The 60,948-nt window shown below is 42.3% G+C and overlaps 2 protein-coding genes across 2 annotated transcripts; both read right to left on the reverse strand.

Annotated features, from left to right (window-relative positions):
* Positions 1-40,303: 40,303 nt before the first annotated feature.
* LOC141012281 (uncharacterized) lies at positions 40,304-44,141 on the reverse strand. Its single transcript, XM_073485722.1, has 9 exons — positions 44,133-44,141; positions 43,366-43,651; positions 42,697-42,930; positions 42,476-42,564; positions 42,257-42,361; positions 41,960-42,153; positions 41,675-41,839; positions 40,596-40,840; positions 40,304-40,449 (listed from the first exon to the last, which is right to left on the reverse strand). Exons 2-9 carry the CDS (start codon positions 43,649-43,651, stop codon positions 40,427-40,429), a joined length of 1,341 nt encoding a protein of 446 aa, XP_073341823.1. The 5' UTR covers positions 44,133-44,141; the 3' UTR covers positions 40,304-40,426.
* LOC141011996 (uncharacterized) lies at positions 44,129-46,245 on the reverse strand. The gene is made up of 6 exons (XM_073485371.1): positions 46,186-46,245; positions 45,799-45,897; positions 45,147-45,230; positions 44,792-44,857; positions 44,551-44,694; positions 44,129-44,468 (listed from the first exon to the last, which is right to left on the reverse strand). The coding sequence occupies exons 2-6, from the start codon at positions 45,852-45,854 to the stop codon at positions 44,129-44,131; spliced, it is 690 nt and encodes a 229-aa protein (XP_073341472.1). The 5' UTR covers positions 45,855-45,897; positions 46,186-46,245.
* Between the last annotated feature and the right edge of the window lie 14,703 nt (positions 46,246-60,948).

The raw sequence follows: 60,948 nt of genomic DNA on the forward strand, positions 1-60,948 counted from the left end.
CGGTCCCCCTTTTTGAATAGAGGGACCACCACCCCGGTCTGCCAGTCCAGAGGCACTGTCCCCAACTGCCATGCGATGTTGCAGAGACATGTCAGCCAAGACAGCCCCACAACATCCAGAGACTTGAGGTACTCAGGGCGGATCTCATCCACCCCTGGTGCTTTGCCACTGAGGGGCTTCCGAACTACCTCAGTGACTTCGGCTTGGGTGATGAATGAATCAACCTCCGAGTCCCTAGCCTCTGCTTCCTCTATGGAAGGCATGTCAGTGGGATTGAGGAGATCCTCAAAGTATTCCTTCCACCGCCCGACGATATCCCCAGTCGAGGTCAACAGCTCCCCACCTCCACCGTAAACAGTGTTGGTGGAGGGCTGCTTCCCCTTCCTGAGGCGCCGGATGGTTTGCCAGAATTTCCTCGAGGCCGACCGGTAGTCTTCCTCCATGGCCTCCCTGAACTTTTCCCAGCCCCAAGCCTTTGCTTCCACGACCGCCCGCGCTGCAGCACGCTTGGCCTGCCGGTACCCATCAGCTGCCTCAGGAGTCCCCCAAGCCAACCAGGCTCGATAGGACTCCTTCTTCAGCTTGACAGCATCCCTTACTTTCAGTGTCCACCACCGGGTTCGGGGATTGCTGCCATGACAGGCACTGGAGACCTTACGGCCACAGCTTCGAACAGCCGCGTCAACAATGGAAGTGGAGAACAAGGTCCATTCAGACTCAATGTCCCCAGCCTCCCTCGGGATCTGGTCAAAGCTCTCTTGGAGGTGGGAGTTGAAGACCTCCCCGACAGAGGGTTCCACCAGACGTTCCCAGCAGACCCTCACAATACGTTTGGGTCTGCCAAGTCTGTCCAGCTTCCTCCTTTGCCAGCGGATCCAACTCACCACCAGGTGGTGATCAGCTGACAGCTCAGCCCCTCTCTTCACCCAAGTGTCCAAGACATACGGCCGGAGGTCAGATGACACGACCACAAAGTTGATCATTGACCTCCGGCCTAGGGTGTCCTGGTGCCATGTGCACTGATGGACACCCTTATGCTTGAACATGGTGTTCGTTATGGACAAACTGTGACTAGCACAGAAGTCCAACAACAGAACACCACTCGGGTTCAGATCGGGGAGGCCGTTCCTCCCAATCACACCCCTCCAGGTAACACTGTCGCCGCCCACGTGAGCGTTGAAGTCCCCCAGTAGAATGATGGAGTCCCCGGTTGGAGCACTCTACAGTACCCCTCCCAGGGACTCCAAGAAGGCCGGGTACTCTGCACTGCTGTTTGGCCCGTAGGCCGAATCAACAGTGAGAGACCTATCCCCGACCCGAAGGCGCAGGGAGACGACCCTCTCGTTCACCGGGGAAAACTCCAACACATGGCGGCTGAGCTGGGGAGCTATGAGCAAGCCCACACCAGCTCGCCGCCTCTCACCGCGGGCAACTCCAGAGTAGAAGAGAGTCCAGCCTCTCTCAAGGAGTTGAGTTCCAGAGCCCAGACTGTGCGTGGAGGTGAGCCCAACTATCTCTAGCCGGTAGCGCTCAACCTCCCGCACTAGCTCAGGCTCTTTCCCCCCCAGTGAGGTGACATTCCATGTCCCCATGGCTAGAGTCACCGTCCGGGGATTGGGTCGTCAGGGCACCCGCCCAGGACAGCCACCCAAATCACACCGCACCAGCCCCTTCTGAACCCTCCTGCGGGTGGTGAGCCTACTGGAGAGCAGGCCCACATCGCTCCTTATGGCTATGCCCGGCCGGGTCCCGTGGGCAAAGACCCGGCCACCAGGTGCTCGCCTGCGAGCCCCAACCCCGGGCCTGGCTCCAGGGTGGGGCCCCGGTGACGCCATTCTGGGCGACGTAAATGTCCTTGTTCTTATCTCTTTCATAGGGGGCTTTGGAACCGCTCTTAGTCTGACCTGTCACCTAGGACCTGGTTGCCTTGGGAGACCCTACCAGGGGCATTAAGCCCCGGACAACATAGCTCCTAGGATCATTCAGGTGCTCAAACCCCTCCACCACGGTAAGGTGTCAGTTCAAGGAGGAGCCTACCTTGTTTAGCTTAACCCTATAGGCGCCAGAGTTCATTTAGGAAAATGTTCCGTTTGGATTGTAAGATTTCAAAAGGCTGTAGCTTGGAAGTGGTGAGAGATAAATCCATAGTGTAAATGAGAAAAATATTCATAATGACCTAAAGTTTGTGATGGGAGTAAATTTAATCATCTAATTTGCATATTGTGACGTCACCAGGTGACTGAAAGTAACTTTCAGTAAAACTGATTTCTGAACATATTTACACAGAAAAAAAATATTTATATTGTCATCTCATCCTCAAAATAAAGGAACAGGAGTTTGACTGAAGTAAATTTACTAATCTAATTTGTATATCACCAGGTAAAATTCAGTAAAACGGAATTCTGAACATATTTACACAGTAGATTTTTTTTCATTTCATTTAATTTTTTCATAGATTTTTTTCATCCTCTCATCCTCAGAGTAAATGAACAGGAATCTGATAGGAGTAAATTTCCTAATCTAACTTGTAAAAAGAAAAGAAAACTCTCGCCGTGGTCAGTGTGTGTTGCTTGTGTGACAGTATGTGCAGCTGCAGCATCGTCAGTCACGAGCGATCGTCATCAGAGGGCAAATCGTCCCCTTCTGAATCGCGATCAGCAAAGATCTTAGCAAGCACCTCATCCACACTGTAAAGTCTTTTGGGCATTTTGTTTTTTATTACAAAAATCACTATCTGTCTCTCGATCTGTCCAGCACACTTCTGCCACCGCTCCGCGGCTCTCTCCTCTCCCACTCTGCCGTTTAGCCGCTGCCGCTCCGACAGCTGGTGTCGGGTTTCAAACTTTTTTTTCCTCAGGTATTTTGCATAGAAACACACCCCCAAATGACGTCAGGATTGAAGCTGAATCTATTGGCCATCTAGTGGTAGCAAGCAGTAACAGCACAAGGCAGTAGATTTAAAGATATGGGCTGTTTTAATGAGCAATGTTGCCTGTCGCAATAATGCGACTTTGGCGCCTAGAGAGTTAAAAAGTAGTAAAGTTTTCTCAAAACTTAAAGGAACACTTCATTCTTCTGCTTATCAAAATGTGTGTCGAAATAAACACATCTGGAGATGTCTGTTTCACAAAGCAAAAGGTACATTGAATTTAGGCTTCCTGGAAACAACAGGAATATTAGCTCACTCTCATTAATTATGAACTCAGGAATCTGTTAATTCAAAGTACTTTGAATTTAATTGTAGTAAAAAGTACAATATTTGCCTCTGAGACACAGTAGAGTGGAAGTACAGTATGAAGTGGCATAAAATGGGAAAGTAAAAGTACCCCGATTTTTTACTTCAATAAATGTACTTTTACATTGCCCCGCTGTGTATGTATATACACGATGGAGATAAAAACACAAGAATAGCAACATACTTACAAACTTTGAAATTCAATGAATGAGGTAGCATATATCTGAGGTATCTGTAATAGAGCTGAGCAAATGGCATTGTTAACATAGGGCAGTAGTGCAAAAAGAGTCATCAACGTGCAAAAACAGGGGAGGAGGGGGCAGAGTGGAGGTATCAGGGTTTGAATGTTGGTAGGTGAGAGGACATGTATATGTTTGTGTAGGATCGGGGGTCAGCTAGAAAGGTGTCTTTGTAAGTCCTCTGTCATTCCATTCCACCATAACCATCATCTTCCTTGATTTCAGCCCCTCTGGTGCACCTACTGTACAATTAATTTAGAAAAATAAGGTCAAATTTCATTCATAGCAGCTTTATATACTAAAATCAGGAGTAGCAATACTGAAAAAGATGGTTTTGTACATTCTGATCCGTTTCAGCAGAGGTATTGTCATTTGTGGTTGTTTCGCTGTTCTCAAATGTCAAAAAGGGCAAAAATTGTTACCCCAAAAGGAGGTAAGGGTTAAAAACACACAGGCATATATAATGTGTTTTTTTCCCACTCTTGTCACAGGACAAAAAATCAGTTTTTTTTCTTGGGAGGTTAAAAGTCATTTCCTGCAAGATACCTTGTGGGATCTCTTCACCTCGTCAGGATCAAACTGATGCAGCCCAAGGACAACCCCTCTCTGCAGGACAAGTCCGCACCTCTGAAGGAGAACATAGTCAAACAAAATGCTCTGACTTTGGTCTGTCAGAGAGGAGGAGATGCCTCAGACATGACAGAGGTGCTGGGGGAATACATCCTCCAGTTTGGTAAATACAAAGGGAAATCCTTTGGGTGGCTTTTGGACAATGATATTGGTACACAATCTAACTCATCAAGCACTCAGAGAAAGAGGCTGCAGGAGTTTCTATGACAATGGGTCACAACAAGGCCAGCTGTTGTCATTGCTGCTTGAATGAAATAGAATCTCTTCTCTGTTATGAGTCGGAAAAGCCCACCGCTCGAGTAGCCTCACAGGATGATCAGTGAGTTGGCTTTGGCTCTCCTGCCAAGAGCACTTGCTGGGACATGTGGAACAGCGGTGCTGATTACTTTGCAGCCTTCATCATGGGGACTAAGTGTTTTTCAGGGACTCAGTTGTACTGATTGTGGTATTACCTAAGAAAGAAAGAGTTGGCCTCTCCTCTCCACCATTTCTTGCTTCAGAGCAAGCCATGAGTAGGTTTAATTTTATATTCAAAACATGCATTTTATTTTCTTAGTACCAAAATACAACTGAAGTCATTTAACATATGCGTTTAACTAAAATTATTTCAGTACAATGTAGAAACTGTTTTTTTTGACAGCATGCTACTTCTTCCTGTTTATGTCTTAGTGATGGACGATAAGGAGGAGCTGGCAAAATCAATGCAGAGTATATCATCCACCAAGGAACTGGTACAATGTTGTAAGTAAATTTTTGTTTGATTTTCTACTGACTGCACATTAAAAATTGATTTTGGCTCAAACAGTGTTATTAAATGCAAGTCTGCTATTCCATTGAATCTTTTTGTGTGTTCCCAGCTGCTGCTCCATCATCTTCGGTATTTGCTGTACCAGGACGAGCCGCAGGGATTAAAACAGGTTTTTGTAAAACATCAAACGTGCCGGATTGAGCCACAATAACTTGCTCTCCAAAACGGAACCATGAATGAAACTGTTCTTTTTTGTGTTGTCTGTGTTCTGGCCATGTTACAGTAATGTTGTTTGCATGCTGTTACTCCTAACAATAGAATTCATGAACTGATTTCCTCATAACTGAGGGTAGGTACAGATGTTTTTCTTCATGCATGTTAGAGTTGGAAAAATTAAATTGCTTTCCCTTCGTAGAGAAAAAGAAGCCAAAGAAGATTATTATAATTGAGCATCAATCCATACAAAAATGTGGGAATTTGTGTTTGGCATATAACTATTCAATTTTTAGATCAAAATTAAGTACCCTTTGAATTTATGCGACTTAGCAGGTGAGGTAAGATTTTAGTGGTCTGTGCCTTTACGAAGAATTATTCTTTCATGTTTGTAACTGACAATTGTCTCTTTATAGTTCCATCTTCTTCAATGTCCAGCAATACATTGCGTTAATTCATTCAAATACCTTATGCACTGTGGATATTTTATATACATATACACACACACATATACATACATATATACATATACATATACATATGTATATATATATATATATGAAGCATGGCAATCTGACCTTGGGTCAAGTGCTGTCGCAACTCTCAGCCATGTGATGTTGGTCTTCTCCTTACGACCCTCCATGTCTGCTGCGAAGATTCCCTTGAACTTGATCATGTAAGCTGGGTCGTCCTCAGTGACCTCCATCACTTGCGACAGATGACACAACGCTGGCAGCACCGCTGAGCAAGACACAAACTTCTCTCCTCCCAGAAGTTCAGACACATACCTGCAATAATATAGAGAAGCACTTTAGTGGGGAACTAGTAAGGCCTACTGTAATTCACACAGAGTTCTCTCACTCACTCACCACACTCACACGCGCACACACACTCCAATCTTTCACACATGCATAGCCTACCCGCACGCACATAAACACACACCCAATCATTAACATTACTGTTCTGACACAGACCTACTTTGATTATTTAACAAATAGATATACACACGACACGGATACACAATAAATTACCTGCAGTGCTCCAGCATAGCCTCGAGCTTCTTCCGTTTCTCCAGCTCAGTAGCTGTCGGCATGGCGATGTTGGTTGTGTGCAGGGCCAGTGCATCGCTCAGAGGTTCAGCATTCCGCTGAACACGCTTGATCATTTCCAGGGTACTATTCCATCTGGTTGACACTTCCTGTGCGAGTGACTCTTTCTTCTGATGATGTGAGACTTGTTGCTGCTCGAGCTCCGCTTGGTTTGCTGGGCTATGCTTAAAATGTCCCACAACTTTTCTGCATTTTGCCAATGCGCTGTCAAACGGGCTGTTGGTTAGAGAAACTGTGACGGCTCGGTGCACACTGTGTGCGATGCACGGCATGTGCTCAAAGGGGAGCTGCCTGGACGCTGCAATGATTACTGAGGGACGTCCAGTAATCACCAGTGAGCGCAACTGCTTTTGTCTTCTCCAATGCCTGCTGTACCTTAGCCTTCTCCGTTTCCTGCAATTTCTGTACGTGGCTTGTAATGGTGGCTCTCGAAGGCAATTCGTAGGTCCAGTCGTTGGATGCTATGCGAATGATATCAGCTAAAACCTCGTCCTCCACAATGTTAACAGGCCTACATGCAGTAGCCACCCATTTAGCTATGGCTGCAGTAAGTTTGTTCTTAGTTGTGGTATCAAAGTGCTTCTGTCTGAAGTCATCCATTGTCTCCTGGCTATGACGAGGGGGCGGAGAATTCGCATCAGCTGTGTGCTTTGCCAACAAGTGATATTTCAGACTGGACGTGCTATGATGATAGCTCAGTTCGCAACAACAAAAGACACAGATCACTTTGGTCTTGTCAATGGAACCATTTGGCAACTGTTTAAAAGTAAACTTTCCATTCAGAATCTTATTGGCATCCATTTTGGCGTCTCGCGCTCGCCATCCACTCAAAACGTAATGTGCCTGCTACTCTTTGGCCGGCTCGCAAGCCCAAACATCGTGCCTGTTATTTTGCTTCCAGTCTAGCTAGAACCGGTGTGGTGTTGTAGTTTTTCTAACGTTACTAGTTGTTGCAACAGCGTGTGAAAGAACTACACAGTTTGCTAGGCCAAAAAGAACGTTAATCTCGCGATAAAAACATTGACTCCGTTAAAATGGGCTTGCGTTAACGCCCGCTAATAACATGTTTAACTGACAGCACTAATATATATATATATATATACATATATATATATATATATATACATATATATATATATATATACATATACACATATACACACACACACACACACACACACACATATGTATATATGTGTATATATATATACACATATGAAATGAGAGAGACAGTGTCTCCTACATGTGGGCCTAAATAGACTTTTCAGTGGAGGTAATCAGACACACCTGCCCTCAATCAACACCTAACACAGCCATTGGCTCACAACGAAGTGTGATCCTCTACCCATCATCATATGGATACCAGTGAGAGGGACTCCACAGCAGGAGTGGTATCATTTCCAACAGTCTCAGTGAACTGATGAAAGGCTACCAAAGGCTCCACAAGCTGCAGATACTGTCCCAGGGAAGCATGGAACCTCCAGCTAAATAGAAAATAAATGAAGTTCAGCGTTAGTTTATGCAGGACACGGAAGTCAGAAGCCCTGGTTATAATCAGCTGACAGCCTGCTAATTGATTCATCGTTACCAATCAGTCTCACACCAATCACAGCTATTCTCACCACAAGGCGATCCATTTAAACAGGCTCCCTCCTCACTCATAACTACTCCAACTTAAAAGCTGCCACACACTACTGCTGCTGGAAAGCTTGCCGCCACCACGCCAGCCTCCATCTTTTTGTTTTTTAAAGTAGATCAGCCATATCAGGGCTCAAAGTGAGCCATGAGGAAGACAATTCTTATACTGTTATAATATTGTTACTGATACTAAATCTTGTATATCCTGGGAGGTTTTCTGCATTGCTTTCCCTGTTTTGGCTTTGCATGCTGCTTGGTCAATTCAGAGAGCATCAGAAGAGCAGAGCCATCAGCGCCAAGCATAACTGTATTCCATTTGTTGCAATAAATGGTTAAACCTATGACGAGAGTGTTCCTGACTGAACTAAAAGTTAATGCGAATTTCTGTGACAAACATTTTAAATATCATTATAAACTACATTTTGTATTAATCAACATTAGGTTCACGGTTCAAAGTTCTTTATCTATTTTATTTTTATTATTTATTTTATTTCCTTTATTTTATTCTTTATAAGCAGTCCCCACCCACGAGTGCCCGACTGGGACCAATAGGACTGGTGGGTGGGTGAGTTTTTGTTTTGGACCACAAACGCTGATGGAAGACATAAGGACGTTTTAAAGGGGACATACTATGTAAAACTCACTTTTTCGTTGCTTTAGTACGTATATTTGTGTATCTGGAGTGCCTCCCCACCCCTTAAGCGTGAGTTTCGACAATTAAGTCAATGTTTCGTAAACTGCCGGAGTCAGGAAAGGAGTCTCTAAACGAGCCATTTAGATTTTATCCTGGACTGTTACGTAACAGTCCGGGTGATTTGAATACTACCGCCCTCGCGCTGGGTATCTCCTCCCATACTACCCCAGCTACCTGAACGATGATCCACCATTCTCTCGTTCTCGCTTCACTTGTACGCGACAACCTGACCACTACCATGTACAACCCGAAAGCCAAGCACTGCTGCTCTGTTGTCGGATGCATGGATCCTCCTGTTTCGCTACATCGCCTCCCTACCAAAGAGGATATCAGAGCGAAGTGGCTACATTTTATTTATCAGGGAAACGTCCCAGCTTCAGTGAGCAAAAGCGTTTTTGTCTGTGCCAATCACTTCATGCCGGACTGTTTCAGCAACCAGGGTCAGTATAACGCTGGACTGGCAACGAGATTGTTCCTAAAAGATGGATCCATACCCACTGTCCGTGGCAACGCCACAGATGATGGAACTGTAAGTATTTTAAAGGAAGGAAGGAAGGAAGGAAGAAAACTTTATTTATCCCCAAAGGGCAATTCAGTTTCTACAGTGGTTGACACCGTCATAAAAAACATTCATACGACATAAATCATACATACATAGACATATTATAATAAATAAAACAGAACACTATTTCATTGCCCAAATTCCCGGCTCAGTTCTCAGTAAAAACAGTATAGTTTGTGTTACTTTGGCCGTTTAGCACATGAGCTAATGCTAACCATCGATGTAAATATGAGGCTGAACTAACGTCACGTGAAGTTATCAATGTTGGGCTTACTGGCCGTAGGATTCACGATAATGTTAATGTTACCAAACGTTAATTTGTCATATCAGCACTCTTTTAAAACATGACTGAATTGAGAAAATTAATTAGGATATTGAGATTTTATCGCCTCTAACTGGCCAGTGAACCACTGCTCAGCCGTGAACATGTGGAGGAGACGGTATGAAATGGTCTCAGTTATTCATGGCCAGTGAGCTACGTTAATTAATCAGCATGTTGTGCTAAAGGACAGTGTGTTAGACGCCCAGGAGTAACTTGGCAGTTGAACGACTTCCTGTGTGTTGGTATACATGTAACTACGTGTGTAGCGTTAGCTGCTGGCATGAGAGACCAGACCTGAGAGTACCAAAACGTTATCTGCAGTAAAGCAATCACTACTTTGTTTTGGAGCCAGAGACAGGGGTTACCTGCTACATGTCTGCTGTGCTACTATCAGTCATATGCAGGCATGGACACATAAAAGTTGCTTCACAAATGTGTATTGCTCACTTACTAAATCTAATGTGAAATGAGGGATTTGCATGGGTTGCTGCGGATTATGATTTGCCAGATTTTGTCTTATCAAATTGATTTTTTATTAATCATTTCTGTGTACATAGTTTTATTGTTTCATGTAACATGAGAAAATGGACACATAACTTATTACTTCCTTTTGTGTTTAGACAAGCACATCTGTACAGCAGCCTGTGGTGCATCATGTTGCCTGCCAGACAGACCAACCAGTGACATGCACAGTTGGCACACAGCTTTCCATGAGAACTCTCCAGCCTCACTTCAGAAGCACAGGTTTGTTGACCAAAAGCATATCATGTGATGTTAGTCACTATGTTTCTCTATAATGTAATTTTTGTTTTACTCTATTATGAATATGGAGTGACTAATGAAAATTCTGTTTTCATCTATCAAAGGCACACATAAATCAGTGTCCTGTGCTGATGTTGGTGTTGGCACCTCAACCATTGCCTTCTCAACCATTCTTAACATCAACCCCAATAAAGAGACCACGTAAAAAAGGGCTTGCTTGGAACTGGAGGAGGTGGAAGAGGAGAATCCATTGGAGGGCAGTTCATCCATGGACATTCCCGACCCCAAGCATTCTACGTATGATCCTGAGGACTCTGTCACAGTTTTGTCTGAGTCAGCAGATGTGACGCGAGTTAACCTCAGAATTTACTTTTTTTTTTTTTTTTTTTTACATTATTTGTCTCAAGCAGTATGGGAGTTACTAATTTATCTTTGAAATTTTTGTTTTTCTACTAGACTGGAGCCTTCCTGCCCTGTTCATAAGACACCAACATATATTGTCTATGAAAAGTGTCTGCTGGAGCTGTTTGAGGTGTGCCCTGTCTGTCAGCGTGTTTCAGACGTGCAGACAAGAAGGATAGGCACATTCCTCTCTGTAGAACAGACGTGCCCACATTGTCAGTTCTTCAGAAAATGGAACAGCCAGCCAATTCTGGGAAGCACACCTGCAGGAAACCTCCAGCTTTCAGCTGCAGTATACACCACAGGTGCATCTTTCTTCAAACTTGAAAAGGTAATGGATTAAGACTTCACTATGTCATTTTATTAGTTTTGCATATCATATTGCTAAATGTTGTATAGAGCAGTACTTATGACACATCTTGTCTGTCTGTCTGTCCTCAGATCTTACGGGCAATGCAGCTGAAGATGTTTCGATGTTTCAGTATGACACTTTTAGGCGTCATGCATGGACGTATATAGAGCCTGCCATCATACACACATGGAAGACTGTGCAGGACGGCATTGATGGAGCAGCTTAGTCAGCAGGAGTGTTATCCTAGGTGGCGACTTAAGGGCTGACTCACCAGGTATACAAGACTCTCTGATACATTTTACTCTAATGTTTTTGTTTAGAGAAGTGGTTACTATGAAGTACAACAAAGTGATATGTAAAATGTAATTTTTGTGAAATGATACATTTATTTTTGAAGGCCACTCTGCCAAGTTTGGCAGTTACTCAATGATGGACCTGAGGAGCAACACTTTTATTGACATACAGCTGGTTCAGGTGAGTTAAAAGGCGTGATCCGTATTCAAGTTAACTAATCTGTGTTTAATGAGTGCTTTTTAAAATCATATTGTTTAATAGACTTTTATGTTCTGTTTTTGTGTTTTTCTGATCAGAGCAACGAAGTCGGTGGAAGTTACCACATGGAGAAAGAAGGTCTGAAGACGAGCCTTGCTCTCTTGGAGGCACGTGGTGTTACATTGGACAGCATTGTCACAGACCGTCACCCTCAGATCCAGAAGTACCTGAGGGAGGCCAACGTGACACAGTACTACGATGTCTGGCACATGGAAAAAGGTATTTGTCACTGTGTTTGTGTGTTAGAGGGGGAAAATCAGGATAAAATGCCCTTGCTCACAGGTCCACACAGTATATTTTCCTATTATCATAATTACTAATGTGTTACATGGGTTAGGGTTAGAGTTGTTTTGTATTCAACATATACTATTTATCTGAACGTGACTGCAATATTGTTTTATTAGGACTGTCCAAGAAACTGGTCAAGATAGCCCAGAACAAAGATTTCGAGAAGTTGAAGAAGTGGCTTTGCAGCATAAAGAACCATGTGTACTGGACAGCAGCTTCCTGTACATCAGGGCCAGAGAGAGTGGCTAAGTGGACCTCCATTCTTAACCATGTCCAAGACGTCCACACACATCAAGATCCTGCTTTCCCCCAGTGCTTGCATTCGCAGCGCACCTCAAGGGACAAGAGCAAATGGTTGACAGCAGGTAGATACACAAACAAAATTGTGTGTAAAATTGATTGATTTTTTTTTCAGGAACACCAGCTTTCTGCAGGCTAGAAAAGGTGTTGACTAATAAGAGAATTATGAAAGATGTGGAAAAACTCAGCCCTCACTATCAGACCTCATCGCTGGAGGCATTTCACAGCATCATTCTGCGGTTTGCACCCAAGAGTGTTGTCTTCCCATACCTTGGAATGTTATGCAGGTGAATAAACCATCACTATCTGTTTAGTTCATTATAATTTAGTGTGCCTGCTATCATTTTTAAAGTACTATTTTGCCACCCAAGACTCTATCTGACTGCCCTGCATTACAATGAAAATGCTGGCCGACCACAGGCAACATCTACAAGTGGAGAGCTGCTGTACAGAGTCAACTTCCCCAAATCAAAACACAGAGAATGCACTGCAAAGCCTGTGAAAGCAGAGCCAACATTCCGTAAGTTTTACAATCTTTTATTTACCCCCACAAATTCAAATAAACATGGACACACAGGCATAACACAAAAGGTTGAAAATAAACACAAACAAATAAAATCTGAATTCTTTTTAGATGGTTTTCAAAATAAATAATAAATAAGGAGAATGTATAAATAAGAAGTAATTATGAGAAATAAGAAGAGAAACTTTACAGCACTGCAGCACAAGGCTTTTTGGTTCTAGTGCAATTTTCCTGTAAACATTAATTTTTGTTTATTGCACTGCAGACTACGTTGATGCACTGTTGGACCTGATCTCCGAGAAGGTTTTCCAGGACCCTGCCCCATATGTGAACGAGGTGCTGAAACTCAAAATCCCTGAAAACCTCTCGGCTCAGTATGATAGACCCAACAAGCTGGACGTTATAGCCAGTTATGTGTCAAGGTTCAACCAAGGACAGGTCTGAACCCAACATACTGTCCTTCTGCGTCAGGGAACTCTGCACGAATCCTCAGCACCACGCAGGCAGGCAGCACAACTCTCACTCTCCGCCCCAGAAAGTCACAGCACCAGCTTACAAAGTTTCTGTAGGCTAGGTATCTATATTGGCTGGACACAATTCGATATAAAGTCAGCACTGAATGTTCACATCCATGGCAACTAGATACTTTCTTTGTTATTATTTTCATATTGATATTGAAGTTAATATATAAAGTTCAACTGTTCCACTTCAGATATTTATTTTCCTATTATAATAATTATTATTTCATACATGTCAACACATGTTTACAAATGTTTCTTACAATAAAAAATCTTTACTAACTGTTCTGTGTGTTTTCATTGTTTGATATGTAATTGTCATGTTAACAAGTAAAAGATAGTAAAGATAAACTATAAGCAATGTAAGATAGAGGAAGCAGTTATGTGCTTTTCATCATAACACTTTTGCGATAAATTACCGTAATTTCCGGACTAGCCGCTACTTTTTTCACATGCTTTGAACCCTGCGGCCTAAACAATGATGCGGCTAATCTATAGATTTTTACGGGCTAATGGCCTCCAGGGGGCGCTCTAGCAGGAAGCGCAAGAGCAAGACAGACAGGTGGAAGAGATAATGTGCCGAGGAAGACGCTAGTTTGATTGTGTTTTGAACAGTCATTTTGCGCATCATGCACACACCCTCATCATGGAAAACACACAAAGAAATGCATATGATGCAGCTTTTAAGTTAAAGGCAATCGATCTGGCTGTTGAAGAAGGAAATAGAGCTGCTGCACGTAAGCTTGGCATCAATGAATCGATGGTGAGACGTTGGAGACGGCAGCGTGAAGAACTGACTCAATGCAAAAAGACGACAAAAGCTTTCAGAGGTAATAAAAGCAGATGACTTGAAAACGTTCTTGAAGACTGGGTGAACACACAGAGAGCAGGCAGCTGAGGTGTTTTCGCCATGCAGATCCAACTGAAAGCCAAAACAATCGCCACCGAAAAGAAGATTGAAGATTTTAGAGGTGGACCATTGTGGTGTCTCAGATTTATGAGATGAAAAGGCCTGTCCATCAGGGCATGGACGACTCTGTGTCAGCAACTCCCTCCCGACTACGAGGAAAAAGTTACAAACTTCCGCAAATTCACTCAAACAAAGATAGCCGAGAATTCCATCGGACCAGACGAGATCATAAATATGGATGAAGTACCTTTGACGTTTAACCTGCCTTCTTGTTAACAAGAAAGGTAAATCGTCCGTCACACTGAAAACAACTGGCCATGAGAGAACGCATTTCACGTGTGTTCTGAGCTGCACAGCATCCGGACAAAAGCTTCCACCAATGGTGATTTTTAAGCGGATGACATTGCCAAAAGAAAAACTCCCGGAAGAAATCGTCGTGAAAGTCAACATGAAAGGGTGGATGATAGAATGCCTAATTCAGGAATGGCTGACGGAGTGCTACGGCAAGCGACCGGGAGGATTTTTTCACAGAAAAAAAGCATTACTCGTTTTGGACAGCATGAGGGCCCATATAACAGATTCTGTGAAAGCAGCCATCAAGAGGACAAACTCAATTCCAGCTGTGATTCCTGGGGGCACAACGAAGTATTTGCAGCCACTCGACATCAGTGTGAATCGTGCATTTAAAGTGGCACTCCGAGTTGAGTGGGAGGCTTGGATGACTAGCGGCGAGAAATCATTCAGTGCAGTGGAGCAGTGTGAAAAAATCCACGATCACCAATGGGTTTCGAAAGGCTGGACTGCTGCGTGATGAAGAGGACAGCACAAGCACAAATTTGCCTCGAGACGAACGTGACATTGAGAGGGACAACGAAAGAGAGACTGAGACAGTGTGTGACGAAGTCATTCTGAGGCTGTTCAACTCCGACACTGAAGAAGACGACTTCAGTGGTTTTGGTGCGCAGGAGGAAGATGAAGATAGCAATCAATGACTTTTCTGGTACGCTGGTTATTTTTTTAACCAGCTGTGTTACTGCCGTTTTACTGCTGTGTTACTGCCGTGTTACAGGCACTGTTCAGAAAAAAGCATTTATTTAATTAAAAATTTTAAAAATCTTTCTGTGTACCATCTTTCTGTGTAAATATCTCATGTTACAACGTGGACACCTGCGGCTTATAGACAAGTGCGGCCTATATTCAGGTGCACTTAATAGTCCGGAAATTACGGTAATAGTATTTATTTGACTAAAAGCTTACTGCACTATTCCCCTCAGACGTAAAGGTCCATAGTCTGCCCGATAAATGTTCAGTGCATTCTGCAGTGAAAATACATTCAGGCAGACAGGTTCTAGACCAGGATGGTCCACTGTAGTGTAATATAACCATATAACCATAAATAAGTAGTTAGTGGTTAATGACAACTAGTAACAAGTACTGAGATATTAAAGAATCTAATCAAAATGTCAATGAATCATAAATGAATGGTTAAAACATGTATTACTCTGCACTAGTTGATTGAACATGCACCTATTGATTGAATTGATGATTAAACTACTAAATTGTGTTACTTTAGAGTGAAATATAACCACAAATGAAAGAGTGAAATCATGTGACTAAAAATACCACACTTTTATTATTGTTGTTAAAAGAGATGCAGTCAGTAGGGCAGTAGAACATATAATGGAGGAGAAGAAAAAAGGTCCACAGAGAAGCCAAGGCCAAACGTAAGGCAGGCAGTGCAGCTGCCAGCTCGGATTTTGCCAGCCTGAGATCGAGGGGCGCTGCGATGGCGAAGTTTTGCCGAGCAGGAAAGATCAAATGAAAAGCCCGGTGTCGAAGTTTGTCTCATGCTTTAATTGTCGACAATTAAACATTACTGCACTCAGTTTTGGAGGACTCCTGGAGTTTATTTCCTTTTTATTGGTGACTTTGAAACTCTGAAAAACCTTGTTGGACAAACAAAGATTAAGAAGTCGATACACGACACCACCATGCATGATGGTGGCTCAGGAAGCTGCTGTAGTCTTCGTGTCAGAGATGGGGACTCGAGTTTGCGACTTGGACTCGAGTCGCACTTAATTCACACACACACAGACTTCAGACTTGACTTGGACTCATGCTCAAAAGACTTCAGACTTGACTCGGACTCGTGTTTTGGAACTCGCGAACAATCATTATGTTTTCTTTTTTGGCGTATTAATATTGAGGAAACTCTAAAACGTCTGACAAGCTTAATGTCCTAATTCCTTCCTTTTTTTCATGGTAACTGTCGGCGCGTTCGTTTATTTGCTTCAAGAGAATCCAAAGACAATTCTATTTCTCAGTTTAAGTATTTATTTAAGCATTAGAGAATCAAAAGGCATGTACATGGATCTTTTTTGTTCAGAAAACCGCAGTCCACGAGCAGCTGTCTGCAAGTAGTTTCTGCAGCCAAAAAAGAGTAACTTTCTTAACATTACACAGAGTTTTGTATGTATTTTTGCAGTTTTCTGATTGGTCCAAAAACTGATGAGGAAGAGCCGTGGTTTAGACTTAGCTCCCCTCTCGTTGGTGCTCAGGCTGGTCCCAGCCTCTTGGCACACGATTCCTCCGATGACAGGAGACAGCACCCTAAAGGAGGAAATCCTACTCTGCCTCACATGTCTTCCACGTGTTAAGGGCTTTCCTTGTCTACATTCATCTGTTATAACCTTTTAAGGGGTACGTCGGAGAGTTTAGTAGAAAGTTCAGCTAAGGTTATGTTCCTCAATGTACATCTGATTTTAACCATTAAGAAGGGATCGGTTCCTGTTTTTTACTGACCAAAAACATGTCTTTGAGACAACCAGACATTGCCTATGTGTAGGTGTTGTTTATATGTCGGCTTATTTGAGACATCTTGTTATCACACTTAAGTGCAGCCTGCTCTGAAGGTTAATGCCCTTAAATGTGCAAGCTTTTAATCTCTGTGTGCGAGCATAATCATAATTATCATTATATATGATTTCCACAATAGCTTGTATAATTGCTTGTATACAAATATTCATCCTAACAAATCCCTCCTTTTACACCTTTTAAGGTGTAAACAATCTAACTCCATACAACCTTTCACACCTTATAGGTATGGCACTCCTAAACTGCACTTTCTGCCTCACCGTCTTTCCAATCTGCAATCGACTCCTCCTCCTGTCTTCCTTCCTCAGGATCTGTTTCCACCCAATCAGGGATCCAGACTCCTGGTGCATCTTCTCTAGCTCCATTATCATCTCCATTCTCATCTGACTCCATTCCTTCACCTAACAGGGGCATCTGATAGGGAGGAGGGTCCTTCTCTTTGGAAAGAGCAGTGGTAATCAAGTGGATAAGCAAAGTCCTGAGACATGGGATGCAACAGCATCCACAACAAACCAGAATAGCTAAGAAACAACCAATAGAGATAAGCATAGCCACTATAATAGCTTTATATTTGCCAAAATGATGATCAAACCATCCACCTAAAGGGTCAATAATTCCTGAGTTTTCTGCTAGCTCTTGGGACAGGGAGGTAAGACCAGCTAGGGCCTTTGTAATGCTTCCATCAGGGGCAGTGTTATTAGGGATGAAAGTGCAACAGTAGTCTCCAAACATTTTACATACTCCACCCTTTTCGGCTAACAGCATATCTAATGCCATTCTGTTCTGCCAGGCCATAAGAGAAGTCGGGCCCAATTGTTCAGCAATGCCTTTGACAGCATCTCTGGTGTAGTTCACAAACCTCTGCTGATTGTAATAGATGTAATTGATCCAGTCTATGTTTTTGTTAATAGTTATCCAATAGAATAGTGACTTGAAACCAGCAGCTACCTGGTTTCTAGCTTTGAATTCATTAGGAACACCCCTAGGGATGCCAATCATGTCTATGTATACATGGGAGTCAAAGGAGCCTCCAGGGAGACTTCTCTTACTTTGATGAGAAGAATCTTGGGGCAAACCTTTTGTGAATCTGTCTGCATCAACGGGCAGCACATGGAAGGGCATGAGTAGCTGAGCTATGGTGCAGGTCCCACTCCAAGATGAGGGTAGATAAGACCGCAGTTTGTAGTCTCCACACAGCCACCATAGGTCAGCTCTTGAGGTGTTCTGATTGAGAAAAGCAGAGGATGAGTAAATTCCAAAATCATTAGTTATATTCAAAGTGGTGGAGCAGTAGCTGTTTGGGAGAGTACCAACACTAAGGCCACCTGTGTATCTAGAGAAACAAGTATAGTTTCCAGCATATACAACAATAGATGGAGGGGTGTCTGGGCTCGCTCCTGGGGGATAGAGGAGACTCAAGGTTCTGCACTTATCAGCAGTGGGGAGAGTGGCTGTTCCAAACAGCTGCACAACGCAACGTAGGCCTGTGGGATCATTCTCATTATTAAGTCTAAAAGGCACAGTTCCTAAGACAGGCCTAGCCTTAGCACATGCAATACAGTCAGATCTGTTAGTGGAAACTGCAGTGTATCGAACCCACTCAAGCCACATGTTTTTGTCATCATATCCAGTTTCTAAGGCTAATATGTCTTCATAAGTCATATATGTCACCACAGATCCAATTTGTGTGTCAGGAGGTGCGAAGGGTGAGGGTGGAGTAGGTGTGGTGTCGCTAGCAATCACAGAGTTATTAGCAAATACAGCACCTTTACGCTTTGTGACAGTGATTATGAATTGTCCAAGAGGGTCAGACCCAGATTGGTAAGCTCCTAAGACATAGATTATAGAGGATTGCACTCTAAGCAAAGTCCTAACAAAAATGATTAATGCCAATACAGTTAAGCTTAGAAGTGAAAGAACAGCAATAGCATGCAATTTAACTTTAAGTGAGTGTTTTTTACTCCACTGTATAAGATATTGTCCTCCCCTTGTTTGGCAAATTAGAAGGGAGTCACTCATTTAAGTAGCACTTAGTTTAGTGGGGCTTTGTTTGTATTGTTGCCAGATTTACTTTAGGTCTTTGGAGCCCTCTGCCAAATCAGCTCTAACCTCAGCCAAAGTGCGTGAGGGCGGAGGGGCAGGTACACAATGTGTCAGGTGGTGCCAATTAGCTCCAGTCTTACCTTTTACCTGGACCGCATGAGAAGTTACCTCAATAACTTCGTAGGGTCTTGTCCACCTGGGGTCAGGCCACTTTCTCTTGTGAACCTTCACCCGTACCCAGTCCCATACCTGTACTGCTGGAGTCTCCGTGGGGGTTGCTTCAGGCTCGGCCAGCTGCACCTGTTTAGACAAAACTTGAGTGAAATTAGTCAAGGCAGTCATGTAGTCATCACAGCTCACCTGCCAGACATCCAGAGAGGGCATATGACCTCCCTCTCGGGGAGGTCCAGGCATTGGCCGGCCTGTCAGCAACTCATGTGGTGTCAGATGTGTCTTTGTACCTGGAGAGGTTCTCATTGACATGAGTGCTAGCGGAAGTGCATCAACCCATGTTAGCTTTGTGCCATAGCATGTTTTAGCTATTTTTCTCTTTAAAGTCTGGTTGGCTCTTTCCACTAAGCCCTGAGAAGCAGGATGATATACTGCTCCAAAACGGTGTGTTATGCCCAGAGCTTTTTCTACTTCAGCTAACTCTTTGTTACTAAAGTGTGAACCATTGTCTGAGCGAATGCTCCTTGGAACTCCATACCTAGGTATGAGTTCATTTTTCAGCCATTTCACAACAGTTTTAGCTGATTCATTTTTACACGGAATTGCTTCTACCCATTTAGTAAATCTGTCCACCATCACCAGCAAATAACGGTAGCCTCTTACTCGGTTTTCAGCTCCCATGTCTGTAAAATCAATGGTAATGTCTTGAAATGGTGCCTGTGGCACTGGGAATCTTCCCATGGGGCACTTGTATGCCTGCTTTGGGTTGTGTCCATTACAAGTATGGCAGTCAATGACATAGTTTTCAACCATGGCTGTCATGTGTGGATGCCACCAACAAGCTTCAATGTTTTTCTGTGTTCTTTTCTTGCTTTCATGTGCTGGGCCATGAGCTTGCTTCAGCAGTAGGTGGCAGAGTTTAGCTGGTGCTACTAGCCTTCAGCCCTCCAGCCTTTTTAGCTGCTGTGTCCGCTGCATCATTTCCTTCAGCAACACTTGTATCCAGTTTTTGGTGTCCTTTGCATTTCATCACGGCTACTGTAGCAGGTAGTGATACTGCATGTACTAGCTTCTCCAGCTGGGTTCTGTGTTTCACTGGGGTGTTGGCAGTGGTCAGGAAGTTTCTTCTGACCCACTGTGGTCCACCCACATGTACAGCTCCATGTCCATAGGCTGAGTCAGTATAGATGTTTACTCTTTTTCTTTTCGCTAGTTCTAGTGCTTTGGTCAGAGCTATTACTTCTGCCAGTTGGGCTGAAGCAGGTTGAGGTATGATTCCTTGGTCTCTTGTGATGTGCTTTTTGGTGATGGGATTTTGTTCCACTACAGCAAAGGAGGCAACATGTCCATTTTCTCCTTTGTAACAGCAGCCATCTGTGAACAGAGTCAAGTCCGGTTCCTGTAATGGATCTGCTTCCAAGTCAGTTCTGAGTTTCAATCTTTTCCTGCTTTTTCTGCACAGTTGTGAGGTTGGCCGGTGTCTGTGTTCAGTCCTCTTGCCATGTTCACTCCATCTGTGTGGAATCCGATGTGGGGCTGTAACAATGTCTCTGAGATTTTTGTTTTTCTTGTTGTTGAGAATGTAAATGCACTTGATCCTAGGAAAGCCACTACTCCATGGTTTGTGCTGACTTTTAGTTCGTGGCACATCACTATGTGGCTTGTTTTTGTGATTGCTTTTGCCAGTGCTGCCAAGTATCTGGTGCATCCTTCTTGTCCAGTTTCCATGTGGTACATCAGTGGTACATCAGTACTCTTCTCTCTCCCTCCTTTTTCTGGAAAAGTACAGCATTAATAATGCCCGCTTTTTCAGAAACATCCAGATAGAATGGCTTGGTGTAGTCAGGTGCTGATAATGCTGCTGCATTTGCTAGGGCTTGTTTTGTGAGAGTGAATGCTTCTTCTGCTGCTAGTGTAGTTCTGCTGCCATTCTGAACGTTCACTTTCATGTTTTGGAATGCCGGCCCTTAATTATTTTTGAAAAAAGGTCGCCATTCCGAACCTGAAACCCTAACCTTAACCATAACCCGGTCGGAATGGCGGACCGTCGGAATGGCGGTCCTTCGGAACGGGTGTCGCCCCCCGTCAGTCACATTAGCGTATATGGACGGTTAGCTCAGCATCAGCTATGTAACGTTCACTTAGCTTGCTACTAGCTTTGTAACTGAATATTTGAATAGATGAGTGAATGTTAGTTTGCTTGTCGCTCTTGTTTGCATTGAGTGGCGTTGACATGACGTAAAAAAAAAAAAGGTCAGGTAGCATTAATCATCTACGTTCCACTGCCACCATCTACTGGCTAACGTTAACCGTAGTTATACTGTTGGCTTACAGGCAGGTTACAGGTTAATTGTTGACCACGTAATGTTAATTTACACTGAGTTTGAGTGAGAGGATAGAGGAATGTGTCATTAGAGACCCAGTGTAATTAAACAATGCGGTTGAAATTTTACCAGCCACTCAATAGATTACCATTGTTATTTTGGCTGGTGAGTGCAGCACACAGTACCAGCCACTTGCGTGATTTACCAGCATCTGAATGGTGTTAATTTTGTGTCCAGCAGATGTAGCTAACTATAACTGAGATTGGATTATTAGTTATTATTGCATGACTAATAATGTTAGATTTACAAGATTACAAGATTACTTTATTTGTCACATACAGAAGTCACAGAGTAACATGCAGTGAAATGTCTCCTGGTTACTCCTAAACTGGCCTTATAAATAGAATAAATAAGATAAATATGAATAAAATCAAACTAATATGATGTAAATAATAATAATAAGTATAATAATAATAGTAAGTTGTTTGCATTTAGCTAAAGTGTGATGTTTTGCACTTATTGGAATGATGTTAATTACAATGTCTTTGACTGGGTGAGGTGTAACATTTTCTATATTTGTTCTTATTATGGTCCCACTGAGCCTGCACGATAGGGGGCAAGATATACTGTAACTGTATGTCCATGTTGGAAGAATACAGTTTCCTTTAAAGGAAAGCATTCATTGTGTGTTTTCTTCATATTGCATTGCAATAGCCTGTTTAAAGTGATCATATAACAAACAACTAATCAGTACTGATACTGTATGCTAATAGATAATGGAGTGATAATAATACAGTAAATGCTTTGAATTTCTTAGATATAGCTGTGCAGTATTCTTAGTAGACCTGATAGCAGCAGATGACAGGAGGCTCATTACAACCAGAAGAGACATAAGACTTTTATTTTTTAGAGACTTGAGACTTGACTTGGACTTGTGACCAAAGACTTGAGACTTGACCAAGTCTCACCCCACAAAGACTTGAGACTTGACTTGGATTCGTGACCAAAGACTTCAGACTTGACTTGGACTTGCAAAAAAAGACTTGTGAACATCTCTGCTTCGTGTAACCTAGAAATTATGAAAGGTGAGTGAGTGACAATGGATTACAGAAAAGATAGACTGCAAAATGACAACCATTTTTGCCCAGTTTTCACACTTGTATTGGTAGTATACAAGGGGTACAAGTGGTATTTTCCATACAGCAGATATTCTCGGGTTCTGTAGGCATTTGTTAACAATTGCCACAGGAACACCTGTTTTTCAGCAGAATTTTTATTATTCATTGGAAACTACGATAGCTAAGCAATCACATTGTGTTGTTTCTTTTGTAATATTTATTTAAAGTTCATAAACCGTTGTAACCGGTTAAAAAACAATACTGCTGGTAGGCACTCAAACTGGCCGCTTAGAGCGGGGCTGTGAAACTGGTGTGTAAAGAACCCTGCTGTGCTCAATCCTTCGTTTTTTTCGACCAATGCATGTTATTAACATTCCATTTAGACATCAAGGAACCATGTCAAGAAGCAGAAATGAGCACCTTTAAAGCTTGTGGATCGTGACTATGTAGCTTTGGTCCATTGGTCTGCCACAGGTACAGTCTGCATCACCCCACAACAAACTATCACATGACGCAATGCATCAAACACCTGGCTAAATAGGTGGACACTAGCTCATCACCAAACACCAGTCCAGAGAAACTTCTGAAGTGAAAAAAGCTGAAGGGAAGTGAAACCGTCCATGTCCCAGTTTTTGAATTGCCACCAACCATTGTGAATCTAGCAGATCCAGTGTCACAGTCATCATCTGAAAAGCCACTTCCACAGGAGAACATATAAAAAATGGTCCAGGACATATTGCTGCATTCGTATGAGCAGCAACAGCATGCAACATGCTTCTCCTGTGGGCAACCAAAATCCCACTACCAAGGTGATTTTCATGTCATCATTTTACCAATAAGGACCTGTATGATACCACTTCTGCGAAACAAAGGCCTTTAGAGCCTATTCTGCAGAGGGTCTGACAATTTCAAGAATGACTTTTAAAGAGTTTGCATAGACTGGCTTTCTGCAACTAACAAAGAGATGGCCGGCCATATTTGATTATGTATTTGTTTATTGTGTGTATTTTGTTGGTAACTGTGGTCCTGTGGCTGGCCAGCCTTGCCGACATCACAGCGGATTGGCCGATCTGGGGTTTGGCTCCTTCTTAACCTCAGCGGGAGCAAAAGAAGTGGAGTTATTACTGGCAGTGGTGCTTTGACTCATCTCAACTCCAACTGTTTGTGACTTTTGCTAGTTTGTTTTTGTGAAAAGAAAAGCAGGCTCACTACAGCAAAAAAATCAGACATCTTATCACTGCTTGTTGTGCGCTCCAGTGTAAAGAGTCAAGTCAGAGCTTCAGTAGGCCAAAAAGTGTGAGTTTTATCAAATCCATTCCGTCCTCTGTTCAGCCCACTTCTGTCCCATCCACTGTGACCTCAGATGAACCTGAGGATGAGGAGGAGAATGACTTATACAAACAATTCATTACTGAAGGTTCAGTTTCTTTGATAAGGGAAGACAAAGATCAGGTACTGGTCATGATCCTGTGTGATTCAGGAGTGAATCAGTCTCTCCTATTGCAGAGTGTGCTGCCTTTCTCACCAAGCTCGTTCTGCGTGTCTGATGCCCTGTTAGGCACATAAAAATGAGTGCCATAACAGCGTTGCTGCATTCTGTGTTTCTGCGCTCTACTCTTGTCACTGGCCCTCACTTGTCACTTGCTTCTTGTCCCTTTTTGCCGATTCAGAGTGTAGATCTCATCCTCCGTAATGATTTGTCAGAAAAGAAAATCTTTCCCATGGCTGCAGTGGTTGAAATTCTGATTGGTAAGCCCGCCAAGGTGGCGTAAGCATTTGAAGTGGAGCACATTCATTGCTGCCCAGCAAAATGGCCTGACCCTGGCCACATATCTGGCCAGGATGGCTGCATCAGAAACCAAAACCATGTGTGCGTATAGTGTTATGGATGGCATTTTTTTTTTGTCACTTTAATCTGTATTGCATATTTTCATATAGTAACAATGAACAAACAAAACCAGCAAACACATACACTGCTTGGGAAGTGTCTTGTATTATACACTCTCAAAAATGGGTTTGTCAATTAATTATTATTCCTGTCATGATCCCGGTTTTTTATGTTCTCGTTTCCTGTTTTATTTTGAAATTGTGCCCTCATGTGTCTCGTCTTACTTTTCAGTTCCTCCTGTGTGTTTTTCCCTCCCAGAATTTTTCCGCTCCTTCCCTCGCCTGTCTTTTTCCCTCCTCATTCCACCTGTTCCTCATCCCCTCATTAGTGTGTGTGTGTGTATATAGTCTTTGTTCTCCCTCATGTCCTTTGTCAGTTCGTTCCGTGTTCGTCCATGTCGCTACTCTGTGTTCCTCCGTGTTCCTCCGTGGTCACCTGTGTCGCTGCCCTGTCTTTCCCAGCTGTGTCTCCTTATGTTTCGTCCTGGTATGTTTCTGGTTTCTGTTCCTCTTGTCATTTGTCATTTCATTGATTTGTACTTTGCCTTTGTTGCACTTTGTTTAAGCATTTTGTTGCTACTTTCTCTTTCGTCCTTTGTGACTCGTTTTTGGTTTTCCTTGGTCTCTTGGTTCTTTTGTATTTGAGCTTTGTTTAATAAAGCTCACTTTTTGTTCCCCTATCCAACCTCCCGTGTGTTGTTTGCATTTGGGTCCTCACCTTGTTTGACCGTAAAGTACAACAATTCCAGTCCGATGTCCTCATTTTGAGTCTTGTAAAGCATCCATTTTTCCCATTTTCTGTCAAATTGTGCTTCTTGGAGTCTTGTGTCAATTTCTACATCAAAAAGATCTCCTCGACAACTGCCAGCCATTGGATCTCCGTTGGCGGTGCCTCCTTACCCCATTGCCTGGTGATTGCTATTTTGCAAGCTACTAGCAGTATTTTAATCAGATATACATCATGTGCCATAACATTTTCCTGCAAGAATTTACATAAGTAGAGCACCAAACTACTTTTTGGGACCTCATATCCTTCCTCATATTCATTAGCTGTAGTACCTTACATACCATTTCCCAAAATACAGTTATTTTTTTTACATTTCCAAAAAACATGAGAATGATCAACATCGTAAGACTCACATTCTCGCCAACACTTCTGATGACTGTGTAGCTGCTTGCTTTTCATTTACGGTGTAATAAAGAAACAAATCAGATTCTTCCATGAGAATTCCCTCCAGATTCGCAAATTGGTGGAGGAATCTATGTCTTCCACATATCACGCCAACTTTCTTCTGAAATTTCTACATTGAGCTTTTTTTCCCATTTCATCTTGATATATTCAGTTGAATGACTGTTGTTAGTGCTGAATCCTTGATATAATGCTGAAATTATTCTTATATTACTTTCCTGATATGCTTTCATTATGATTTGGATGACACCATTCATCTCTTTGGAAGAATCTGCTTCGGTTTTGTCTTTGTAATATTCCCTTAGTTGAAGACATCTATAGAATTCATGAGCTCCCAATCATACTTTCTTCTCAGATTTTCAAAACTCTCCAGCCTCCCTTCCTTCAGCAAAACACACCAAGCTGTTATTCCTTTTTTAACCATTGCTTAAATCCTTGCTCATACTTCGCAAGCATGAAATTTCTATCATATGCTACCCATTTTAATATATTCACCTCTTTCTGTATCTTATATATTTTCAATACTTTAAACCACAGGTCTAACATGTGTATTGTTATTGGATCCATATTAATTTTGAGTTCCTTGTATAGTTTATTGTCTCCAGTCATATTTAGAATTGGGATTTGGTTCACTTCTCTTTCTATATCTTTCATAGCTTCATCAAATTAGGGAGTGTTGTATTTAGTTGTCTGAGGAAAGCAATTATGTCATCAGCGAAAAGCCCAATTTTATGTTCTACTCCTCCAATTGTGACCCCTTTTAAGTTCCTTGTTTTCTCGTACTGCTAGAGCTGAGGGCTCAATAAAAATTGCAAACAAGGTCGGTAACAAACAGCATTCCTGTCTGGTCGATCTCTGCAGATATATTTTCTCGGTCAAATTTTCATTCATTTTAATTCTAGCAGAAGACTTTTGGTAGAGTGTTTTCATCAATTGTATTGATTTATTATTGAATCCGAATTGTTCTAATATCTGACAAAGTAACTTCCAATTAACAGTTGAATGCTCTTTCAGTGTCAATGCTAACACAATACTTTTGTTTTTCTCTTTGTGCTTTACAAATTATGTGTAAAGTTTCGTCGGATACTGTCTTGGGTTTGATGGCGCGATATGAAACCCGTTTGATCTTCATCAATTTATTCTGCTATGAAGGTGTTTGTTCTTTTAGAGATAATTGACGTATATAGTTTATAATCTATGTTTAGTATTGAGATTGGTCTGTAGCTTTCACATCTATCCCTATCCTTTCCTGGTTTTGGAATGACTGAAATTATTGCTTCTGCCCACGTTGTGGTATTTTGTTTTCTTTGAGAGTCCAGTTAAAGGAGGTCAGGAGGGCTGATAACAGTTCCTCCTTACAAATCTTATACTATTCTGCAGGGTACCCATCGCTCCCTGGAGATTTATTGTTCTTCAGCAAATTTTTTGCTTGGATAATCTCTTCCCTACCAAGCAACGGAAGATCTAGTTGATTTAAGAAGGTTCTCATTTCTTCTTCATTTGCACCAGTTGGTTTTGTATGTAGTTTTTCATAGAACCTCTGGAATACTCTTTCTATATCGTTTGGTTCATGTATTGTCTTGGTGTTTTTTATGTAATTTTATGTACGCTATTTATTGCTTGCTGTTTTCGTATTCGTTTTGCTAGGAGTTTTGTTGCTCTGGGACCAGTTTCATAATAATTTTGCTTAAAAAATATGTTCTTCTTTCCATATTCATCCAACAATATTTAATTTATCTTCGTTTTAGTATCCTTAATTTGTTTATATATTTTTGGGTTGTTTGTATTATGGTATTGTTGCTCTAATTCTCTCAATCTTATAGAGTGGTTCTGGTATGCTTCTCTTCTAAGTCTTTTTATTAAAATAGTTTTAGCTATTAACTTTCCCTGTACAACCACTTTTAGGGCATCCCAAACAATATGCCGGTCAATTTCTCTATTGCTATTGTCCTCCATATACTGCCTAATTTCCTTTTTTAATTCTTCATCCAACCCTTTATTATTTAGTATTCCTACATTACGTCTTCAGATTGTTTGTCTTTTTCTGGCATTTAGATGTATTTTTAAAAACGGGTCCATCCACTTTTACACTCGGACACTCTATACCTGTCACCTATATTTATAAAGAAGTAATAAATTCTTGAGTGTATATTGTGTGTTGCTTAATAATGTGTGAAATCTTTTTCAAGGGGGTTGAGATTGCTCCATATGTCTATCATTCCCATTTCCTAAGGATAGCTTTAAAAATGTTGACATCTGTTTTTGATTTACTTTTAAACTGGTTGTATCTAGACAGTGGTTCATGACTATGTTGAAATCCCCCCCACAAATTAAAATACCTTCTGTTTCTGTTGCTATAAATTAAATAAGGATTTGAACAAATGCTTATTGCTTTCTGGAGGTGCATATACATTTATCAACATGACAGTGTAGGAGATACACTAGTAATAAATGTAATTCATTAATCACTGGCGATTAATAAAACACTCGTTAATGGGGCACCACCTCCGTTGTTTTATCTGTTTCAATAATCCGGAGGTAATTAATCAAATTCGACTGGACAAGGTTAACTTGTATCAATTCTTAAAAATTTCAGATCAATTTATTCAATCTCATAAATGAATTAGTGAATTCTACACAGATCCATCGGTTCTCCACATTAAAAAGAAACCTGCACATACAATGACATACGGTTAAATAGGTTTATTTACTATAAAATGGAATAAATGAAATGGCAATTTATATGAACAACAAAAGTTAACAGCCAGTGTGGAGACTATAATGATCAAATTAATGGGGTTATGTGAAGATATATACGATGGTGAAGTCGTGATTCGGGTGAGGTAATTAATCAAATATTACGAGAGTAATTTTTAATATTAAGGAGACCCTAATCGAACTTCTCTTAAGCTAAAATTAAGAACCAGAAGCTAAAATTGACACCAACCATCTCATGTGTGCAACCAGTAATGTGCGGGATAGCTTTGTCTTACTTTGTTTGGAGAGTGGAGGTCCGCGGTTTTGGGTCTCTTCTTCGGTATTCATAGCTTGACTGCGGGCTCGCAGTGTCGGTCCGAGAGCCGGAGGGGAGCCGCTGTTCGTCCAATGTCACGGTGGGTGACACCCTCGTTCCGATGTCGGAGGAAGAGCGCAGCTCGTCCAGCACTCAGCTGATGGCAATTTTGGCTCAATGCCCAGCGGGATGATACCGCGAGCGAGCATGGGGGGCAGAGCACCGGTCTTAGCTTGGCACAAAGTCTTTCTGTCGTTGCAAACCGCTTGCACGGTTTGTTGAGTTAGCCAGTTACTGCAAGTCTTTATCACTGATGATGGTCTTAATAAAGATGTTCTTCCTCATTGCAGAGTGGTGGTTCTTTAAGCCCTGATTCGTGAATTAATTCAATTACTTGAATAAAATAACTAAGGATGACTTGCTGGCCTGGCGAATCCTCCGTGGTTACTTAAGACAAGACAACTTAAACTGAATTCACTTCCACTGAATAAGGTAGTGATACTTAACGATATAGCCTATTTAAAAGAATCAAAAATAAAAGCACTTAAAGAATGTGCATCAATAGACTACTGCAGATAAAAATTGAGAAAAAGCTCAACACGTGGTTGATTCTGCGGAGATTGCTGCCGAGGAGCGTCTCGCAAAGTATAGTAAAGAGTTGAAAAATTAAAAGAAGAAAAAAAAAAATAAGAGCGTTACAAGAATAAGAAGCTTCAAAAGAAGAGCCGAGAGCGCGAGTGGTGTCTGCCTTTTTGTTGTCCTGTCTGGTATGCGGAACCAAAGGGCGGGCAGACAGCGTTCACGCTTTAAATGATATTATAAGCCTAAACTTGCGGACTTAATTAAACTAAACTGTCGTTTTTAATGTTTCAAGATCGTGTTTCAGCTTTTACACAATTTCACCATGGCTTAATAGATGGACTTAGTCTATCATGAAAAAGGATTATGACATGATTAAAATCACTTAAAGTTAAAAGGGAATTAAAACTGGATCAAAACATAACAAAACACTTGAATATACCGTAGAACTGGTAGAATTGATCACTTATACATATTTCTCCTAGTTCTAGCTTAATACTTGTTAAAAACAAAACATATAAGAGACATTTACTGGTGATAACAATAAACATATTAAACAGAATATTTCTTAAACAGCCCGTCCAACTGTACCAGGACTCACCGTCAGGAGGCACTGTGGCTCCACCGAACACAGGCACATTAAACACAAAAATTGATTTCTCAGCAAAACTTCATCTTAGAAAGACCTGGGAAAAGTCATTTATATGACCTTCTTTCACTGATTCCAAATATGTTAACAATAAAAAGATTAAATCCTGGTTTAATGGTTAATTAGAACTGGTCTGAAATTTGGAAGGAATACAGAGGCCATTTCAGAATCAGAATCAGAATCAGAAATCCTTTATTTGTCCCGCAAATGGGGAAATTCCTTAGTCACAGCAGCCAAAGGACAGTATCACACTTAAACAGTAATAAAAAGTAAAAAATAAACAATATAATAGAGATAAGAAATAGAATTAACTCGTATATACATAGTATTTACAATATGAACTTGGTATTTACAATATGACATAGTATTTATAATATGAACAGTGTAAGTATAAGCAGTTTGGTATTTTTATTTACAAACATTAAATAATAAATATGGGTATTAAAAAATTGTCCAATTAGTGCAAACCAGAAAGTGCGTGGATATGTGTAGAGTTTAGTATTGCACAGTGCACATGTGAGGTCTACTGGGAGCAGTGCTGGTTGTACAGTCTGACAGCAGCAGGAAGGAAGGACCTGCGATACCTCTCCGTCACACACTTGGGATGTATCAACCTGTCGCTGAAGGAGCTGACCAGTGCAGTGATAGTGACCTGCAGGGGGTGGGACTCCTTCACCAGCAGCGATGACAGCTTGTCCATCATCCTGCTCTCTCCCACCACCTGCACTGGGTCAAGAGGGCATCCCAGGATGGAGCTGGCCTTCTTGATAAGTTTATCAAGTCTCTTCCTATCTGCTGCCGAGATGCTGCTGCTCCAGCAGACTACTCCATAGAAAATGGCTGATGCCACCACAGAGTCATAGAAAGTTGTCAGGAGTGCCCCCTGCACCCCAAAGGACCTGAGCTTCCTCAGCAGATGGAGTCTGCTCTGACCTTTCTTGTATGTTGCTGCAGTGTGATCAGTCCAGTCCAGTTTATTGTTCAGGTGAACTCCCAGGTACTTGTAAGACGTCACCATCTCAATGTCTGTTCCCAGGATGTCCACTTGTGTGCAGGGTTGTTTGCGCCTGCGGAAATCCACCACCAGCTCTTTGGTCTTCCCGGCGTTGAGCTGGAGGTGGTTCCGCTGGCACCAGTCCACAAAGTCCTGAATAAGTTCTCTGTAGGCTCTGTCGTCCCCGTCCCTGATGAGGCCGACGATAGCAGAGTCGTCAGAGAACTTTTGTAGATGGCTGTGGGGTGTTTGGTGGGAGAAATCAGCAGTGTAAAGGGTGAACAGGAAAGGGGCCAGGACTGTTCCCTGTGGGGCCCCCGTACTGCAGACGACTGTGTCCGACACACAGTCCCGAGTCCTCACATACTGTGGCCGGTCGGTGAGGTAATCGAGGATCCAGTTCGTGAGGTGTTGGTCCACCCCCGTGAGCTCCAGCTTGTCCCCCAAAAGCGCAGGCTGTATGGTGTTGAAAGCACTGGAGAAATCAAAGAACATGATCCTCACAGTGCTTCCAGGCTTTGCCAGGTGAGACAGTGATCTGTCCAGGAGGAAGATGATGGCGTCGTCCACTCCGATGCCAGGCTGGTAGGCAAACTGGAGTGGGTCCATAAAAGGACCCACCAGAGGGCGGAGATGGACAAGGACCAGCCGCTCCAGGGTCTTCATCAGTTGTGAAGTGAGAGCAACTGGTCTGTAGCTGTTGAAGTCCTTAGGGTGAGGGATCTTTGGTACTGGTACCACGCAGGAGGTTTTCCACAGCAGTGGCACTTTTCCCAGCTTCAGGCTCATGTTGAAGATGTACTCCACAATCCTGCACAGCTGGTCTGCACAGGACTTGAGGAGCCTGGAGCTGATTTGAGTGGATTCCCACAGATAGTGAGACCAGATGTGTCGTAAATAACAAAAGACAGAGTAAGAGCATAGAACAACAAATCAGGAGGTGTCTGGTGTCCTTCTCACTCTGAAGATTGTTTCTAAATTGGAAGTCAAAGAGGCAGAGAGGGTGAGAGAGAGAGACATCAGACGTCATTACCTAATTTGCAATTGCAAAGACATTTGATATTAACACATCCTTGTCACCAAATAGTTCCTGTCCCTCTTGATGTAGAGAGAGTAGATGGCTCCATGCTGGACTCGGACTGACCTGTGAGAGAAGAATTTGTCTGTTTTGGAGGGGGAAGAAAGTCCAAATGGGAGTATAGGTTGTAAATTAATTAAAAAGGGTCTTCATCTGAAGGCTTTATGGTCAGAGAAAACACTGTCCTCTCTGCCAGGTGATAAGGTGGCAGACTGAAAGGCGCCTTTTTCCTGTGAATAGTCTTTTTGCAGATGGAAAGAGTTAACAAGAATAAACAGGGCCTCAGCAGCCAAAACCGAGGCACTCAGGCATGTGTTCCTACAACAGGTTCAGTCTCTAGTTTTCCCTTGACTAATACATATGTTTATATATATATGTCCATGTTTATATGAACTGTAATATGAATCTTTAAAACCAAACTTCTTGAATTTTGTGTGTTCTGTTTGGGACAGGTGGGTTTCCTGTAAGAAAAACATGGTGTTTTTCTTTTTTCATTTTTGTAATGACCATTCCTCTCTTCTTAGGTGTATTTAGACCATTTACATTTAAGGACATTATCTTTAGATCGTTACTTACCATTTTGCTTCAATAGTGTGTGTGCATCTTTTCCCAAGCAGTTGAACTTACTTAAACGTTAACAAAAACAAAATTAAGAACACTGTGAACTTTATAGGACTTCCATATGGGGGTAATGCTTCTCTTCTCCCCCAAGTCCCTGTTGGTGGGTGGATGGGAAATCATCTTCTGTGAGGGCCCATCCCTAGTACCAGAGCCATGTCCGTTTAACGGCATCAACCCCAGCCTAGACCAGTCCAACCAGTCACTCGCCCTGTTGGTGTTTTATACATGATGAAGTCAAATAAATGAAGCTGTCCGTCTTATCTTGCAGCGCAGTTAGTTCTTTCATTATCGGGGCATCAGTTGTCGGGTCTCCTCTGATATCCTTGCACCTTTTCCTTTCCACCGCATCTTGCCTGGACCCGCCGTGTCCTGCTCGTTGCCATCCCCGTGCACCATGGCTCCACTAGGTCTTCACTCGGCACATCCTAGGTCAATCCGCGTTGTCGTAGCTCTTCACGCCGTTATTCCAATGGATTTTTATTTTTGTGATTGGGGTTTGGATATGAATGCCCCTCTCCTTCAGTGTCTTCTTAATATTTTTGTATGTTTTGCATTTTTGGACAATCCCGGTGGGGTAGTCGTGGTCAAAATGGATTTTTTTGCCGCCCACCTGCAACCCCTTTTTTTCCCATACTTTCTGTAGGGCCATCTCCTTGGTTTCAAACCAAAGAAAATTTACTATTATTGATTTCGGAGCGTCTCCTGGCTTCGGTTTTCATGCGAGAGCTCTGTGGGCGCATTGGATTTACAGTCTGCAGGCTTCGTCGGGTAGCCGCAGCTCTTTTTTAAGTAGTTGATCCAGGTAGTCGGTGACAGAGCTTCCTTCTGTGTCCTTGGGTAGGCCAAAAATCTGGATATTGTTCCTCCGCGACCTAATTTCTACATGCGTTATTTTGTCCTGCATCTGGCGTGTCTATTTTGCTATCTTCTCTAGAAAGTCATTTGCCTCTGTGCTGTGCTCTTCCAACTCCACTATGCAAGGCTGGGCTTCGGTTATGTGTGTTTTTTCTTAATGTAGCTCCTTGTTACTTTCCGTGAGCTTGTGTTCAATATCTTTTCTGAGGGTGGCGATTTCTTGTCTCATCTCACTCTTAAGTTCGTCTTTAAATGTTATCAGTTCATCACGGAGCTCTGCTTGAGGTCTCTTATATCTTTACCAATGTTAGCAAGTCCCGCTCTCAGCGTTTCTGCCTGGTCATTTTTTTCCACTGCGTCACTGTCATGTTCACTTTCGTCATGTTTGCATACCTCTTGCATTGTAGCCTGTTCTTGTGCTTTCTTCAAGTTTTTGGTGTTTCTCAGGTTTCTGTGTCCACTCATCTCCTATTTCATTACCTTTATATCTCGAGTTATTTAATATGAGTGGGTTTATTTCAACCGACGTGAGCGAGCTAAAAACTAAGCATCCAAAGTTTTCCCCCAGGTAATCTCCTCTCCATCCATCAAACACAAAAAGTCCACTGCTTATCACCCCCAGTCTTAAGGGGTGCTAGAGCGTTTTCATGAAACAGCCATGATGACAAAAGTACTGCCTTGTAAGCAGCAAAACCTGGGATGAAGGGTTGCCTTTTCTCATGTTGGCCACAAGAGAAAATGTGCAGGAGTCCACCAGTTCAATGTGCTTGATTATGTAAGCAAATTCAGAGAGTGCAGCAAAAGAAATTTGACAGAAAATGCGTGAAAAGAGATTTCGAGTTTGGTGACGGGTTGCTCACTCTTCTCCCAATCTCTACTTGGGCCCTCCAGGCAAGATTTTGTGGTCCCTATGTGAAAATTGAAAACAAAAAAAATTGTGAAAGTGATTATGTTGTTGTGACCCCCAGTTGCAGGAGGGAAATTGGAGTGTGCCATTTGAATATGCGGAAACGGTATATTACCCGCAGTGACTGCGACCCGTCCTCCTGTCACACCTGTTGCTGCCGCAACTGTCACAGCTGCAACCGTTGGCCCTCTCTGTACTCCCCTAAATGTGTTGGTCTGTGTGTGAATGCCTCTCTTTGCTAATGTCTGCAAAACTCTTTGAAAACTTGCCAGGTCATTTATAACAATTAGATGCTCTAGCCAAAGCAGACATCATTCATTTAATGAAAAATAATCCCACTCTATTCTCTGACATGCCGTCCCAGACTACTTTCCTGTCGCATGATATTGATGTTGATAATCATCTACCCATCAAACAGCATGCATACCATGTCAATCCTACGAAGCGCTCCCTCCTTAAAAAAGAAGTGGCTTATCTGTTGGAGAATGGTTTAGCCATTCCCAGTTCCAGTGCATGGAGTGCTTCCTTGTGCCCAGGTCAGACCAGGCCGTGTTTCTGCACAGATTTCAGAAAAGTGAATAATGTTACTAAGGCTGACTCATATCCTCTGCCAAGAATGTAAGATTGTGTGGACAGATCTGGCTCAGCCACCTTTGTCTCAAAGTTTGACCTGCTTAAAGGTTACTGACAAGTCCCACTGACCCCTCGTGCCTCCGAGAGTTCTGCTTTTGTCACACCAGATAGTTTCCTCCAGTGCACCGTCATTCTGTTTGGTCTCCGTAATGCACCTGCCACATTCCAAAAGTTAATTACTGCATTAGCCAAGGTAAATATATATATATATATAATATATATATAATATATGAGATATATCTGGACCATGTTGTTGCCTATTCAGACACTTAGTCTGAACACATGAACACACTAAACTTGATTTTTGAAAGGTTGAGAGGTGCAAATCTAATGCTGAACCAAGTGCGAATTTGGCAGAGCCACTGTTACCTATCTTGATAAGCAAGTGGCCCTTGCTCTCCTAACTAGCCTGACTAGTGAGAAAAATCCCTTTTGTCCGCTGCATGTCAGCATGCTTTTAAATCCTGCAAAGCACTCATTTTCACATGCCCGTTCAAGCTGGAAGTGGACACCAGCACCAACAGGGCAGGTGCAGTGCTGCTCCACGAGGACAAGCAGGGTATCAATAACCCCATTTGCTACTTCTCCAAAAAACATCAGTGCACCCCAAGCTAATTACAGTACCATTGAGAAAGAGGCTATCTTGTTATTGCTGGCATTGCAGTAGTTCAAAGTGTACCTTGGATCCAGTCCGTTGCCCATTGCAGTGTATACTGACCACAACCTCCTCGTGTTCATCAACCACATGCAAAACTCCAACCAAGGATGTGCTAGTCATTATTGGTTCAGGATTACAATTACATTTCCCTCGGGATAAATTAAGTATCTATCTATCTATCTATCTATCTATCTGTCTGTCTGTCTGTCTGTCTGTGTCTATCTATCTATCTATCTCGAAATTTGCCAAAAAAAAGGGACCAATAATGTCCTCGCCGATGCCCTTTCCTGCGTCTCAAACAAGATGTCATGACAAGCAAATCTTTGGGAGCAGTGTATTGTTTTTTTCAGATAGGGAGATGTTACAGCCCTGGCCATATTTGATTACATATTTGTGTATTGTACATATTATTGTGTCTATTTTGTTGTTAACGCTGGTCCTCGGAGAGTGGGAGCTCTCTTTTCTCTCCAAGGATTACTGTCTAATTGACAGAGGCAGGCTTCTGCATAGATTGGCTGGCTGGCTGGCTGGCTGGCTGGCTGGCCGTAGCGACATCACAGCCGATTGGCTGATCTGGGGTTTGGCTTTTTTTTAAGTTCCACAGGAGCGGAAAATGTGGCGAGTTATTGCTGGCAACAGTTTGATTGTTTTTAATATAAAGTGAGCCTGCTTTTCTATGTGTGGTTTGTTGGAGTAGCCTTGTTGTGCCTGTGGCTTAGCCAACTGCTAGTTGCTAACCCACTCGGTAAAGATTGTTAAAGCGTAGGGGTGAACTGCCATTTCCTTTAACACTGTTCTCTCCTGTTTTTCTTAAGTTAAGGGAGGTAGGTTTAGCAAATGTTTAGATAGTTTTAACTAAGGAGATATTTCAGGTTTTGTTTGTCGTTTTGGCCTTTCACCCTTAAGCTAAGCTTCATTTGTAAATAATCACACTCACTGTATATTGTAAATAAATTAAGCACTTGTTCTGCTCCAAATTCTCGTATCTCGTCTCGTATGTATGTTAGAAAAGTACATTTATTGCCCAGCTAAGGTCCTCTCATAATACAGAGAAAATGGCATGACAAAAGAGATGACACAGGGAGTTTTAAGGCTCATTATTTTATGACAAGAAAAAGGACAGGTGGGCTGCAGAGAGAATTAAATAACAATTTTGAGGTTTCACGTATACAGTTTACGTTATGTTTGTGTTTGACCATTCTGTTGCTCCATCCATTCCTTTCAGTTGCCTTCACATCCATCACAGCACGTGGAATCCACATGAAGCAAATTCTTTTAAATTGTGTGTAAATTATGTACTGATTAGAGATGCACAGATCAACTGACCAAAGACCAGAATCGGGCGGTTTTCAGCATGACTGGCCAGTCAGCGATTTATATTCAGTTCTGTGCTGTTCACATTTACACGCATGTTGCCTGCCCCCCAAACGGGACCGCCATTCCAAATTACATAAAAAATAAAAAACAAAAAAAAACAAACATTATTTACCAATAATATGTGCACGTTTCATTTTCAGGTCAGTGTGAGAGTCCTTACAGTGTTTTGCCATAATTAACAGTCATGCTTCTAACGCCTTTCTCCTCTCCTCTCTGCTATCTGTGTGTTCCACTGTGGTTGTGGAGCCCAGACAGACACATACACAGGGTGGAGCAGAGACAGTGATGTTACCCGAGTTAAAGACAGGATGTGATGCGATCTGTAGCTATTTTCTTTAGGGAAAATAAAACATTGAAGTTGAGGGTTATGAGTGCACATTTACTTTTAGGATAAGGATCTGCTGTCTGAACCAGAGCAGCAAACTTTTTATTCAACTTGCATGTCAAATGCAACGCATTACAGAGAGACTCCTTACTTTTTTACCTTTCACAATAGGTGTCCCCAGTATACAAGTCTACACTGCAAAAATATGTACTACAGCACACATTAGCAACATACATTCAACACCAGTACAGTCAACACTCGAGTATGTTTAGCAAGGCCTATTGTTTAGGGGAGACATGGCTGAGGGGATCAGGCACATCCCAAAGTGAGCCCTTCGGCACCTCAATGCTTTGTACCTCAGCCCAGAGGGCAGTGGGATGAGGTGGTCTCTTATTGAAATTAATGCAGTCTTATACAACAGCCCTGCAATATATTATACCACAGTGGTTCAATTTTGTTGAAACTAGTTCAGATTTTCATGCTGTAGTTGCAATACACTGGGTGGTATTTCTAGTATTTATTTTACCCTCAGTTACATGAAAACCAGAGTGCAACAAGTAGACACACCATTCCCTCTAGTTCATGAAAATGCAAAAAGTGCTTTGAATATATTGTATGTGACAGTTACACACATGTCGTTGCACCCCTTGTGCCCCAATCAGGTTTTTTGAAATTGCTGGAATGTGATAATGATACAGATAATTCCCTGAAGTTTGGTCAAACTCCTGTAAGTAGCAAGTGAGATATTGCTCCACAGTCTCTCTCTTATATATTTTCTAAGGGACTCAAAAAATAAAGAAGTCAAGCTTTGCTGACATCCCTTAGGTACTTGAGTACGAATTTAAATGACATGACTCAGACTAATGAAAGAGGCCATCATAACTGGACTGTACTGAAGAGTGAAAGGCTGAACAAAAGGTGACAGGGAGAAATTAGCATCTTTATATTCCCTACCACTGCAGCGCAGTAAATGATCATACAGTATTTAAGAGAATGGTTTAAACTGTTCTTAATGATAAAGTCTATGCTGAGTGTTTTATGCTTTATCATTTTACTATATCTTCCAAAATACCCAATATTCAATCTAACCAGAAACGTCACTCATTAAAGCTAGGGTCTGTAATCCTGGAAAACTAGCAAGAGAGCGAGCAAGAATTGAAAAATGCACCTCCTCCTGCCTCCTCTAAGTTCCTCCCCCCTGCTCCCCCTCCCGTCAGTGAGTCCGTCCAAGCCACGCCCCCACACACAGGAACGCGCACAGCCGCACACCAAAAATGACAAGCGGCACGGAGAGGGAAGCTAACCTGGAGCTAACCTAAAGAGCTAGCTATTTCGGAGTATTTTGGAGGACAACAACGAACAGAATCATGTCTCATTTATCTGTAAGTAAACTATATTATTATGTTTTTTGTTTTGTTTTCTAGCACATCAGTCTGTGCAGACCCAGAGGCAGGTCGGGTCTGAATCTGCCGAATCTCTCCAAGGATCCGGCTGGATACAGACCCATCAGCTAAATTACATTGTAATACGTGTTACGTGTTATTCACTGACAAACGTGTTTTATTTTTATTATTATTGTTGTTATTAGTCACATAGCATGTAATAGCAACTCGGTTTTTTCATTGACAATAATGCAGGGTAATGCAGAAGTGTTAGAGAAGTAAATTTGGGCCAATATGTCAATTTTACTCTAAAAATTAGTTAGACAGAAATGCTATTAGGCTAACGATATCTTTGTTGTTTGATTGTTAGAGTTTACATGATCAGAGCACTGGCTCAGATCCGAGCTACAGTCCGCAACCGAGCACGTCTTCAGCTCCAAGAGGACGCGGTCGTGCTAGAGCCAGAGGAGGCCGTGCTCGAGGGGCTGCAAGGGGCAGAGGCCGAGGAACTCGAGGTCAAGGACGTGGAGCAAGCCGGACTGCGACTGGAGAGCGTTTACAAGATGAGGATATTCAACGAATGGAGAATCTGCAAGCTCAAAGAATTGCAGAAGAGCAGGTAGCCTTTCTAAAATAGCCTTTTGCCCCCCATGATCTCCACATTATCTAGAACGGTAAACAATGACATGCCATTTACTGTGAGCACAACATTTCTTTTAGTTTATTGTCATTCATAAACTGTAAAAGAAAAATATAAACAAATTAAATTTTCAACTCTGGTCTGGCAACAAACCAAAAATAATATTAGTAATAATAAAGGACAAGGTCTAATCTTCTTGATGAACTGTTTTTTTTTACAGGCTAGAATTGGACGACTGAGCTTGGAAGAATCCCATCAGGTGCTTCAGATCTGCCTTACAAGGGACCCAAGCCTCCTGTTCGACGTCCTGCAGATCTCAGCATCAGGAGATGCTCCTCCACCAGGCCCTCCAGCTCCACATCTACCCACTTGGTGTGTGTGCAGGAAGTGCCGCGAGATGCCCACAGATCTAGAAAAAAAGTGCTGTGGGCAACAACCTGCTTCCTGCATTTCCATGCTGCCTCACATGGAAATGTACATTTTGCAGGAAGGGGTCTTGCGATTGGCTCGGAGGATTTGGAACGATGTCCGGGCTGAGGAGGATCTTCCAGACCCCGGCGAAAGCAATAAACAGTTCCGCTACGCTGCATACCGTCAATATGTTGTGTGGCAATATGGGGCACTGGGTGCTGGGCACAGAGTGGTTATTCCTAGTTGCTATGTCTGGAAAATCAGAGACCGCTACCCAGACCCCAATGGACAGTACAAGGGTTTTGTCCCTAGCAGAGTCTGAAAAGAGATCTAAAGATTTACACTGAAGCCCTGCCATTTATATGGCAACATTTGCACTGAGGTTTACATTATGCACATAACAAGGTTGTTTATATTTTACTTTTATTTAAAATTTGTCTCTTGTTATTTATATTTTGTCATTTTTGAATAAAACTTTTGAAAAAGATGAATGCCTTTCATTGTACTATATCTGCAAAACAAGCAATAGATTTTCTCACCACCACATTCAAAATAAGTGATTACAAACAACAACAAAATTGGTATAACTCTTTTTATTGTTACATAAATAATCTGTAGATTTTCAAGAATAGTATATACATGGTGTTTCCAGGGATGGGAGACAGGTCAGGCTGTGTGGAGTAGTTGTCAGCTGTGGTGATCTACTCCTTTGGCAGTGATTTACCTTTAGGAAGAATATCACAATTACACATCTGATAATAATTAATAAATTTTTTGAGACAATCAATGAATAAGAATACTTAGAGCGTGTACATAATGTGTACATTATGTTATAACTTCATCAAGCTACAATATTGTAAGAAAACTCACCTAGGCCTCTGCTGAGTTGGGTCTGCAAAAGTTCCTGCATCGATGGAGCTGGGACACCTGACAGAACCCCATGTTGACGTGGATCATCTGGCCTTTTCCTTGCAGTCCGTGGCAAACCCCCAGTAGCAGACAGCCTGCACCGCAGAATTGCACTTTGAAGGTCTGGAATGTAGCTGTAGTCCTTCTCCACCTTTTCTGTGTACAGGCTCCACTTCTTTGACTTTTTGTTGTACACCTTGCCGTATCTGTAATAAGAGAAAAGATAAGAAGCTTTGTGATACATTCATATTAGCATAGAATTTAGTCAGGGTGGAGTTGTATGCGTCAAGGTCTGAGGCATAAAGCTCTGCCCGCAGTTGAACAATGTCTGAAGGGAGCAACATCTATCATAACCACTGTAATTTCAACTTATTTCTAAGACACACAACCTCCCACATTCTCACCAAAATATCAGACTTTTAAATTGTAATTGTAAATTGAATCCCTTTAGATTTCAACTACCTGAGACACCAAACATCTCACTTTCTCATCAATACTCAAATCCTTTTGTATTTTAAATTGTGCTGACTAGACCTCTTAGCTTCACACTTCAGGGGGTCACTGCCCATCTGTGAAAGACAAAAGAGTGTGAAAACACACCCTAGGTAAGAGGACGACCCTACAGCAGACAAAGGACGTAAAGCACACATCAGAGGTGGGCTTTTACTCAGGTGTAAATGTTTCCCTTCATTTTGAACCGCAAGCATGTTGATTGACCTTTTCTTTGCAAAGAAAATAAAAACCTTGTTGGCTGAAGGAAGTCTCTATTCTTCACCCTTGTGCACCCTTATGAAAAATGTACGTTCTTAACATTTGGGGACAAAAATGTCCTCTTCAAAAACACCAAGAAAGGTATCTTAATATTTTTTGGCCTTTTTTTTTGCTCATCAGTGTTCACATGCTTGACTGTGCTAATCCTCCTATAAAAAAATAAACCTTTAATGTATGTTTTTAACCAAAATCTGTGCACTGTGATGTCCTCTTGAATTCTGGAAATTAAAAATAAGTATTTTATTTTTATAAGATAAAAATGAACATACTGAATCGAGCCATCAGTCCTTTTCTTGACTGGTCTGTCAACATGGTGGTTGTAGTCCAGGACAGCCAACATGACTCGAGCGGCGTACACAGGCGGTGAAAAGGAGAAGCGTTTGCTCGCATACATCAAAATGTGATTATGGAACGACTCCAATTCTGCAGTAGACCTGAGAGCACAGAGAGCATTTACAATTACTTCAGAATCTGATTATGACAATTATGACTGACAAGAAGTCAAAGTTTCATTGTGAAAACAGTAAGTGGAACATAGACCTATACTGACTTACCGGAAATGTAGATATTTGTGTACATTCTTTAGCCAGCGTGCGTCAAGGACAACTTCTCTCAGTCTCTGGTGTGCTACAGAATTCTTCTCGATCCAGGTCTTCTCTCTGTCCTCCACCAAGGGACCATGGTGACAGGCACCTAAGGCCCACGCATGTGTTCCTGACACGTGGTGAAGCAGGCCAGCCCACATGTCCTAAGAAAAATAAATGTGGTCAATAACAAAAGAATCAATTTCTCCAAAATAACTATTACAAAATAAAATCTGGCCTAGATATTTTTATTTCTATAATACTTACAAAGAACTCTGTGTATGTATCTGCAGTCTTGCAGCAATACCAGAAGTGGTTGCAGATGTCTTTGGTCCACATCTGAAGGATGGCACACCCCTTTTGTTGTCCTGCCTGGACATTGCATCAGAATTACATTGTAGGAATGTCAAATTAGTTTCTGAAATTTCAGTAGATGATATTTTTTAAATCCAGCTATATCAATCTACATAGAGATCATGTACTTACTGCATGAATTCGTTTCCCCAAACTTTTGGACCCATGCCACATGTCCAGGGTGTGTCTGACGCCACAATCTTTATATTTCCCTTTTTGGTCTGTAGGACAAAAAGCCAAATGAAATATGCTCAGTCATAATTGTAATTATTGCCCATTCATAATAATGAAACTAATATTTGTGGTATGGGACTCTATTTCTGTAGTCCAGCAAATCACGATAATAAACTTACTGAAGAGGGCTGATATCTGTGAATGAGCATCTGTGCAGAATTCCTCAATTTGGAGTTCTTTGCGTAGTGTCTCAAATGCTCGCATGAAGCCCTCCTTCTCCATGATGACAGAGTTGCGCATTGTCTCACGCTTGTCGATGTTGACCGTGCACATTATCTTCTTGGATTCATTGTCCATGGCAGTATATGTACAATACTGTGCAGAAAATCCAGGACTGTCCATGCGACCATCTCCTTTGAAAACAAATTAGAACAAATCAAACTTGTCATTTATGTTGATCAAACTTTGTGAGAAGCCACTGTCCAGCCCTTCATATAAAAAATATATTGTATCATGAATTTTTATGTCAACACTGAAGAAGACATTCTTCACTTTTGCTAAGGCTAAGCACTTCTTCACTTCTGGTATAAATGTGATAATTACATGATATCTGGAGAGGGTCCTTGATTGTCACTGCCCCCTGATCTAGAATACACTGTCATGGTCCTCCGTAGTACACCCGGCACCACCTACACTCTACTACATAATAGACTTTTTAGTTTTTGATCTTTCTATCAATATTGTTTTGCCCTGACAAAACCATTCCTTGAGAATACATTGATAATATTGTGCTTTAGATGAAGAATGTAGGTTTGTGTTGAATGTTTATTTATGTGTCTGTAACTCACCCAGTGCTACAACAGGACCTTTTGCCTTGAGCTGGGTGATGACTGCGGCTCTCTTCTCATCCCAGAACTCCTTTATTGTGTCCACACAATACGATTCCTGGATTCGGAAGAATGTCGACCTGTCTACCATTCTCATGTTCATATACTTGAACAGTAGTGAGGTCTTGGCGTAATTGTTGCCCGACAGCAGGATATTACTGGAAAGCATGAAGTCTCCAACTAGCATTCCGTATTTCAGCATTGGTTGGGAAGCCCACTTCCAAACAGTGTGACCACGATGACACATCTGGGGGTGAAAAAAAGACAGAGAAAGACAGCACATTATAGTAACCTTCTTTGATTTTATCCACCTCCAGAGCTGATTGCTCACCTAACCTAGATTGTATCAAAGGAAAAGACGGGACAAGGGAGGGTCTATGGTAGCGGGTGGGGATGTTGTGCAAATAGGAAGAAAAGTGGGGGTGAGCTTAGTGGGGGGATGAGATGGCATACTAGAGGTATCAACGAGCGGGGTTGCTGCAGTAATGGCTGGGCTGGGGGGAGGGACAGATGTCTGATCAAACCGGTTGAAGAATGAAGAGCCTTCAACTACAACTTGTTACCTGACATAGAGGCTCTCTTCTTCCACCCTAAAGCATTTATGTTAGGAGCTCTTCCCATTTGTGTATGTTGAAGTTGCTTCTGAAAATATGCCTGATGTAACAGCAAAAGAAAATACAAGTCCCACAAAAAATTAATAGTCTTTTATAACTTGTATAAAAACTCACCCATTCAATAACAGCAGATGTTCCCTTGACCTGATATTGATTTCGAATGGTCCAGGTGCCTGGCACTCAACATTGCTGTTTGGATCCTTGGCAGGACACACGCTGACCGGAAGGAGGAGATACTCAGCAAGCTGCCTCAGGCTGTCATGATATGCAATTGATGCAGGATGACCAATTATGTCATCCTCAACCACAACTTTTGCTGCTTCTGAGAATGTTGGCATATCTGACATAGTTGGATCTGTGGCATTATCTGGAGCATCATGCACAGTGTCCTCAATGCTGATTTCCTTGAGCGATTCCAATGCAATTGGAGTCTTCAGAGCACCACCAGTCCTGTTATAACAAGAACAGCTATGAGAACTAAAAAAAACACAATAACTTCACTGTAAGTGTAGCTAGAGAGTATTGAACTTACCTAATACAAATACGAGGCCTAAAATCTAAATCATCACTGTCATCATCAGAGTCCACTTCCTTGGTTACATCTTCTTCAGATGATGACACAGACTGTGTGCTCATGTCTGGATTCCAGGTCTGGTCTTCATCTTCCCATTCAATGCTGTTGAAAAATAAATTTAGAGAACGTAATATAGTTATACACAAAATGAATAAGATAATCAAGTAAAAATATATCTTCACTTCATGCAGAAACTTACATGGAGTTTCGAATATCGTTAAATTCATCAGCATCAACAACAATGTTTAGGTCCAGTGACGACATGCTAAAAAAGAGAAACACACACAAAAAACAGAGGAAATATTACATCACCACATGTCGCTGAAATAATGCACAGACTATGATTTTACAGTAAATTTTACTCTGCAAATTATTGGACAAAACCATCTGACTAATCTTAAAATAAATTGGACCTGGTGTGCTTCTTCCTCCCTCATCACAAACTGGGCCGCACGGCCGTGACAAAGGAAGGAGAAGCACACAAGGATTCAATTAACAAAAAACGCAAAAAGAACAAAATAAACTAAGCATGGCGTGTGTGGTCAGTAACATACCTTGCATCCAATTGCTGAAGAGCTGTCTCCTCTGGGCAGCTTATGTCCAAATCCTGAACCCCAGCTACTGAGAAGTCTTCATCGCTGTGAAGATTACACAATTAGAGAATACTGTCAGTGCAGCATCAACATACATTTACCCTTCATTCATAGAGGACAAAACATGGAACTGTTTGTGTATGTATAATGTAGAAATAGAAGTCTTGGGTTTGGCAGTTGGACCAAAAAAGCATAAAGATTGATATAAACTGAAGATCCACAGTTGTCCCTATCCTCACTGCATAGCATGTACAGACTACTGCAGCCCATGACAAGCTTGTAACATGATCAATTACTCCACCAACACCACACAAAGTTAGAGGTACAACTTATGGTAGCTGTGTTTTATTTTAGTGTTGGTTGTTGTTTTAGTTGATGTTAACAACTCTGTGTTGAGTGCTGGACCTCCTATGGTGAAGGACAGTGATCTAATCACTAACATTTACATGTATTTATAATGTTTGTATAATGATATGGCAGATATCACTGATAATAATACCTCAAATAGCACTTTGAGGCACATAAAACAGAAAAGGCTAGATGTAAAAGCGTTGACAAATTCATATTCATAGCAGCAGCAGCAGCAGCAGCAGCAGCAGCCAGTTGAACTCACCGGTCGGAAAGAGACTCAGACACAATAGTTGAAACTGGCGGGGGAGGTGGCCTCATCAATCCTTTAGACGGCGTCGAGGTTGATGGATCCTTCTCATAGCTATGAAACATAAATGAGCTACGTCACCGCGGTTGTAAAAGCCAATATATGTACGTCTTTTATCACAATAACACAGACACAGACGACTATGGTAGTAGAGTAATATCTTGTATAAAATCAGTATACTATAATCTATTCAATACTAGCGTCATCGGCCCGTTTTACACCACAGAGAAGCTAATATTAGCATTTGGCTAATACAAGCTACAATAGTAGCTACGTTAGCAAAAGTTAGCCTACATTTTCATGAAAATAAGAAATCCTCCCTGAGGCTAAACAAATAATTACCTGTCCAACAGAAAGACGGCAACCTCGGCATCACTTTTGAGTCTCTTCAGATCCCTCAGTTGTCTCCACGCTCAAAAGCTGAACCAATGTTGACTCTGGTTTTCGCTCTTGCTTTATCCAGAAGCTTTTTGTTTGCAGACTTTTCTTCCTCTGGCTTTCTCTTTTTTGCCTTTTTCTCTGGAAGAGCCGTAACAAGTAACCGTTGAGGCGGTTTGGGCTGCGTTTTCTCAGCCATTGCTCAAATGATCACGAAATCCGTTCTATAACTCTGTAGTCCTGCAGAGGTTTACTGAATCGGCAGCAGGCAGCAAGACCTGAAGGCGGTGCGCGCTCCCGTAGGAGGGGGCGGGTGCAGAACTAGACATGAAGGCATCTGATTGGTTCCTTAGTCTCCGAGCAAACTTCGACCAATCCGTGCTATTCAGACCGAAGGGAACGGATTGGGGGGAGTTTTCTCAGTCTTGCGGCTGTCACAGAGCTCTGTTATTTTCCATTCCTTTTCCTGCTGACATAGCGTACCGATTCCTCTGAAATTAGACGGGCCATTTCCCCCAGTATAAGAAAAAGTGCTTTTGAACAGGATTACAGACCCTAGCTTTAAATGGCTCAACTTTCTGAGAGTGAATCCAGCATTATATTAGAAGAAAACAACAGTCACCCATCAGCTCACTGTGGGGACTGCTATTAGTGTCCTCAACATGATGTATATGTCGGTGAAGATGTAACAATAAAATGACAATGAGGGCAAGAAGACCTAGGGATGTAAATTGTCTGAAGTAGTGAACCTCCTTCTGAAATTCTTGAAATTAACAGCCAAATCCTGCCGCTTTCTTTCTAACAGCAACCTTACTCAGACAGCTCTGTTTGGCTCTTCTTCTATTCAGACAGAATGAGAAAAAAAATAGAGGCAAGGTGTGCACATTTACACACACCAACATACGGCAGAAGATGCTGCAACTTCCAGGTAAAAAACACCCTGTTTTGTTGCCACGAAACAGGCTGGAAATTGTCCAATGGCTGCCTTAAAAATATTCACTGGTTTCACACTGACAAATGTTGAAAAGCAGTGGTCACTGACTTGGCAGCTTTCTCTCCTGTATCTCCACCGCTGTTACCTCCAACCTCTCCATATGAAAGTCATGTAATAAATTAAAGGTCACTGACAAGTCCCACTGACCCCTCGTGCCTCCGAGAGTTCTGCTTTTGTCACACGGGATAGTTTCCTCCAGTGCACCGTCATTCTGTTTGGTCTCCGTAATGCACCTGAAAGTAAGGTAATGTAAAACATGTAATGTGATTGTGATATGTATCACACTGCTCAGCCTCCCTGGGAAACTTTGGTGTGAGTGAGTGAGTAGACATTAAGAGGAGGCTCCGCCATGGAACAGTGGACCAACTCTGTGTCCACATACTCGGCACAAAGTCAAACATGTTTCGAGTGGGCTACGGACTCCATAGTCGTCCCTTGTCTCTGAGCCTGTTGGTGATGTTCATGGACAGATTCTCAAGGCACAACTATGGCTCTCAGCAGTTGGGATGAAGCTCAGAACTCAGTCCAAGGCCATGATTCTGCCATCAAACTGCAATAAATGTACAAAAAAACATTAAAAAGTCTGTGGGCCCTATTTAAATTATCTATGACACATGGTCTAAAGCGCATGGCACAAGTACATTAAGGCCGTGTCCAACTCCCTTTTGTAAGTTAAACAGTGGACAATCTGGACACAAAGTAAGGCACACAGCACAAAGGAGTTGCAATTACACTCTTGATAAGTCAATAAGTAGTAAGGAAATAGTCATGGAATGTTTTGGGTGTACCATAAATTAGACCAATCTGAGTGTCATATCCCATTCCCATTAAGAGCCAGGTGTGCCAGGACCGGGTGCATTGCTGAACAATGGCACTTGACTTCGCTGAGGTACAGGTATGTTGTCCATGGCTGCTGGATGCTCCACAATCATCTGTCCCATCAACAACTCTGTTTGACTGCATGAGGAGGAGGAGCACTGTTGCGCGTCCTTCTGTGTGTAATAATGATGCGCACGTCTCAGTCTGTGGATCAGGCATACCGCCTGTCATAAAAAATATCATTCTGATTAATAGTGGGTGGGATGAAGGTGGGTGACAAACATCTTTAATGAGGAAAATATGTATTAATATGAATTAATATTACTAAATTGCCTGCAGCGATCCTTACACATTTTTTTTTTTTTAAATATGTGTATCCCTCCCTCAACATGGACATTTGTGCTAAGGAACAGCTGATAAACTTCATTGATTATTTAAAACTCCTAGTAGCATTAGTTAATTAGTATTAGTAGTAGTTAGTATTTCATGTTAATTAATGTTCTGTGTTCTTCTACAAATCAAAAGGTCACACACATGCCAGATTCATACAGTAAAAGCAGCTGTCCTGATAAATCCTGAGATCCTATTAAAAATATTTATTTAAAAAGCTAAAAGTTTAATTATGTTCGCAATGGAGAGTTTCCTCTTCAGCTTTTGGTTTTGCTGCTTAAATGTGCCACAATGTATATCTTTTAATACAAACATTGTGAGAAAGTGTGTGAATAGCCATCATTGCCAGGTAGACCTTCAAAAAGAAGAAGAGGAATAAAATGATGAAGTAGATTGAGAGCTACAGTCTGCAGAATGGAGGATGAGCAAATGTGAAGGGGCAAATGTCAATAAACAGGAAAGTCTCACAGCAAGCTGATTGAAATTTGGAAGTGTATTTCTCCTTCTTGCCAACCATTTCACCCATTTTCAGCGGCAAACTAAGTGTAGTGGAGGACTTGAGTAAACCCAGGGACAATTGATGCACGTTAGGCAGGGTTGTTTGCACATGCTCACTTGTGTCATTGGGTAGGGTTGCCAGGTACCACCACACATTTCCAACACAGAAACTGAGAAACACACTTTTTCTCCCTCTGATTTCAAAGAGAATCAGAGTCAAAATTAAAGCAATTCAGATTCGGATTCTCTATTAAATCAGAGACAAACAGGAGAAAATTTAATTGGGAGCATAGGTGGGAAAGGGTTAAAACCAGGCAGACTCCAGCGAATATCACAAGTGTTGACAGGTACTGTATGGCATAATATTCAGTCGTATTAAAGTTGTGTTTTTTGTGAAAAAGCTCTAAAAAACTGTTCGACACCAAACGGCAAACAGACACATTTAGCAACTAGGTGGTGAGTATAGTGAAGCATTTAGCAGCTAAGGTAAGCTAAAACAGAGCTAAAAAGAGTGTATAAAGCACTGCCATTCATCATGTGGGCAGACAGACTTGACTCCAAATGCAAATGTTGCTCTGAATCTGCTGGAGTAAAATGATAATACAGTATGTCAATGTTGTGCTTACACCATGTTTCCTCTGCCCCCAAGTGGCCAAAAAATCAACTGATACAGGTTTATATACTTTGTAGTGCTGATGTCCACACTCTTTAGACACACAAACAAAATCATTGAATCATTGATCACCTTCTTGACATTTGATGCTGATAGTGATGAGTGGGGTATCACTGATGACTGATGATGATTTACATGTACTGTACATGTGATGAATTAATGATCGTAGAAGTGCTATGGTGTAATGAACAAAACACAGTGAAGTTGAACTTCTTTGCCCTTCTGGTTCATGGACAGACTGATATGTTGATAAGCATACAGCTGAACAAGAGTGTAGGTACATTTGTTAATGGCTATGGGAGTGGAAATCAGGCTTGCACATGTGGGCCCTGCTTCACAACAATTGAAATTAATAATAAGACAGTAATAGATCTGAGAATGGATATGTGATGAACAGGCCCTCGACCCATGTACGTTGGGCCGTGGCAGCGCCGGAGGCACGCACATCGTACCTAAATAGGATACATGCCACCCAAAACACAACAGTGAAATTTGCAGTGACTTCCTTTGTCCGGTGGGTAGCATAGTCGTATTCAGGGCGAAACCCTGTACATGTGTGACGAATTTGGTGTAGATGTGAAATTGTAAGTTGGAAAAAAGAACATGGCCGCACGCAATCCAAGATGGCCAACTTCTTGTTGGCTGAGGGTTTTGGTGCCTGGAGGTATTTTGTGCGTCTGGTCATGATACATATGCATACCGAATTGTGTTTATGTATGTGCATGTAGGAGGCAGGGCTTCAAGTTAGAAATATTCCAGGGGGCGCTATAGAGCCATCTTTTCACTTAACACAGTATTGATGCATAGACGTATTCAGGCCAAACCCCTCCCGCACTGCCACACCCACCAGGTACAACGGAGGTGAAAGCTTTTGATATCTTTTCATCTTCAAGGTCTGAAGATGATCCTGAGTGAATGTGAAGTCTGTGGTGTTGAATCTGAAGGACGAGTTCATTAAAGTACGAGGCAGGAAATGGGTCAAAACGGCGGCGAAATCTCAACTTCGAGTCAAAATGGTGGCCTTTCTGTTGGACTGAGGGTTTGGGTGTTGATTCTTGTTTGGTGCGTCTGGTGATGATACATATGCATACCGAATTCCGTTCATGTATGTGCATGTAGGAGGTGGGGCTTCAAGCTTAAGCGCCCTTTTCAATCCTCGTGGGGGCGCTGTGGTGCCATCTGTGCACTTAAAAGGCCCAGACCCATATCAGATATCAATGTTCGTGACTGGTGATGGATCTGCCAAATTTGGTGTTTGTAGGAGTTTGTCTGTACGTACTAAATGGGAAAAGGCATTAGGGGGTGCTACTGAGCTGTTGTGCCGCACCTGAGGGCAGTTGTGGCATCAAATTAACGTACTCCTGAGTTTGAACCTACGTGTCAAATTTGGTGAGTCTGCGAACATCCTAAAGTCCTCCAAACAGTTTTGGAAAAATGAAAATCGCTGCATGCCATTCAAGATGGCCAATTTCCTGTTGCGGCAAAAATTCCAATAAAACGAATTTATGGCTAAATCGATGAGGCCTATGAGTCCTGTGAATTTCATGATGATCAAAAATAATTTTTGCGCGAATTTTCTGACGTTAGGTGGCGCTATGGAGTGGCCACACCCACCCCCAATCATGTTGAATTATCAAATTTCTCACCAGATGTGACGTTATTCCGAGTTTGGTGAGTTTTGGGGTATGTTCAGGCCGCCAAAACTGTTTAAAGAGGTGGATGAATAATAATAAGAATCCTTACAGATTCAATAGGGCCTCGCACTGGTCAGTGTTCGGGCCCTAAATAGTCTTGCTGGAAATATCAAAGAGAAAGCAGGTAAGAAAGAAATCAATGCCAAAACTGAAATTTAGGGTGTGGATGTGTGTCACGGCTTTGGTTTGGGGTTGGGTTCCGCATAGAACTTAGATGGGATAAGTGAGCAATGAAATGTTACGTGTTCCAGCTTTCATTAGAAACTGTCACAGTCTGCACCTCCAGTACTTTTCCACTCACCTCACCTCTGCTTCTACCTGCCAGCCAGTCACACCCACCTCGTCACCTGACTCAACTCACCTCAGCTGCAGCTTATCTCCAATCTAGCCAGTAAAAGAGCTCCTCTGGTTCACTCACTTGTTGCCAGATTGTCCTTTGCCTTCATGACAGACTTTCCAGTGTTTTTCCTTGGACGGATTTCCCGGCTTCGACCCTGCTTTGTCCTGACCTCCCTGCCTCGTCTCTGCCCTGGTAAAAATCTTCGCCTTCTGTTCCCTACCACGAGTTTCGTCTGTGTCCTGCCAGATTCATGGTTGCCTTTTTCCGCCTTGGCTGAGCTCCAGGAGTCTCCAGCCATAACTCCGGTGGGTTTCATCTCCCCTAAGAGTCAGAGTGTTACTCCCTCCCCGGTCACTGGGACTGCTCCAGAGTATCTGCTTGCTCGGCTGGTCTTCCTTCAAGCTGCATATCTCCTGTGTTTCCTGCCAGCCTGCTGATCTCGGGAAATAAGACTAATTACAAACTCTTCCTGGTGTGTCTTGCAATTGGGTTCAAACCCAACCTGTTACAGCACAATCTGGCCAGTCATGGACCCAGCAGACACCCCGTCGCCTGCTAACCGCTTCGAGAGGATTGAAAGCACTCTTGAGTGGCATGAAGCAGCAGCTTACCACCAAGCACAGACGCTGGACACATTAGCCGCCCAGATGCAGCAGCTAACAACGGTGCTAACCCAGCTAACTGCTCCGCAGCGCCGGCGGCTCCAGCACTCTCTCCGCCCAAGTACACTCCTGAGCCCCGTGTGGGGACCCCTGAATGCTATGCTGGTGATCCTGAAACCTCTGGTCCGTTTCTGACTAACTGTACCCTGCTGTTTCACCTTCAACCCCACACCTTTGCCTCAGAGGATGCTAAGGTAGCATTTGCTATAAATCACCTGACAGGGGGGGGCTCGCCTCTGTGGAACCACCGAGTGGGAGAGACAGACTCCCGCCTGCACCTCCTTCCAGACATTTGCCCAGGAGCTCCGCAAGGTTTTTGGTCTGGGAGATTCTGGGTCAGAGACAGCACAAGGTCTGATGAGCCTACACCAGGGAAACCAGTCGGTGGCTGATTTCTCCATAGACTTTCGCACCAAGGCCCGTCGGAGTGACTAGGACTCCTTGGCCCTCCACGGCGCTTTTCATCACTGCCTGTCAGATTACATCAAAGATGAGCTGGTCTCAAATGATATACCGCCAACGCTGGACAAGCTGATTGGACTGGCTATCTGAGTGGATCTCTGTTTCCAGCCTCGGAGACAGGAGAAGAGGCAGGACTCAGTGGATCATCAACTTCAAAGCCTTCCTCTGAGATTCACCTCTGCTGGCAGCTCCACTACCTCCACAGGGCTCCTGTCCGGAGCTCCAGAACCTATGCAACTGGGCCACACCAGCCTCACTCTAAAGGAGCAGGAGCATCGCCGACAGGCCAACCTCTGCCTGTAATGTGGCCAGGCTGGCCATTTTGTCTCCCGCTGTCTGGTAAAAGCCAGGGCTCGCCAGTAGAGGGGAAGGTACTGGTGAGCCATACCTCCACACAACCCTTCCCAAACCAAAGGCCCCTTTTCCACATCAAGCTTGTCCTTCTGTGGGGTTCCCACTCCCTATCCACCTTCATAGACTCTGGGGCTGATGCCAGCATCATGGATGAGGGACTCGCCCAACAGCTGGGGATGTGTCAGGGTTCTCTCTCCTGTCCCATTCCTCCCGTGTACCATGATTTCCGGGAGGTCCTCAGTAAGGCTAAAGCTATGGCCTTACATCCTCATCGCCCATATGACTGTGCCATCAACCTGCAGCCCTGTCCTCCCAAGGGACGCCTGTACTCCCTGTCTGCTCCAGAAAGGGAGGCCATCGAGACTTATATTAATGACTCTTTGGCTGCCGGCATCATCCACCCTTCCTCTTCTCCTGTGGGGGCGGGGTTTTTCTTTGTGGAGAAGAAGGATAAGACTCTGAGGCCCTGCATTGACTACTCAACGACATCACTGTTAAGAATCGTTACCCCCTTCCTCTCATGTCCTCTGCCTTCGAGCTATTGCAGGGATCCACTATCTTCACAAAGCTCGACCTCTGCAATGCCTACCACCTGGTCTGGATCCGGGAGGGGGATGAGTGGAAAACCACCTTCAACACCCCCTCAGGATATTATGAGTATCTGGTGATGCCTTTCGGTCTCAGAAATGCACCAGCAGCTTTCCAAGCCTTGGTCAACAATGTTTTGAGGGACATGCTGAATCGTCACGTTTGTTTACCTGGACGACATCCCAATGTTCTCTAAATCCCTTGACGAGCATGTTCACCATGTCCAAGCCATCCTCCAACACCTCCTGGAGAACTCCCTCTTCGTCAAGGCCGAGAAGCGTGAGTTTCACGCCCCATCTGTCTCCTTCTTGGGGTACATCATGGCTCAGGGCAGCATGCAGATGGACCCAGCGAAAGTATCAGCAGTCAGCTCTTGGCCCGCTCTGGACTCCCGCAAGCAGCTACAAAGGTTCCTGTGGTTCGCCAACTTCTATCGCTGCTTTATCCGCAACTACAGCTCCATCACCTCTCCCCTCACTGCTCTCACCTCCTCCAAAGTTCCCTTCCTCTGGACTCGGGCTGCAGAGGAGGCCTTGCTGACCCTCAAGTCCCGGTTCACCTCCACTCCCATCCTCCAACTTGCTGATCCTGATCATCAGTTTGTGGTGGAGGTGGATGCCTCGGACATGGGAGTGGAGGTGGTCCTATCACAACGGATGACCACTGACCAGAAGCTCCACCCCTGCGCCTTTTTGTCCCCTGCAGAAAGGAACTCTGATATCGGCAACAGAGAACTGTTGGCCTTGAAGTTGGCCTTGGAGGAGTGGCATCACTGGCTAGGGGGAGCAAAGAACCTTTTCTGGTTTGAACGGACCACAAGAACCTTGAATACATCCACACTGCCAAGAGACTGAACTCTCGCCAGGCCCAGTGGTCCCTGTTTATCACCCGATTCAACTTCTCCCTCTCCTACCGTCCTGGTTCCCGCAATATCAAGCCCGATGCCTTATCGCGCCAATTCCAAGGGGAGGAGGAGAACACCACCGGGTCAGACTCCATCCTGCCGATTCCCTGCGGAGTCGCTGTCTTGACGTGGGAGGTCGAAGAGCAGGTGAGATCGGCCACCAAGGGTCAACCAGGACCTAGTGCTTGCCCCCGTAACTGTCTATTCGTTCCTCCCACCCTGAGGTCTGACGTCATCCAGTGGGCCTACGCTTCCGAGCTCACCTATCACCCAGGGATCCAAAGGACTCATGATGTCCTTCTCCAGCGGTTTTGGTGGTCAACCCTGGAAGAGGACACTAGGGAGTTTGTGAACGCCTGCCCAGTCTGCAACCAGCACAAGCCATCCCACGCGGCTCCTGCTGGTTTCCTACAGACACTCTCCGTACCACATCGTCCTTGGTCCCACATCTCCCTGGACTTCGTCACCGGCCTGCCCACATCTGATGGGAACACAACCATCCTCACCATTGTGGACCGTTTCAGCAAAATGACCCACTTCGTGCCCCTGCCCGAGCTCCCCTCTGCCAAGGAAAGCGCCAGATTGGTCCTCCTCCACATCTTCCAGCTTCATGGTGTCCCCGTGGATGTGGTTTCGTTTCCTCATCAGGTCCTGACGGCAAGGAAGGGGTCTCCAATACCTGGTCGACTGGTTATGGACCTCTCTTCAGGCCCATAACCGGCTCGGCACATCCTGGACTCCTGTCTCATAAGGGAGTTTCATCAGCAGCACCCGAACAACTTACAAGGACCTCGGCGGGTCCAGGGAATCCCTGGTGTGAGGCACCCCCTGCTCCTCCCCTTGATCCCTCGGATGAAGAGGATCGGTCTTCAGAAGGGGAGGAGACATCATCAGACGACCAAGGAGGTCCTGACCTCCCTGTCTCGTCTCTGCCCTGGTAAAGCTCTTCGCCTTCTGTTCTCGACCACGAGTTTCGTCTGTGTCCTGCCAGATTCCTGGTTGCCTGTTTCCGCCTCAGCTGAGCTACAGGAGTCTCTAGTCATAACTCCCCAGTCTGCTCCGGAGTATCTGCTCGCTCGGCTGGTCTTCCTTCAAGCTGCATATCTCCTGTGTTTCCTGCCAGGAAATAAGACTCATTACAAACTCTTCCCTGTATGTCTTGCAATTGGGTCCAAACCCGACCCGTTACAGAAACTGACATTGTGTTTTTTTCTGCAGGCTGTTATTCTGTCTATTGAAATATTCTGTTAGTAAGTTGGTCCAGTGAAAGATATGACATGATTTTTTTGATATCCAGTTTTAAAGGTTATTTTGTTGATAGTTAGAGAAATTAGTAATGAGCTTCTGTATTTGGTTGGAAGGGTGACTTGTGTTGTGTCTCCTGTTGTGTTAAGGCAATCTAAAGAAATTCTGCATTTGTGTTTATGTAATGGTTTGAATTTATTTTGCAGTAATTTATGTCTTTCCCACTAGAGGGTGACGTCAGGATCAGGTCAGACTCCTAAATGCAGGTAGAGAGGCCTGAGGCCTGAGAGGTAGGGCTGAGGTGATAAGTAGGCACAGAAACAGGTGTGTCACTCTTTTGTCACACAGACAGTGTTTGGTGGCATCATGGAGACCTCAGAGACGCCAGTGGTGAGAAAACTCATTTAATCACATTGACAAATAAAATAACTATAAGTTAGTGAATGAGAGATTAAAATGTTTGTGTTTATTGATCATTTAAGCCTTGTGCATTTAAAATGTAGTGTTTAATATTAATATAGTGGCACTGGTGGTTTGAGGTCTGACACATTTTAGGATTTATCTTTTATTCCCTTTCATTGTTTAGACTCATATAGACCATCTGATTTAGATTAAGATGATTTGATTTGAATATAGACCATAAACATAAATATCAAGTTTGGAATATATTTCAATCATTAAAGTAGTTAAAACTAGTTAAAATGGATTAGTTTGAGTTAAAATTATGAATTAGGTTAAACATTTAAGCATAAAGCATGATTTAAAAAGATTGAGTTTAATAATTTAAAACTGTTTAAAACCTATTGATTTTGTAAGATAAAATTGAAATGATTTAAATCATTTAATAATTGAGAAACTTTATTAATGCATTTGATTAGTTAATTTTTTAATCTAATTAAGTTAATTTAATAATTTATTCATGTTCAGGTATTAATAAGGCAATTGATTTTGTACTTATTTAATGACTGCCTGATTCTTTGTTTATTTTCTTTGAGGTTATCAACCTGCTACTGCTACTGTTGCTGCATCCCAGTCGTGATGAATAAAAGAAGTAACTAAAAGCAAGCTGAGTTGTGTCCAGCGTTCTCTGTTGACCTCCAGGCCTCGAGCGAGTTAGGGGTAGGCACTGATGCCGGGGGAAAAAGGGAAAATTAACTCGACAGTCTGTGTTAGCCAAACCCATTTTAAACCTTTTTATGTTGGGTGATGTTGGTTCTGTGAATAGTTTTATATTGCATTAGTTGCAGATTTTTATTCACATTGTTAATCATGACATACTTCAATACATCAGGCTCCTGTTAGTATAAATACTCACTTTAATTGTGTATTAATTTGCACCTGAAAATCATCATCCTCAAAACATACCATGAACTGTGGTTTACTTTGACTGAAATACATAGACCGCCCTGCTGCCCAAATTACTCACTAGAGCATCAATTGTGTGTTTATCCACTACTGAAAATAGACCCCAACAAAAGCACTATTTCCTTCTCCAGTGTTTACCACAGGTTGAAAATTTACTTGTGGTGGTTATCTACGAGCTTACAACAGGCTGTTACCGTTCTGATTTGACAACATTTATCACGTTTTTACTGTTTCATTTGAGTTACATTTTTACCGTTCAGCAGCAGGTCCTTTCCCTACAGAGTCAACCAGCATCTGACAAGACACGCCTACATTTTTTTTTTCCTTTTGGTCTGAGAATAGAAAAATTAAAAGCTTTTCTTTTAAATGTTTTAAATACATAAGTGTAAAACATAAAAGTAGTTCCAACTAATCAACATTGTTTCATCAACAAAATACAACTAATCCAGACTGCACTGCAGAAAGCTGGTAACCAGCAAATCTTTATTTCTTCCTAGAAGCTCTCTGTCTTTTTTTTAATCTATGCTGTTAGCATGCAAAGCTTCACCATCATCAGTATCTTTGCTGTCCTCTGATTCGCTTCTATTAACCCAGAGGTGGGAGAGGAGGAGCAAATAAAACAAGATCTAAAAAGAATCGATAAATGTTTCATCAGATTTAAAAGACGGTGTTAGCCTCAGTTTTATGGCCGCTACGCTACAGTTTCAGGGTGGCCAAGTCCTTGGGTTTAAAAGAAAGGTTTATGGTGCTGTAAACATAGCCCAATTCTCTTTTCCATTTCAACCACATAAAGTAGTGACAGATCAGTAAATCTACACGGAAGAGTAGAAGCTCTTTGCCCCTGTGCTTTCTCCTCTGCAGGTTTCTCCCCACTTTCTAATTTCTTTGCAGTCAAGAGCACATGAAGGGTAAATGCTGGGATCAGTCCTCTGGTTAGTATCAAGTGGCAAATTGTAGGCAAATTGTAGCAAAGAGGAACCATTGTCAGGGATGATATAACCAGAAATGTGCTGAATACAAACCATGGACCACACAATTCACGCATCAACCACAAAAAGCTGTAAGACTACAGCTTATTGAAGTATTATATTTAAAGATATAAAAACCTTTCATGAATGAAAACTGAGTATAAACATTACACTATACACAGTCATAACGCAGTCTGAATCATTTGAAATTAAAATGATTGTTGATCTCACCTAAAGTCTGCCTATAGATCTATTTCTTTTTGCAAATTTGACATATTCAGCAAATATAGATATATGAAACCTGTACCAAAATAATCAAAGCTGAATGTCTACTGAGAAGTTTGTAAGATCTTTCAACGATAACTCAGTCTTCATGGACATTTGAACTAATATAATTTTGTCACAGATACTGTTTCCATGTAGTTCATGATTAAACTTTTGTGCTCAAATATATGGGACATTATTATTACATTAAAAATGAATCCATGTTAATAAGTTAAATTTAGTCTGTTATTGAGAGCTAAAAGGTAATTTTCTAAAATCAAGGAGTCTTAAAGCTCTTGCCACCCATAGAGAACATGTAAAAATTGGCTATAGGGTGGTAGGTTTTTGGTTACATTGACCAAATGGTTGTCATGTTTTGACAAAAGTGTAAAAATGTGTTTGGCAGTATGACATACTACTCTGTATGAGGATGGTTTAAGCTGAAAATTAAATATGTTAATGATTTTATTTTATCTTTATTTAAGGATCAAATCAATGTACACTGTAAACCCGGATAAGTTGATTGTACTTAAACCATTTGTGTCAAGTGATTGCCTCAAATGGTTTAAGTTATTGACAGTAGAGAAAATTAATTTAAGTATAGTCAACTTAAATGTACAATAGTCAGAATTTAACATTTTGAAGTAACATACACTTAAATGGTTTAAATAATCACAATAGAAAAGTATAGTGGAGTCTTCTTAAAAGCACAATAGTCAAAACTTAATGTAAGTTAGATACACTTAAAATTCTAGTTTTATAAAAATATGAATATATTAAATTTTAAAATATATTTGGAATAAGAAAATTCCAATTAAATTATTCTTTTGATAATGACCACACAATGCAGTACATTTTATTTATTTTATTTAGACACACAACAAAGCAACACATGTATTAACAATGATGCTGTGTGAAATACCAGATGCAAATCCAAAATAACAGTAAGACCTTGTTTTCATAAAATTATCAAAATGGGTCTTTGCCAACAATTACAACAGTATTCTTACTTTTTGCTGCAGATATTACCTTACAGTACCTTTCTATGATGCAGCAAACAGAACATGTGTATTGAATTAGGAAACGATTTCCTTCCAAATACAATCACAGCATAGTTTTTTAATTTTTTTGCTCTGTGAACAATTTTCAAGTATGAAAAAAAACAACACTGACCATGTAGCAGCATACTGCGAGTGCAAAAGGAAAAACTGTATACTATGTGTGCCACACAACAAAGCAGGCATTAAGAACAACTGTGCAGTGAGGACCAGAGTTGTTAAAAAAACTGCAACTTTCTAACATGTGTCCTCTGTAGAATTATTTCAGTAAAACGAACAACACTAGACACATGCAGTACAAGAAGTATCACATACAAAATGAGCAACTGCAAGAATATTTGCTCCATTAAGTGCAATGTATTTATGCAAGAATCCAGACACGAACATGGAGAATTGTGTCATGAGCATAAATTTGTCTTACACTGCAAGATCATTCTTCAGCTTTTGAACCTTGGGAGGTAGCTCACTTCGACCCAAATTTAGCATTACCTGTTGAATGAAGGCAAATGTGTTTTTTAAGCACTTCGGGTAATGCAGGTGGAGTGCATAGGTAAAGCCAAACAAGAGGCACATTGCCTGAGGTAGGTTGGTGAGTGCTTCCATTACAAGGCTGCCCTCTAGGATGATCCACACTCTTGAGGGGTTTAGTTGTGGTGATGTTGGGCTTGCTGGGCTTGCAGCGCTGGTGTCCTCATAGCAGAGGATTCCCACGGGAATGTCCACAGAGTCTCCCTCATTAAGATTCTATAGTGCGAGAAACAAGACAAAGGAGGATATTCAGGTTAACAGCAATTTGTCAACAATCAGCTGTGTGGTCTTCATAAATATTATGATTCGCATGACAAACAGCGAAACTTCATTTGAGAGTCTACAGTTTGCGGTTGAGATAAATGGCTATGGAGTGCATTGAGAGACTTAAATGTACACATACATTCCTGATGCAAGCAAGGAAAGGGCTCAGTTCTTGCATAAGTCCCATGTTTTAGCCTATAATGTTTAAAAAGCTGTGCTCTCTTCTCACAGATGGCAGGGCAGTACTTGCATTTCCAAGGCATTTTAATATGGCTTTAAAAAAAATAGAGCAAATGAGGCTAAAGTTAAAAGTGGGCATTGAAATTTTTTCAAAACTACATCGAATAATTTAAATTTTACACTACTGTTGCAAAACTGTACGTAGAAAATACACACGTAGAGAGAGCTACTCAAAAATCACAATTGTCACAATTGCAATTGTCCAACGCTCAGAATTTACCTAAGTCAACCTCAAATTTACACACATTCAAATGCACACGTTTCAAACTAGAAATGTTCCAGCAGTTTCTAATACTTGAATAGAGAAAACAACTCACCTCATTCAGGCAGAAATGGTGTCCTCTTTACGGCAGGCAAATGTCCTTTAAAAGCGTCCAAACTTGCTAAAAACAGAAAAATGCAGGCATGTATTGCCCA

This window comes from Pagrus major, chromosome 17, assembly GCF_040436345.1.
Source record: "Pagrus major chromosome 17, Pma_NU_1.0".
Lineage (NCBI taxonomy): Eukaryota > Metazoa > Chordata > Actinopteri > Spariformes > Sparidae > Pagrus > Pagrus major.

What these genes read in the sequence shown, in the direction of transcription:
- LOC141011996 (XM_073485371.1), bottom strand. Translation starts at nt 45,854, where the DNA reads ATGAGGCCACCTCCCCCGCCAGTTTCAACTATTGTGTCTGAGTCTCTT. An exon ending in TCTGAGTCTCTTTCCGACCG is followed by an intron (nt 45,231 to 45,798) that starts GTGAGTTCAACT and finishes TAATCTTCACAG; the next exon opens with CGATGAAGACTTCTCAGTAG. An exon ending in AGGCCTCGTATTTGTATTAG is followed by an intron (nt 44,469 to 44,550) that starts GTAAGTTCAATA and finishes TTGTTATAACAG; the next exon opens with GACTGGTGGTGCTCTGAAGA.
- LOC141012281 (XM_073485722.1), bottom strand. Translation starts at nt 43,651, where the DNA reads ATGTGTCATCGTGGTCACACTGTTTGGAAGTGGGCTTCCCAACCAATG. An exon ending in TGGGGAAACGAATTCATGCA is followed by an intron (nt 42,362 to 42,475) that starts GTAAGTACATGA and finishes TGCAATGTCCAG; the next exon opens with GCAGGACAACAAAAGGGGTG. An exon ending in AGGACTGATGGCTCGATTCA is followed by an intron (nt 40,841 to 41,674) that starts GTATGTTCATTT and finishes CTCTTATTACAG; the next exon opens with ATACGGCAAGGTGTACAACA.